The sequence below is a fragment of the Aquarana catesbeiana genome, linkage group LG05, assembly GCF_042186555.1.
Source record: "Aquarana catesbeiana isolate 2022-GZ linkage group LG05, ASM4218655v1, whole genome shotgun sequence".
NCBI lineage: Eukaryota > Metazoa > Chordata > Amphibia > Anura > Ranidae > Aquarana > Aquarana catesbeiana.
Window position 1 is genome coordinate 116,422,513 of NC_133328.1, and position 72,089 is coordinate 116,494,601.

The following is a 72,089-nucleotide window of genomic DNA, read 5'->3' on the forward strand; positions in this document are numbered from 1 at the left end:
GCATAAGAGAGCAATGGACCACCTAGTCATACCACAGGTTAAAAAAAAACACGCCCTTGCTGTGGTATGCCCCGCATGAACAAGGTCTTAGGCCTTGTTTAGACCTGAGGTTGGTGGGGTGGAGGGTCAGCAAAAATGTGCAGTTGAGCTGCGTTTCTGCTGCCCGCCCACTTTTTTTTTTTTTTTTTTTGTACATGTATAATTTTATTTTTAAAAATGTTAAGACTTTTAAAAAAAATAAAAATTGTTTGGGGGCTTTGGAGAGGTATCAGGAGTGTAAAAAGACCTTGAAGGTCTTTTTTGAGGCAGAGAGCCAGCCAGTAGCTGCAGGGAGGAGGCATCGGCAATTAGTTATGGGGGGGAGGGGGGGGGGCTCAGAGCAGCAGTTAGGGATCTATTTGGGCAAGCAAATCCCTCTGTGGCTGCCCTGTAGTTCCCAAAGCCAGCAGGATGTCAGAGGGGAAAAGCTGACAGCTTCACGGTAGTCACAAAGGAATCGGGCTACTTTTCTTTCCTTCCAACTTCCTGGCCTGCAGACTACCAAGATTACTGCTAGCGGCTATAGCTGCTGGCAGTAATTACATGCAGAAAAAAAAAAAAATACAAGCTGGCTGTACCCAAATTGAATGATGGATCAACTTTGGTACAATCAGCCTACCCATCGATCAAAATGTGGACAGTCAATGCTGAACCGGATGAATTTCAACCCATATATGCAGGGCATTAAGACTTTTTTTCTCTTAAAAAAAAAAAAAAACAAACAAACACCATGCAGTCAGCCATGGAACCTTCCCCCTGAGAAACATCTAAAAAAAAAAAAAAAAGGCAAGAAATATTTTTCAAATGAGAAAATAAAGTTAGAAATAAATAATACAGTGGAACCTCGGTTTGCAAGTAACGCGGTTAACAAGCGTTTCACAAAATGAGCAGGATTCAGGCCAAAAGCGGTGTGCAGTACCGCTTTTGGCCTAAGGTGGGGGGCGCCGGAGCCAAGCAGTGGGGAAAGTCACCGATCGGTGCTGTTCGGAAAGGCCCAAGGACAGGTCGGCTGACCTCGGAAAGGCTCGTAAGCGGAGTCTTTCCGAGGTCAGCCAAAGTGTCCCTCGGGCCTTTTCGGCCGTTTCCGAGGCTCTCCGGCGCCCCCCACCTCTGGCCGCATGCGGTATTGCATCCCATTAAAGTCAATGCGGAACAAATTATTTTCGTTTCCACTGACTTCAATGGGAAAACTCGCTTTGATATGCGAGTACATTGGATTACGAGCATAGTCCTGGAACGGAATGTGCTCGTAATCCAAGGTTCCACTGTACTTTTGAGGACAAGAAATTATCTTGGGCTAGCCCACAATTTTTGGTGGCCGGTGTGCATTCCTCCTTAGATGGTAGTAAAACCAGGTAGTATCTGAATAATTCCTCTGTCCCTCAACGAACAAAAAAAAGAAAATGTATTTGCTTCTATTGTATGAGGTTGGCCATACACAGTCTGATAGAGACATGCAATGGTTACTACTAACTTACACCATGCTTGTTTTAGACTTCGTGCATGACTCTTAGCTTGGTGGCTTTAGTCCATAACCCTTGTTTCTTAATCTGTGCTCTCAAACACATAGATGTTAACTGGCCATTATATTCTTAACCACTTCAGCCCCAGACCAAAGTATTTTTTTTACTTTTTGCTATAATAAATATCCCCCAAAAATATATAAAAAAAAAAAAAAAAAAAAAAAAAAAAAAAAAACACAATTTTTTCCTCCGTTTAGGCCAATATGTATTCTACATATTTTTGTAACAAAAAAAAAAAAAAAAAAAAAAAAAGTCATAAGCGTATATTGATTGGTTTGTGCAAAATTTATAGCGTCTACAAAATAGGGGATAGTTTTACTGCATTTTTATTTGTGATGGTGGCGATCTGCGGTTTTTATTGGATCAGAGAGCAGTAGATCGCTGTCCTGTCACTAGGCAGAACAGGGAATGCTTTGTTTACATAAAGAATCTCCCCGTTCTTTCCTCTCCATGGCATGATCGCGGGCACCCGGTGGACATAGAGTCGGCACGCGCACACAACACCGCTTCCTAAAGGGGACGTACCTGTACACCCTTTTGCCTGCCAGAACCATTCTGCCGACGTACGTCGGCAAGTGGTTAAACAATACAGTTGAATCATTTTTACTGTTCTTCCATGTATAAAAAGTAAAAGCAGACACAACAGCATTGTAGGGGTTAAATAAGAACACATTCTTTTACTTTACCATTATTTCTGCCCAGCAGAAGGAATAGTTTTGCATTGCCAGAGTCTTCCCACATACACTGTGTTGCATTATGCATACCATTATGTTAGTGAACCCACTCTGCCAATATTTGGTTGAGATCACAAACCGTTTGTGCTATTAAAATGTAACCTTCAAAAACACACTTGGCAAATTTTGGATTGAGTATTAAAATTAACCTTGCTGGTTGACCCAAAACGAATATTTTTACATAGATTTGCGCAATTTGAACCCATTTTATATACATCAGGGACTCTCATGCAAGTTCTCAAATTCCAAGTGTTGCTCCTGCTGATGTGAATCTTACTAGAGGACTTCTCGGCATATCAAATAGGGGGAGCTGTAACTCTCATAAATGAATGCAGCTGGAGCAATATTCTGTGACTGTCGACTACCAGAGATGCTGGATTAAAAAAAAAAAAACAAAAAAAAAAAAAAAACCATAATGAATATAGTTAAGCAGATATTAAAACTACTGACTAACATTCATATGGTTTGGGATTTGAGCTATTCTTTAGCAGATATGCAGTGTGCATTTTCCTTCATGAGACACGTTTTGGCTAATTGAGTGTGATGGCATTCTCTTCTTCCCTTTAAAAACTGTTCCATGGATTCTGCCAAAAGCTTTTCTGATTAAATGAGGGCTTAGGCAGTTACATGCCACAACGAGCAACTATTTTTTATATATATATATATATATATATAATTTATTTTTACACATACATACATACACACACACACGAAGACAGCACAAGTATGAAAAGGGAGACAAAACAGTAGCTTTCACCAAGGGCTCCCACCACATACTGAGTCTTGCCATTTTAAAGTGGAACTGAACTCAAAAAGTGAAGATTTGTAATGGCTCCAAACATTCAGGTAATCGCTCCCAACTTCAGTGTTCAAGTTCACCACAACAGAGGTTATGTTATAACCACTTCAGCCCCGGAAGTTTTGGCTGCTCAATGACCAGGCCATTTTTTGCGATAAGGCACTGCATTGCTTTAACTGACAATAGCAGTCATGTGACATTGTACCCTAACAAATTTGACATTTTTCCAACAAATAGAACTTTCTTTTGGTGGTATTTGATCATCTCTGTGGTTTGTTTTTTTGCACTATAAAACAAAAAAACAAAACAAAAAAAAAAAAAAAAGCAACAATTTTAAAAAAACTAAATATTTTGTACTTTAATAGAATATCCAAGAGAAAAACAAACAAACACACGCAATAAGCGTATATTGATTGGTTTGTGCAAGTTATAGCATCTACAAACTAGGGGATAGATTTATGGCATTTTTTTTACACTAGTAATGGCAGCGATCTGCAATTTTTAATCGGGACTAAAATATAGCAGTGGACAAATTGGACACTTGACATTTTTTTGGGACCATTGACAATTATACAGTGATTAGTGCTATAAAAATGCAGATTACTGTATAAATGTCACTGGCAGGGGAGGGGTTAACACTAGGGGCAATCAAGGGATTAACTGTATTGCCTAGGCCTGTTCTAACTGTAGGGGGATGGAGGGAGGGAGAGACAGTTCGTTCTGTCATGAGCGATTGCATGTGCCTGGTGGTCTTCACGCACGCCCCTAGTGGCCAAAAGGTGACACAAGGCAACATAGTTTCGCCCAGCTGTGCCGTTCTGCCGCAGTAAAACTGCGGTGGCTGGTCAGCAAGCAGTTAAAGAACTCCAGGGTGGGGTTTTTATAAAACAATATATTACATTGTTAAAGAGGGAGTCTTGCAAAATTTTTTTTTTTTTTTTTAAATAAGGACACATACCTGTCAGTTTCCAGCGATGTCGGCACCCAAGGCCAAACCGTCCATCGGATGCTGCTGCCGCCATCTTCGGTATGGGAATCAGGAAATGAAGCCTTGCGGCTTCACCTCCCGGTTCCCTACTGCGCTTGCGCGAGTCGCGCAGCACAATCTGAATGATCCGTGCTGTCTCTGGGACCCGTGTGTGTCCCAGCAGACAGCGTGGCGGGACAGGAAGAGGCAGAGACTCCTGTGGGAGTCTATGCCCAGAAGTGGGTGCAAATACCTGCACACCCCTCCCACCTGAAAGGTGCCAAAATGTGACACCGGATGGGGGGAGGGTTCCTAAAAGTAGAGGTTCAATTTGTGTGTGAACCTCCGCTTTAAAACAGCCATTTTATTAAAGGGTAATCCCCCTAAACATGGGCTGGTGGAGGTACTTGAGGACTGATTTTACAGGCAAGCCTAAATCCTAATTTTTCAGGATAATACTTGGCCACATTTAACACTTAAATATCCATAACTTATGGATATTTAAGTGTTAAATGTGCCCAAGTAGTATCCTGAAAAATTAGGATTCAGGCTTACCTGTAAAAACACTTTTCTTGTAGTACACCACATAATAGAGTACTTGATAGTCATGACTACTTGGGTTATGCTGCCACCTTCAGGTGAATGGACACTGGCCAAAATGGCAGGAATCCCCTTCCAGACATAATCACTCCCAGCTTAACTATGCTTTACTTTTGTAGCAAACAATGAAAAACAGGCAAGAGGGATCTGTGTCATGTGATGTAATCCAAGAAAAGGATCAACAGGTAGATCAAAAATTCTAGGTCTTCATCCCACATAATGGGACACAGAGGACTTGATATTCTACATGGGGCTGCCCTAAAGCCAAGAGCAACAAGGCCGCCACACCTAAAAACATACCAGGGGTGGGTATGCAATACAAGGAACCCCACAGCAAAAAAGCAATCAGGCAGGTGCAGTCAGACCACCCAGTCTTTTGACCCTTGGCTTATGCATATAGTCTGCCGATTGCGATTACTCTCGTAAGACCAGAAAAATAAAAATGGTGCAAGAAAACACTGCTGAAGTTGCTCCTCTCGGAGAAGTTCCATCACAATTGTGACAGATTTTTTTTTTCAACCTGTTCTACCAGCCACATAAAGTCAAGCCAATAGGGATGCGCTCAACATGAGCTAGTCTCCCAATTCTTCTAAACATGTCGGTGAGCAGCTTAGACTAATAGGACTCTGCAGACCATAAGGGCTGTGTGGCATGTGCCAAGTGGCCTCTAAACAGAAAATCTGCATCACATCTGACATTTTACAGTAGATGCAGGACTGCAGGAAAGGGGACAACAAAAAAACCAAGGCAAGTAAAATGATCGTTTGAGTACCCTTTATCACTTTGCAATAAGATTTTGCAGTGTTATGACAACGCTGGATCCCTGGACAGGTAAATGTACTTATATTAAAAAGTAAGCAACAGTAGTTTTTTGGGAAGACTAAAGCTACTTTTTTAGTTTTCTTCGATTTGCCTACAGATTATGCATATGCTGCCAAAAATAACTGATTTTTATATGCAAATTCAGAATTCTGCAATATATAAAGTAAAGTGGGAGATGAGAATAGGTTGGAAGGAAAGCTTAACCAGTACATGTAAATTGGCTTTTTGGAAAAGACGACAAAACTATTTTTCCACTTTTTTTATTATACACGCAGTTACTATCACAAAATAGTTCCCTTGTAAGTAGAACGCTCATTAAATACAGCTTGTTCACAAAATAAATGAAAAAAACCTCCTAACAGAAGGGATAAGAAAACAAAATGTATTCCGGTTTGCAAAACAAAGACTAATCGCTTTGAAAATCTGTAGTTTCAACATCTCCAGATGTTCGGCCTACACCATACTTATGGCAATACCATTGCTTTAAGTCACATAAACAGTACAACAGAACTCTGCAAAATTTTTTACAAATTCTTAAAAAAAGGGTAGGGCCAAACGTATGCGTCAGATATTTAAAGGTCCTTTAAGGTCTTCATCTTCATACCTTCAGTAACGTCCTACAAAAGGAGAAGAAAAAAAATGAACCTCAATATCTTTCTGCCAACAGTTGTATTTACACAGATGAGTTTACAAATAACAATGTATCAGTTTGTAAATAGTTTAAAATAAAAAAAGGAAGAAAATTCCCATTCAGGAATGGCATTGTTAAATGGAGTATGGTTGGCACTCCAGACAATTTGGCGTGGATCTTAATTCAGGGACTGCATTAACCACTTAAAGGACTGAGCCTCCTTTTAAAGTCTGTTTACAAGTTAAAAACATTTTTTTTGCTACAAAATTACTTCAAACCCCAAACATTATATACATTTTTTTTCAGACACCCTAGTGAATAAAACGGCAGTCGTTGCAAGACTTTGTCACAGAGTATTTGCGCAGCAGTCTTACAAGTGCAATTTTTTTGGGGGGGAAAATATATTTTTAATTAAAACTGTAAAGTTAGCCCAATTTTCTTCTATATTGTGAGATGTTACGCCAGGTAATACGATACCCAATATGTCATGCTTCAAAATTGCATGGAATGGCGACAAAGTTTGGCACCTAAAAATCTCCACTGGCAACGTTTAAAAATGTCTACAGGTTACCAGTTTTGAGTTAGAGGAAGTCTAGTGCTAGAATTATTGCTCTCGCTCCAGCGATACACCTCACATGTGTGGTTTGAACACAGTCTTCATACGCGGGCGCAACCCAAATATGCGTTCGCTTCTGCATGTGAGCTCGGCAGCATGGGGCACTTTAATTTATTTTTACACTGTCCATTAAAAAAATAAAAAAATTTGGGTCACTTTTACTCCTACTACAAGGAATGTAAACAAACATCCCTTGTAATAGAAAAAAGCATGACAGGACCTCTTTAATGTGAGATCTGTGGTCAAAAAGACCTCAGATCTCACATTTACACTTGCAATAAAAATAAACAAATAAATATTTCCCCTTTAAGACCATTGGGCGGAAGGGACATTTGACGTCATCTAATGGTAGGGAGCAGAGTGAGTACCATCTTTCCCTCACTCGACTCCATGCCTCGCAGGGGAAAGGACCAGATAGTCTCCACCACTCCTGTAAGCAGCAGAGACCACCAGGGATCAGCGAGAGGGGGCACCTCTCCAGATAAGTTATCTCGCAGAAAATCTGCTGCAGAGACCACTTTTATATGAAAGCAAACAGCAGACGTATAACAGTGGGCGGTCCGAGGTTGGTTACATTAGAAAAAAAAAAAAAAGTTGGCTTTAAATGGTTCAATACCGGGTATTTTCACCCCCTTCCTTCCCAGACCAATTTTTAGTTTTCAGCGCTGTCGCACTTTAAACGACAATTGCGCGGTCGTGCGACGTTGTACCCAAACAAAATTGTCGTCCTTTTTTCCCCCACAAATAGGAGCTTTCTTTTGGTGGTATTTGATCACCTCTGCGGTTTTTATTTTTTGCGCTATAAACAAAAGAGCGACAATTTTGAAAAAAAAAAAAAAAAACCCCCCCCCACACAATATTTTTTACTTTTTGCTATAATATCCCAATTTTTAAAAAAAAAAAAAAAAACAAATTTTTTCCTCAGTTTCGGCCGATACGTATTCTTCTACATATTTTTGTTAAAAAAAAAAAAAAAAAAAAAAAAAAAAAATTTGCAATAAGCGTATATTGATTGGTTTGCGCAAAAGTTATAGCGTCTATAAAATACGGGATAGATTTATGGCATTTTTTTTTAAAAATTATTTTTTTTTTTTTTTTACTAGTAATAGCGGCAATCGCAATTTTTTTTCGTGACTGCGACATTATGGCGGACACATGACACATTTTTGGGACCATTCACATTTATACAGCGATCAATGCTATAAAATTGCATTGATTACTGTGTAAATGTGACAGGCAGTGAAGGGGTTAACCACTAGGGGGCGGGGAGGGGTTAAATGTGTTTCCTAGGGAATGCTTCTAGGGAGGAGACCGATCAGTGTTCCTCCGTTCTGGGAACACAGATCGCTCTCCTCTGAGCTGACAGGACGTGGATCTCTGTTTACACACAGAGATCCACGGTCCGGCCCGGTTAACGGGCAATCGCGGGTGCCCGGCGGCCACCGGGCACACGCACCGGGTCCCGAGCAACACGGCGGGCGCGCCCCCTAGGCGGCCAGGATTCCGAGGCCGTCATATGACGTCCACCCAGGGTGGGAGATCCCATCTGTGGACGTCATTTGACTATAGGCGGGTAGGGAAGTGGTTAACCACTTTAGGCACCTGTTCCTGCAGCAGGAATGTGTGCAGGTGCCATTAATCTAGCATTAAACGGCACACTGCATGCACTGGAAATCACTCCGCATTGCATTTGCAGTTCTGGCTGTAGTTTCTGAATTGCTGCAGGGTCCTTTTTCCTGCATTTCAGTAGGCACCGCAGGCCATTCAAATTAATAGGCTGCTGTGCCCACGCAAACTGTGGCCTGCAGTGCCACCAACCTAGCCTCAAGTATGCAGGATTCAGATAACAGTCCTACAACTAGTGATTGCATGAAATATGTATAACCCAATATTTTGTAACTCCAGCTGAGATGATGCACCTTTTGTTGACAATAGTTTTTAGGAGTATTTTTTGTTTAAAGCAATAAAACGTTGCACAGGGCAGTTAGCTGTGGCTTTATTATTTTGAGGACTGCTGCACCTGAGAGGTTTGAAGTCCATATAGGAAATTTAACACTGCCTCTTAATGCATCCTATTTATGGGAGAGCTGTGGGTTATGTACTGGCTGGAGGTGAAGGAAAAAAAAAAAAAAAAAAAGGGCTAATTTATTTAGGTCTGTAATAATCTTGGGGTCAAACTAGGTGGTGAGGATTCTCACAAGTGGGCAAGTGGTAGTTTTTTTCCACGTTATTTAAAGCGTAACTTCAGTAATTTTTTTTTATCTTTCTATTTATTAAATCTTCTGCCTTGTTTTAACTTTGGCTAGTAAAACGTTTTTTTCTGCCAGTAAATTATACAGCCCACTTCCTGTTTGCCTTGTTAAAAGCCTAGGCATATGACATCATGCACAGCTCGCTTTCACTCTTGTGAGAGTTTGACAGGAAGGAGGGGCACGAGTCATAAGAGGGCCACTGAGAGCTGCAGGCATGTCTGTCTGTAAATCCAAGAAGTGAACAGGCAGCAGCCGAGTTAAAATGGTTGCAGCCAGATCAGTGGAGGGAGATTTCTGCAGCATATTTGGAAAGTACAGAGTCACAGTATATATAAAATCTATAAAGTGGTTGGAGGGAAGCTTCAGAACAGCAAAGATGTTTTTATTACAAATTATATGAGCAGACTGCAGTTCCCCTTTAATGGTGGATTAGTGTACACATGGATAAAAGCAGGACGGATAGATTTGGCTTTCACTTATTAAATGTGAAATTGTGTAAAATACAGTTTGCATGTATGGATTACCAAGTATAGACATTTGATAAATTTTGAAGACTAGCGCTGCACAAAATTTGGACAGATCCTCATACAGACTGAATTCTCCTAGAACGCTCTCCCCCAGATCAAGATAGAAAAATTTCATACAAATACATGACATGCTCGAAAACGCTGGTTTAAGCACATACTTGGACTGTAAGAGCGGGATCTTGATCTAGATCTGTACCGGCTGTAGTATGGAGAAGGTGAACGTCTCCTGCTAAAAGAAAAAAAAAAAAAAAAAAAAAAAAAAAAGTATAAGACAAGAATTTGAAGCAATTAATATATTTTATCGTGCCTCACACCTCAACTGATAACCTCTCGAGTGCAAAGCTCACATACTAAAAATTAAATTTTCACACACTTTTTCTTGCCTTAACTCCTGCAGATCCGCGCTATAGCCGAATGACGGCTACGCCCCCCCCCATCAGTGCAGCCCTATCGGAGCCTCATCAGCATACAAGAATGAAGCCAAAAAGTGGTGAACAAATACCACCAAAAAAAAGCTCTATTTGTGGGGAAAAACATAAAAAATGTCATTTGGGTACAGTGTTGTATGACCGCGCAATTGTCATGCAAAGAGTAGGGCTGCAACTAACGATTATTTTCATAATCGATTAGTTGGCCGATTATTGTTTCGATTAATCGATTAATCGGTTGATAAGCTTAAAAAAAAAAAAAAAAAAAAAGTGTTGTGTATAATTTAGTTAATATGTAAAGTTTTAAAAAAAGGCAATTTATTCTTAAATATCTCTATGCAGTGGTAAATATAAATAACTATATGGTTAGGGAGCAACATATCTAATCCACTCTGAGAATAACAGACAGAAGAGATATACTGTATATGCAATTAGAGGAGAGATATACTGTATATGCTATTAGAGGAGAGATATACTGTATATGCTATTAGAGGAGAGATATACTGTATATGCTATTAGAGGAGAGATACTGTATATGCTATTAGAGGAGAGATATACTGTATATGCTATTAGAGGAGAGATATACTGTATATGCTATTAGAGGAGAGATATACTGTATATGCTATTAGAGGAGAGATATACTGTATATGCTATTAGAGGAGAGATATACTGTATATGCTATTAGAGGAGAGATATACTGTATATGCTATTAGAGGAGAGATATACTGTATATGCTATTAGAGGAGAGATATACTGTATATACTATTAGAGGAGAGATATACTGTATATACTATTAGAGGAGAGATATACTGTATATACTATTAGAGGAGAGATATACTGTATATACTATTAGAGGAGAGATATACTGTATATACTATTAGAGGATATATACTATTAAAAAAGGGTGAATCTGGTAAATAGACTCAGAGATCAATTTTTTTTTTTTATTTAAAAAACAAACAATGTCTTCCTTCAAAAAAAATGGCATTTTAAGAACATTTGTTCAATTTTTTAATTGTTAGTGGGGTCAAATTGACGTTCATTTTCAACCATGGTGACAATTTGTAAATAGAAAACTTCTTGGTCAAAGGAATTTTCAGACGGTGTATGTGGTTTTCGTTCATTTTAAAAACAGAATGTTAAAAACAAGTGAAAATTTCAAACATTCTTTCATTCAGCGAATGTACAAAGATTTTTCGTCTGAATATTCTCTTCTGAAAATTGATCCGTGTGGCCAGCATAAGGCTCGGTGCACACCTATACAGTTTGCTTTTGATATGTTTCTGCAATGCTTTTTGCTGTGCGTTTTGATTTTTGCGCACGTGATTTTGCTGCAATTTGCATTTTTTGGCCCAATTTGTTGTTGGGCAGATTAAAAAACACAAATTGCTACAAAAACGCATTACATGCTTTTCTGCAGCTTTTCCATTGAAGTGTATTGAACCAAAAAAGCACCGTTTTACATAAAAAAAAAAGTCCCTGAACCTTTCCAAATACGCAGCAGCTGAAAAAAAGCATAGATGTGAACGTGTCCCATAGGAAACCATGTAAATGAACTGCAGTGCGTTTCTGCAAAAAGCACCAAAAAACACACAGATGTGAACCACGTCTAAGAGGTTTAGTAACATAATGGGGGTTTAAAAAAAACTAAAATTAGCCCTTTATAGTACAAAAAAAGCAAATAATCTCTATTGTAAGGGGTTCATTTTTTTACTGTAGAACTGTGAAAGTAACATTTACAGTAGCGATTATTTGCTCTTTTTGTACTATAAAAGGCTCAATTTAATTTTTTTTTAACCCCATTATGTTACTGGCCGATTAATCGATTATGAAAATAGTAATCAATTATTTTCATAATCGATTAGTTGTCGATTAATCGATTAGTTGTTTCAGCCCTAGCAAAGAGTGACAGCGCTAAAAGCTGAAAATTGGCCTGGGCAGGAGGGGGGTTTTGGTGCCCAGTAAGTGTTCAAAGCGGTTGTAAACTCAGCCTTTTGATTTTTACCTACAGGTAAGCCTAAAATAAGGCTTACCTGTAGGTAAAAATGAATAACTCCTAAACATGCGCGGTTTAGATGTTCACCCTGCATGCAGCCGCAGAAGTCAGTGGCACATGCACTCTGAAGGTCCAGCTTACCATGCCGGAACTTCAGATCTTCTTGCCCGAACAGAGGGCTCCGGCCACTCACAGCGCCAGAGCCCACGATCCCAGGAAGCAAGGGGTCAGCCCTCTCAGTGGTGACCAGGGGCCACCAAGAGTGCTTCGTTCTAAAGGCATTTCATAATGTGCAATGCACACTAGCACATTATGCCTTTGCCTTGCAGGTTTTTTTTTTTTTTTTTAACGGACTAAAACAGTGGGATCGGTTTTGGATTCCCTCTGTGCCTCATAAACCTATGCCTTAGGGGAATGTCAGGTGGGGACTAAATGGGAGATGCCTAGTACAGAAAGAGCTCAGCAAACGAATGAGGCCAAGAGTCTCCAAGACCAAAAAAGGACAAATCTGGCCCCAATCAAAAGTTAAAAACCAAACACTGGTCCAGACCTAGCTGCTGAACACGAGGAGAACCTTCTAGGGTCTAAGTCCTGAGACACATTAAATGATGTATAAATTTGATATTCAAATATGGGCTCTGTGAGAAGAATCATTGGCATTAGTCTTAGACTACTGTCTCAAAGCTTGGCTTCAGCAGTTCTATTGTTAAGGCCAGCAAAATTGTGAAACATGATAAAATTAGTCCCTGGTACAGAAGAGCCAGGAGCTCTGCAAGAGCTCAGATCAGATAGGCATACCACATCCACCTGGGCCAGTACAGAGATATGGAGGAACATAGGAATACCCTCCACAATTCAATCCTCTAGGCCAGATGAAGGAATTTCAGTTCGTCACCAAAGTAAATAGAAATAGTATCCCCGTTTGAGGATTTCCCTTACATTATTCTATTGACAACCCATTATTTTAGTAAACAAGACAATGGGTGAATCTCCCTACCAGTAAAAACTGCAATTAAAATCTGACTTGCTCTAAACCCGCTCTACTCAATCCCAAAACTGAAAAAAGTGGTCTTTAAAAGTATACTTTAATTGAAAGCAGAAAAAAAAAAAAAAAAAAAAAAAAAAAAAAAAAAAAAAAAAAAAAATTGTACCTGCTGCTGTATCTGCTGCTGCCGTAGTCGTATTCCTCATATCTGTCATAACCTCGGTCATATCCTTTGTCATAATAATCTCGACGACGTCCACTGCTACTGCTACTTAAAAAAAAAAAAAAAAAAAAAAAAAAAAGTTATATGGGATCAACCACAGACCAGATGTATTTTTAGTTGCTATAAGCAGCTTCCATCATGTCACCACCACATACACTGCTACTCAAACCCTTCATTCAGCATTTTGAACACTACAGCCCTGTTTCTACAGTAAAATAGCAGCTACAAATACGGTTTAAAACCTAAACCCTCATGCACACGACTTTTCCTGCGGGGTGTTTGGCTTTGTTTTTTCTGCCTCTAAACGCTTACCTGTAGGTACCTTAAATATCTCCTAAACTTGTACATTTTAGGAGATATTCAGTGTATGCGCTGCTGCCGACATCATCAGCACATGCACACTGAAGAAATGGGCCTCTGGTGTAGTTTCTCCATGAGTCGTGCCATGAACGGCGAGGGAGTGACGTCATTGCGGTTATCACATTGCGCCCAGCCTTGCTATTTTATTGAAAAAAAAAAAAAGCCACCTCAGCTGAGATTTTTTTTTAATTTCAGCTTCCCAGCCTAGAGGTGAAATCTGGGGACTTCTTGACCCCATATCTCACTGTAAAGAGGAGCAGCCAAGCTCTATTCCTATTACAAGGGGTGTTTACATTCCTTGTAATAGGAATTAAAAGTGATAAAAATAGTACAAAGTCAATAGAAAAATAATTTTAAAAAGTAAAAAAAAAAAATTTTATAAAGCTCTCCTGCGTGCTCACAGAAGCAAACGCATAAGCAAGTCACTCCCACATATGAAAACGGCGTTAAGTGTTACAGCGAGAGCAATAATTCTAGCATTAGACCTAACTGAAAACATGTAACCTGATAAAAATTTTAAAAGCGTTGCCTATGGGGGATTTTTAAGTACTGAAGTTTGGTGCCATTCCATGTTTTCAAACCACGTTTGAAAAATTGCTGCGCAAATACTGTGCAAGCTAAAAAAGTTGCAACGACCACCATCTTATTCTCTAGGGTCTCTGATAAAAAAAAAAGAAGAAGTGTTTGGGGGTTCTGTGTAATTTTCTGGCAAAAACACAATTTTTACATGTAGGAGAGAAATGTCAGAATTGGCCTGGGTGGCAAGGGGTTAAAGTGTTACTAAATCCACAACAATAAAATCAGTCTATATATGCACAAAGCAGCCCAGATCCTCCTCTCGGGGTTAATCACATGCATGGTGTATAAAGGTTGTTTTATCCCGTCTTCTCTGATCTTCCCCTTCCACAGTCCCCAATCCATCTTCCGACATACAGAGTCTTGGGGGCTTACTGCAAATGTTTAGCGTATATGGCTAGTTTTTTTGGGAGGGTGCATGTGATCGGCAGGGGGCCAAGCAGCACTGTCCAGACAGAGGGTCAGGGGTTCAGCAGCCTCATAAGGACAGTAGAATGAAGATTCCTCCTACAAGCTTTAACCAGACACTGATAGTCACAAAACTGCTATATACTGCTGATGAGAAAAGGTATTCAACCACTTCCCTATCGCGCATAGTGATATGACGGCGGCAGAAACTCTTTGTCCCTCCTGGTTGTCGGCATATGACGTACTTTCTGAGCCTCTAGGGGGCATGCGCACCCGCTGCATCACTATGCACCCGATGCGTGTGCCCGGCGGCTGCAATGTCCGCCGGGCACCCGCGAATGCCCGTGAACATAGCAGGACCATGGATCTGTGTGTAAACCTCCCTTGTGAGTCCCCTCCCCCTACAGTTAGAATCACTCCCTAGGATACACATTTAACCCCTCCCCAGCCAGTCACATTTACACAGTAATCAGTGCATTTTTATAGCTCTGATCACTGTATAAATGTGAATGGTCCCAAAAGTGTCAAAAGTGTCCGCTGCAATATCAGTCACGGGGTATAATAAATTTATCTCCTATTTTGTAGACGCTATAACTTTTGTGCAAATCAATCAATATTATGCTTATTGTGATTTTTACCTAAAATATGTAGAAGAATACATATTGGCCTAAACTGAGAAATGTATTTTTTTTTAATGGGATATTATAGCAATAAGTAAAATAGCGTTTTTCAAAATTGTCAAATACCACCAAAAGAAAGTTACTTGTGGGGGGGGATATCTAATTTTCATATGGGTACAGCGTTTCATGACCGCGCAATTGTCATTCAAAGTAACAGCGCTGAAAGCTGAAAATTGGTCTGTGAAAATGCCCTGTATTGAAGTGGTTAAATAGTTTAAATTTACTAAAATTGCATTTCCTGTGTACTGTGGGAGACCAAATACAGTGAATGCAGGGTCCTAGGGTTTAGTAACACTTTAACAAGCAAACTGCACACAAAATCTGAAGGAATGGGCCCCATTCATAATAGCAATGTAGCATAAGTTTCTCTTTTTTTACACGTGAGAATTTGTACGGATACGCATATGTTCATGCATGTACAACCAGCACCGCCACAAATTGCAAGATAAACTATCTTCTTAAAAGTTGAACACGATCAAAATGTATGTATGCACTTTAAAGCAACAAGGATAGTACAACATGCTCAAAAAAAACAAAAAACTCACTGTGTGGGTCGTCCCATGTAAATGCCTGGGGTGGGAGTGTGCGCTCGCTTTGTTATCGAATAGTCAACGCGAATCCTTCGGCCATCCAGTTCCATACCATTAGCATGCTCCATTGCCTAGGAGAAAAATCATTAAAAGCTAAAAATGTACTCTGCACTATAGATTTCAATTCTGTAATTGTAAAGCGTAGGTTTTCCCTGAATTTTGTAAACAAGGCATCACCAGTGAACAAATTAATCTCCCCTCTATGTGCTCAGATGCACACACCCTGCACAGGATTTGGTTGCCATTTCATGTTTCTCCTCACCTCGTGTAGGAAAATCTCACTTTGCCCCACCAGCCTTTCCCCCTTTGCCAAAATGGCAGCGTTGGCCAGCCTGGAGCTCCATCATGTAACATTCTGTGTTACCATCTTGTGGCAAGCAGGCAAACAAAAGCGGTCTGAAACTCATTCCTAGAGAAAGGTGGGATTTTGCTGCAGTACCCGCCATGGTGTGCACTGAGCAGGAGTCTACCTTGCACAGGAAAATAACTGAATTATATATTTTTTTTTAAAGCGTATGCCATGGTTGTCCCCCTCAGCCTACCAGGAACATGTACTGCAGTTTTAACACAAGCTCTCTGGTGCAAAGGCAGCAATAAATTTGTTCAAATTTAATGGCTGGCCTCCGCTAGGGGGTTTGCTAAGTAAAACATTTTTACCTTAATGCAGGGAATGCATTAATTTTAAGGTTTAAGCCTTAGAACCACTAACTTAGAATGAGCAATTGCTTCGGCAGGCACCTCAAAACTAAAATTTATTTTTTAATAAACTAAATGGAAGACAAGCCAACATGATGCAAGAAACGCAAAATGTCATGGCACCAAAGAGGTTACAATAAATAAAAACCCACACCCCCAGCAGAGGCTCCATTATATAAAAACTCCAATGACAAACAAGCACAGCCACAGACAAGCAGACTCGACCAAGCTGCAGTACAGTTGGTATAAGGACAAATTGACGATGCCATTTCAGCACACATACCGTTACAGATGGGAAGAATGGCATACCAGGAAAAGCAATCCGTGAGTGCGCGCTGCAAGCATATTCACTGTCTGCCATCTAGAGGCTGCTGATTACAACTACAAAACTTTGTTGCTTTCACCAATTGGTAGGTCATTGATTAAATCATACATGCTAAAAAATGACCAGAAGCTTTACTAGTATATTTTTGTCAAAGTTGGACATCCTGTTCTGGCCTAATGATGGCACATTCAAAGGTTACCTAAAACCACTGGTTTCAAGCACCACATGCAGGCTTGATAAGGTAGTAGAAATGTAGTCAAACCATAATTACTGTATTTAGATTAGCCAAGTACATTTAAGGCGTTTTATATTTAGTATAATCGGCATATTCTGTTAAATGACAAAGTGTGTGCAGGCACACGTGCAAGTGTGTATTTTGTACAATTAGATTATGACAGCACTTCATTTGCAAAACCGATCACCTGCAGGAAACAAGAACCCCCAATATTTCTGTATGTGCCGGGTTCTACTTTTCAACTGTCCTCTGCTACTCCTTCTACAGATGCAACTTACAGCCAAGATTGTGGGAGAACAGTTTTCATTGATAGCCTCAGCATATGCAAACAGATAGCATTGGGGATGTGAAAAGGAGCTGCTGTCCTGCACAAAGCCTCAAACACTGTAAGCTGTCAATTGCATTCCCTTATGTTGTAGAATGGAGACCTACAGCCAAAGATGGCTTTAACAGTGATGTAATAAAGTGGTTACCAAAAGAGGGCATTGTTACATAACACACCACCTTATAAACATAGTGTAGGTTTTGGTGACAGGGTCCCTCTGCTGCTTCTAAGTAAAGCTCGTCATACATATAGAATTGGTTATAACTAGCATCATAGAAGAGAGGCCGTTTTTTATCCTAGTAGACAGCTTCTGTATATTGCCCATTTCTAGGCCAGATGGAGACTTTTATAATAATCAAGCATCCAAACTTTCCACACTCCAAAAACAAAGCTTTGGCTGGACCACACTCTTGAACTGTACCGCCATCTGTGGCTCCAATCATTGGTTTACAACAAAGCTATAGCTACCAACTATCTCTCCACTGGCTGAGATGTCAGTGTACCCCAAGAACATAGCATACCGTGAATAAGTTTTCATTATGAGTGTTAAAGGCTGCAAAACCTACCAGAGGCCTTAGCAAAGATTTGGGGCATGAGTAGGACAGGCCAAGTATTTGTGCCATTTTTGCACACCCCCCACCCTTTTTAATTCAGAGGTTAGTTCAATTCCCCACTTGAGATTAAGCATCTACACGTGCTCAAACTACACCATAATTCTTTGTTTATGAGGGGCAGATTTACATTGGAAAGTGAGCATCACACACCACGCCCACTCAAAAAATGCAGCCTGTGGTGTAGAGCATGCAATGGCCCATGATGTTCTCCACTTAACACTGTGCAGAGCTTTGCTATTTGGAGACTGTTCATGTGACTTGTCACATAATCAGGCTCAGTTCTTAACTTTACTATTTAGAAGTGTAACACTTCACTGACTTTCCTAAATCCAGCACAGCACTAACCACACAGTGCTTTTATAAATGTGCAGCGTTTGATTTTTAAAGTGGAAATTTAGTCAAAAAATTAAGTCTTGCTAGATCAGGTCCCGCTGGTCCCTTTTGCAGGTAAAAACTATGTAAAAATAACTTCACTAAGTGGCTATACTGATTAAAATACAGTAATACACCACCTTCCTGCTCCGTTCGGTACTGTGCCTAAAACGTAGAGGTTGATCTGCTGACAGCCTGATGATTTACTGCTGCTCAGGGGCTCCGGCAAAAAAAAAAAAAAAAAAAAACCCAGCAGCCCACAGCAAGAACAATGCTGTAGGCAATTTACATCACACACATTTGGTAGCATAATTATTAATGTGGAATGCATGTTCCTTGCTAAAGAATATATATTTTTTTTTTTTTTAATGTAAAATTCCAAATATTGCAGAAAACCCTTTCTGGTATGTGAGATTTGTAGAAGGCTTTGTATGTAATCCATTATTTTTTTCTCATGAGAACAATGTGCATCCTGATCTTTGCCCGTGTGTTTTTTTTTTTGATAAAAAGTCATGACACCACATTTCCAAAGCAATAGATACCAATGTTTGGAACTTTCAACAAGCAACATTTTCTAGTCAAGTCAGATGACATTTTACGGCATTTGCCGCTTTTGTCACTGTTGTAAATAAATAAAACAAAACAAACAGACACCCCCCACTTACTGCTCTGGAATCTTCAATTCGCTCAAAATAAACAAACGCAAAACCTCTTGATCTTCCAGTTCGTTGATCATACACTACATTGACACCAGCAAGAGGACCATAACGTGAAAACACCTCTCTCAGATCTCTCTCAGTTGTGTACAAGCTCAAGCCAAAGACGCCAACACACATGTTAGGATCTGGGTTTGCCTAAGAAAAGCAAATAAAAGTTACAAAGAAAACCAAAACAAATTTACAATAGAAGGCAAACATCTGTAAAGAAAATCAGCAGATCAAGAACATAACCATACCCGACTACCATTATGCCGCCTCCTATTAGACATAGGAGAGTGACTGCGGCTCCTCCGCCTCCTATATTCTGGAGTGTAGGATCTGCTCTTTGAGCGCCTTCTGTGTGAACGGGAGCGGGACCTAGAGCGGGAATATCTTCTGTGTGAACGTCTTCTGGACCGTGATCTGAAAATAAGGAAAGAATTAACATGCACGTCTCTGCGGACATCTTTCCCAGATTCGACCTAAAGCAGAGCACTAGTCTCCTGTGTAAAAATGAAAACTCAACAGCTACAAAAACCGCAGACTTTTAACCACTAGTACGCCCGACTATTTACACCCCCCCCCTCCATGACCAGGCCACTTTTCGCACCGTACCTAAATAAAAAATTGACAATTTTTCCCCATAAATATTATTTTGGGGGAAAAACAAATCACGGCATTTACTTTCTGCTATAAAAAAAAAAAAAAAAAAAAAAAAAAAAAAAAAAAAAAAACACAACACACACAAACACCCCTTCTTAAAATTTAGGCCTCTATGTATTCTGCTGTGTGTTCTTGGTAAAACAAATCCCAATAAGCGTATACTGATTGTAGACACCAACGTTTGCGTAAACCAAACTATGGGATATATACACACTGGAATAAATTTGTAGTTTTTTCTTTAACTAGTAACGGCAGCAATTAGCAACTTACAGCTAACTGCGATATTGCTGTGGACAATTGGACACTGACTTTTTGGGAACCAGTGACACAAATAGTGATCAAATGTTCACCCAGGGATAGAAATGTATTCTAGCCCCTATTGTGATTTCTCAATTCATATATCATCCACCATGGTGTTCGTGTCTTCTGCAGATATTATGTGCACATCATCAGCTATTTACCTGACTCGTGTATGAGGTGAGCAGGTATGACTCAAACAATTCCTTTCAGCTATGGTCTCATCTCTTCCACGTCCGACCTGCTACGCTGTATCCCACTTCCAAATCAGTAGTCTCCCTGGTGGATCACGAAAAAGATCTCGCATATACTGTCCCCACTGTTTCTCTCCTTCCTCCACACCAGCATTATTGCTCAATATTCCTTATAAGATATGGCTCCACATTCATGCAACAATAAATAAATGGAGGATACATAGTGCTCTCCGTTTGCAACATTAAAATGCCCCAAATAAAATACACTTACAGATCTTAGACTTATAAATCTTTTGAGAAAGCCCAATCAGAGGGCGATACGCGTGTAGAGGGGAGGAGCTGAGCCCATGACATCATGCAGCCAGTGGTGAGCAGGCAGACATGTTTGTGTACAGAGCCGATTTTAATTGAATATCTTGTAAGACCCCTTTCACACCGAGCCGCCTATAGCATCAGGCGGTAAAACGCCGCTATTTTTAGCTGTGTTTTAGAGTCGGATTTACGGTGCATTTTGGCCTCTAGCAGGGCTTTTTTCCCCCATGCTAGTGGCCGAGAAAGTGTTAAAACCGCCTGCAATGCGCCGCTATTGTGGCGCTTTGCCAGCGGTATCCCAGCGCTGCCTCATTGATTTCAATGGGGAGCAGCGGTGGAGGAGCGGAAAACACACCGCTCGAAAGAGGCTGCTGACAGGACTTTTCCTGACGTCCTGCCAGCGCAGTGCTCGTGTTGTCTCCACTGGAGACAATGCTGCAGCTGTTTGAGGGCGGATTGAAGGCGCTATTTTTAACGCTATAGCGCCTGCAAAACGCCCTCGGTGTGACAGGGGTCTAAGTGTATTTTAATAAATGTTGCCAACGGGGAGAACCATGTATCCTCCATTTATTGTTACATGAATGTGGAGCCATATCCTATAAGGAATAACAAGCAATAACGCTGGTGTGGAGGAAGGAGAGAAACAGTGGGGCAATATATGAGAGATCTTTTTCGCAATCCACCAGTGAGGCTACTGATTTGGAAGTGGATACAGAGCAGGTCGGATGTGGAAGAAACGAGACCATAGTTGAAAGAAAGGAATTGTTTCAGTGTCTACCCGACTCCTGTATGAGGTGAACAGGTATAACGGCTGGTGATAGTGTGCACATATCTACAGAAGACACGATGAACACAGTGGTGGATGATATGCGAATTGAGAAAATCACAATAATTCAACGCAAAAAAAGTTTTCATATATATGAACTTTAATATTGATTTTTAACACATTTTGATATCACTGGATATATATTTTTCACATGAGAGATTAATAGCGTTGCACTTATATTTTATACGTTGTATGGTGAGGTGAAATCCCTGGAAGTGTACAGCAGCTGAGGAATTTTTTTTTACACGGTATTCCAGCCCCTGCTTTGCAGGAACTCAGAATGGCGATCTGATCTTTACATAGAGAGATCACCGTTTGTGTTCTTTACCGACGAGTGGACGGTGCCAGAGGACATGGGAGTGCCTGGCAGACAGGGTCCTGCTGTGACTATTCACAGAAGCAGCATGCCCCCTGCAGGCAAAAATGCCAAATCACAACACAATCCAGCGTACAGCTGTCACCCTGAAGAGCTGCACGATCAATCAATAAATAATCGAGATCGCAATTCTACCCCCCTCGTGATCTTAACACAGCATTTTCAGCATTACAGCTTTACAGCATAAAAAAAAAAAAAAAAAAAAAAAAAAAAAAAAAAAAGCAGCCTGCCAAGTTTAGAACATGGCTCAGACAAAATAAAAAAACATTGTAACATCTCCTTTTAGATCAAAAGGGATGAACTTCGGTCTGTAAATGAGGTCAGTTTAACCACTTAAAGACTAAACCTTTTTCTGACACTTGTTGCTCACAATTTTTTTGCTAGAAAATTACATAGAACCCCCAAGAATTGTATATATTTTTTGAGCAGACCCTAGAGAATAAAATTCAGATTTTTGCAATATTTTATGTGATGCGGTATTTGTGCAGTGGTTTTTTAAAAATGCAGTATTTTCAGAAAAATACAATTTAGTTTAATTTTTTAATTCTATAAACAGTAAAGTTAGCCCAATATTTTTTGTATAATGTGAAAGATATTACACTGCGATAATAGTGATCTTTATTCTAAGCAAAAAAAAAAAAAAGTGATTCTCAGTTTTTAACACTGACGTCAACCGTGGAGGTGGTGTGTTAAAACAGGTAGAAATCAGCTTTTAATTTTTATAAAGCACAGGCACTAAGATACAGGTTTTTATCTAACAGGAGGGGATGATATAAAAAGATTAGATAGTTTTGTAGGAGCGGGTAGAGAAACAGAGTGGTGCTAGTGGGAGCCAACAGGCAGGGGGGGGGGGGGGAAGAGGGAGACAGGGAAGAGCTGTAGCGGATGACTGAGACAGGTACACTGACCACAGTGTCAGGGGCTCAGCAGCCATGATATACCAGGGTCAGTTTACAGAGGGGAGGGTATAGCCAGGCAGGATCAGTCAAGTATTTCGAGTGTTACAGGGGACCAAATGACAGCACAAGCACTGTACTGTATAACATGCTTTAAAGGGAACAGGATTTATTTTTTTAGGTTAACACTAAATGATTAGAACGCTCCAAAGCGATTAATATAGGGACTGGTGTAAAGAAACTAAGTTCAGCACCATAACCTTAAAAACCTCATGTTGCCTTTGCTGCACAGAACACACATTTGACAGCAAATGGTTATAAAAAAAAAAAAAAAAAAAAAAAAAAAAAGAGCTCAGTCTAATAACCTTGCGCTTTTTTTTGCCCACTCATCATCCAGACAAGTGAAGGACACTCTCCAGGAAGTGGGCATATCATTGTCAAAGTCTACGATCAAGAAAAGACTTCACGAGAGCAAATACAGAGGGTTCACCACAAGGTGCAAACTATTAATAAGCCCGAAGAATAGCAAAGCCTAAATTAGATTTGGCAAAAAGTGTGGAGAAGGCTTGGAACAGCTCATGATCCAAAGCACACAACATCGTGTTCTATAAAGTATTGGGCAGCTGTTAGGCCACACATCACTTTGAAATAAGTGTTGCTTCTGGCAACTGGCTTGCTCATAGTCTATGACAGGAATAAAATGTATTTATAAAAAACAAAAGCCACTCACCGAGATTTTGACCTTGATCGGGAACGAGACTCAGATCGTTTTGAAGCCTTTGATCCACTGCGAGAACGGGACCGACTTTCGGTTTTTGCACGGGCAGCACTTTCAGTAGGTGACTTGGTTCGAGAGCGGGATGCCTAACAGAACAAAGAAAGCTTTAAAAAATCTGAAAGTCCTAAGGAATGCCTACCTTGGTATAGCGAACACAAAACGATGTATAAACCTGGAAAACAAGTGGTTAGGTACACAAATAACCCTCCAAAATTCTGCTTTTTAATCCACTCTTTCTGCTAACGGCACCCTATTTTGTACCAGATGACCAAATTTTTTGGTTAACTAAAATCATGCAAATGCATTAATTTGATCATACAGACACTGGAACATAAACCATACATTTACTTAACCTAGGACCCATTCATTCTTCCAGATTCTTTTAATTCTACGCCACTCTTGCTTTAAACTTTTCTTCATTCTTCATTTTTTTTCTCAACTTCGTGTATTCTTCCCCAATACAACCAATTCATTAAAGCCTTAACATGTTCAGCTTCTATCTGAACAATCTTCTGTTCAAATTTTCCCCCAAATGTATTTTTCTGATCTTTACAACTTTTCATTAGCCTTCTTTTATCTTGCCTTCTCTTCAACATTCTTGGAATAAACTCTTCCATCTCTTCACGAATATTAACCTTAATGGAAAAAGAACATTTAGTATATTTAAGCATATAGTGACTAAATACTCTTCTGTGGCACTGAAATTACAAAAAGCCAGCAGGTAGAGTATAGACAAGTCTGGTATTTTTTGCCGGGGCGAAACCAAGTCTCTGTAAAAAAGTCACAACTCCCTCAAAACACATCGACTACTTAAGTTATACTACCCTACCATCCTTAAAAATTACAGTCTCTAAAACCACAGTACAATTTCTCGAAACTCCCTAGGGTCGGTCGTTAAAATGCTAGCTTCCTCTAAATCTTACACTTAGCATTAGGCTATAAAATAAAAAAAAAAAAAAAAAAAAAAAAAAGAAGGTAGGAGGCTATTTGTCCGCTTGAAGTGCACATGCTCCTATGTACCATTTACCAAATCTGCCTCAACTCAAAAGCTGGCAGGCCTTCATACACGTGCGGAGATATTTAATGTCTCTGGAGAAACCCAGGGTACCCAAATACATAAATCTCACAAAAGACTGCCCATCATCCCAAAGGGCCAGCCATGGGTTTTCAGCAAATGTTAAGATTTGCATATTAGAGCAACCTGAAGTTCCAAGCTTGTGACAGTCCGCAATGGTACATGCAAGAGTGTCTTGCCTTGAAAAAGGATCAGTTTAGTTGAATGTACATACATAGTGGCAATTGTACTTTAGGAAAAAAAAAAAAAAAGGATGGTTTAGTTTTTAACCCAACTGGAATTGGACAGAGGCTTGGTAAGGAAAGCAGGGCTCAGTTTTTTTTTTCCTTACTAAAACACCCAACAACCTGAGAGACTCCATCCGCACAAGCGAAGTGGAGCGAGAATTCCCCATCCTGCTGGGACAACAGATTGACAACGACTCCCACTGCTGTCAAAACGCAATGACCAGCAGATGTAGCCAATCAGCAAAACTTTTTCCGTATGCATTTAACAGAAGTTGATCCAACAATCGACTTGTCTATACCTAGCTATAAATAAAGGGAAGGAGGGGGTACAGAACTGGTAGCCTGGAACTAGTGAAGCTAGTAAAAAAAAAAAGGGGGGGGGGGGGGGGGGGGTTTACACTAGACTAATGTCAAGTAGGCATTTTGAGAAAAATGCCCTCTACCAATATAGTGCTGTAAGTGCTGCTATTAACCCCTTCCCACCCGGCCTATAGTACAAAGATGACCGGAGCACATAACGTCCTCCCAGAACGCACCTCACAGGGCCACGCAGTGGTGTGATTGGTCACCGGAGACAGGGAATGACTGATCACTGTACCGACCCACTGCCATCCAACACCATGTTATTGCTGAGACCAATCACATGGCAATTGTAAGCAAAGGATGCTTCACTTCATGTCATCCATTGTATACAAATTGTGTTACTAGCTGTGATTGTACCATGTAATCATTGATGAGACTGGGCCAATTACAGCCCATCCGTACCATGCGATTAGCTTTGGACAAAAAAAAACAAAAAAAAAACTGAATGAACCAGTTTCATTCAGTAAAAATAGTATTAACCACTTAAGGACCGGAAGGATTTACCCCTTAATGACAGGCCATTTTTTGTAATACGGCACCGCAACTGACAATTGTGCAGTCGTGCCCAAAGAAAGCTTATGTGTCACCCCACCACCACCACCACCAATAGAGCTTTTTGGTGGTATTTGATCACTTTTTTTTTTAATAAATAGCGCAAAAAATAAAGTTAAAAACTGCAATAAGCGTATATTGATTGGTTTGCACAAAAGTTATTGCGTCTAAAAACTATGGGATAGATTTATGGACCTTTTACTGGTAATGTCTGCAATTTTTAGCAGAACAGCAACCCTACAGCAGACAATTTTGACCCCAAATTTCTTTTTTTGGGGACCAGCGACATTACATTGATCAGTGCTATAAAAATGCACTGGTCAATGTATAAATGACACTGGCAGGGAAGGGGTTAACACTAGGGGGCGATCAAGGTGTTGACAGATCGCTGTTCCTGATCACTGGGAACACAAGATCTGACATGCCCCCTGCCAGAACAGGGATCTGCCTGACAAAAGGCAGATCCCTGTTCTGCCTCTGAACACAACGATCACATGATCAATCCACCAGTAAGTGCAATGGCCGCTCACCTCAATGAAGAGGAAAACAGTCAGTAGATCAGCCACTGATCAACATACGATCCAATCTCCATTAATCCATCAAGTGATCGATCCGATCGCACACAGAAGGTAATAAAAATTCCTTATGGTCGTGTGGTACCAAAAGTATATTTATTGATATGAATTTTGTTTTTTTTTATAGGTTCTAATGTTGTAAAGTACAGCGTAAACTGTCGGCACTAAATGAATCCTGAATAATAATAAAGTTCTAAAAAAGCAACAAATGAATCCAGTAATAAAAATAAAGGCAAAGTAACCACATGAACCATATATTGATAATGGCATAATAAAAAAAAAAAAAAAAAAACTAATGCAAGCTCTCTCATAAAAACTGAGTGTAAGTGGCAAATAACTCACATGATAGCGTTCGAAGACAAATATAATAAAAATATTAAAATCAAGAGAACCTAACTATTAGATTTAATAAAATAATCTAAGAAGGACAATAAATCGTAAATAAAGCAGTTGAGATCAAGTTTGATATTAAGGCCAAAAGGCGCAAGAGTCTGCATTTCATAAATCCGACGAGATTCAGCCTTACTATAATTTTATTACTCCCTCTCCAATAGGGTTTGTATTTTTCAATACCCCAGAAGAGAAGGGAGGAGGGATCTTTCTGATGATATTCAGCAGAATGCTTGGAAATGCTGTGTTTTGGGTAGCCCTTTTGTATATTATGTATGTGCCCTCAAACATTTCCATAAGGGTCTTGGTTCTTCCTACATAATGTAACCTGGCATGGGTATTCCAGAACATACCGCTTCTGTCTTACACGATATGAATTCTGATGTTACACTTTTTCCCAGTAACAGTGGATTCAAATTCTTCTTTCTTCCTCTTAAGCTTGGTATGTCGACATGCAAAATAATTTACACAGATTACCTTTACCCTCAAAAAAACATACATACATGTCCGCTTGGAGGGCTGACCTATCACATTTTTTGCTACAAGATCTAAGGATTTGTGCTCTTCTATACATAAACTTAGGGTTCTTCGGTATTAATTGTGATAGGAATCCATCAGTTGTTAAAATTCTCCAGTGTTTTCCAATGATACTTTCCAATTGTTTATGTTAATTAGTGTCAAAATTAAGCAGAGTTTCTTGGCAAAACATTTTTCCTCCCCATTTTGCATCAATATCTCTCTTTCAATATTACCAACTTCGCTAATTTTTTTTTTTTTTTTTTTTTTTTTTATGAAAACCCTCATAACCTCTATAAATCTTGTTCCTAGTATTTTTGCCTGTCCATAATCTCTGTACAGTTTCTCCTTAATCTTAATTGCCTTTTGGGTACATTGAGGCATGGTTTATGGTGGCCATTATTCATGGAAAGAGAAAACTGTTTCTATCCACAGGTTTAAAATTGTAAAGCTTTGTTTTTAAAAACATACTTGCCTCCATTGTGCAGCTTGCTTTGCACAGAGTGGCCTCAAGGACTGGGGTCCCCGGTTGCTCCTCCCCACATCAGATAACCCCCTAGGAGAAGCGGTCAGCGGTCTCGAGGGGGGGGGGGTAACCTTGTGGGCATTCTCCCAAATCCAGCATTTGCAAATGTCGGACTCAGCCCTGCCCCCCGCGTCATCGGATTTGATTGACAGCAGCGGGAGCCAATGGCTGCACTGCTATCAATCTATCCAATCAAGTGCCGAGAACCCCTGGGCAGAGGGACAGCACGTCCTCGTCATTGCGAATTCATAGGATGCATTAAAGGGGAGTTCCACTCAAAAGTGGAACTTCCGCTTATCTGATTCTCTCCCCCCCCCCCAGTGCCACAATTGGCACCTTTCAGGGGGGAGGGGGGTGCAGATACCTGTATAAGACAGGTATCTGCACCCACTTCCGGGAATAGACTCCCACGGGAGTCACACCCCCTTCCGCACCCCCCTGCTGTCTTCTGGTCCCAGGAGATAGCGGGGACCACTTAGAACACGCAGCGCAACTCACGCAGTAGGGAACCGGGAAGTGAAGCTGCAACGCTTCACTTCCTTATTCCCTCACAGAGAATGGCGGCGGAAGCAGCTAAGAGCCAAGCTATTGCTCGGCTTCAAATATTGCTGGACTCATGGACAGGTGAGTTTCCATTTATTAAAAAAGTCAGCAGCTGGCTTTTAATAATTTTTCTTCAGGTGGACTCCCTTTTTAAAGGTGAAAAACACCAGGGTTTTAAAGTGTGTTTTGGTCTTTACATTTCCCTGTTCCTGACAAATTTCCAAGTCTAAGAAGTGGATTTCATCTATCTCCCATGACAAAGTTAATATTCTTTCCATTATTGATACTGACAAATCCAGTATGCTTTCTTTAGTCCCGGTCCATACGATAATATCAATATATCTTTTGGACACAATCAATTGTTCTGGTCCATTAGCATAAATAGCATCTTCCTCCCATTGAGCGATATACAAGTTCGCCACACAGCGCATATTTGGCCCCATTGCTATATCTTGTATTTGTTCATAGTATGTATGACCATACCAAAAATAAATTGTGTCCCAAACTATATTCCAGGCACTTCAAAATGGAACCCCCTTTGTGGACATTTTAATTCGCTCATTTCTTTCAGGGCCACCTGGTAGCCTGCAAGGCTTTATGGTGATTGAGAATTGTGTACAACAAAGCCACATCAATTTGTTGCAAGATAAACTTGTACAGAATCCAGTTCAATATAATTGAAGAGGTTTAGTATCTTAGCTAAGATTTTGTTTTCTGACCCACTGGTTGCAAAAAAGTCTAAATACTCTCCCAATCTCGCTACAACAGAGCAGATACTGTTTAGAATGAGTCTTCTGGGGGGGGTTTAATTTAGCTTTATGAATCTTCGGCAATATATATTACCGGAATCCGACAGGTATTGGGTAAAAATTTAGTTTTTTAACCCCTTTCCGACTGGCGCACGCCGATGTACGTCGGCAGAATGGCACGTCCATTTGAATTTCCCGCCATGCCATTGCGTGCGCGCCAGCCAGGAGCTCCGTGAGTCAGGTCGCAGGTCCCGCAGACTCGATCGCCGCACGGAGAGGACGAATGGGGAGATGTTGATGTAAACAGCTCCCTGTAATCGGGATCAGTGATCAATGTAATGACACTGCTAGCCCATCCCCCTACAGTTTGTAATCACTCCCCTAGGACATACTTAACCCCTCCCCGCCCCCTAGTGGTTAACCCCTTCACTGCCAGTGTCATTTACGCAGGAATCAGTGCATTTTTATAGAACTGATTGCTGTATGACAATGGTCCCAAAAATGTCCGCCATAATGTTGCAGTCAAAAAAAAAAAAATAATTTATAAAAATGCCATAAAACTATCCCCCATTTGGTAAATGCTATAACTTTTGCACAAACCAAACGCTTATTGCGATTTTTTTTTTTACCAAAAATATGTAGAATACGATCGGCCTAAACTGAGGAAAAGAGAAATTTTTTTTATATATTTTTAGGGGATATCTATTATAAAATGTAAAAAATGCTTTTCCAAAATTGCTGCTCTTATTTTGTTTATAGCGGGGGGGGTGGAAAATCGCAGAGGCGATCAAATAGTAAGTAAAATGTGGGATTACTCAACAATTTAAGATGTCGGAATCCCATTCGTATAAGCTTCTTTGGAAAGCGTCACGATGGCTCCTCCTTTGTCCGCAGGTCAGATCACAATATTCTTCCTTTGTTCAAGTTGTTGTATACCTTCTGATTTCCTTAGGATCCAACGATTTAACCTGTAATTTTTTTCAAATCTTGTGTCACCATTTAAAAACTTCCATACGTCCTTCATTCATCTGTAGTGGATTGAATAGATTTATTTCTCAATGTGGTATGCATGTTATCACTCTCTGAAAACCTAGTGATTGAGGGTTCTCCCAGTCTAGTTAGTAGATATTTTTTGATATTCAGTCTGTAAACATTTGTATGTCGACATATGCATAAAGTTTAGTCAAGTTTTTAGGAGCACATTTGAGACTCTTATCTAAAGCTTTAATTTCTTGTATGGTCAAGCTAACTCCACTGATGTTAAGGATCCCCATCCCCTTCTACTCTAGTTTTCTTTTGCTTTTTGAACCCTGCTCAACATCCTCTCATCTTTCTGGCCCTTTTTCTCCATCTCGGTCCTGGTGAAGTGATCTCTTTCTTTCATTTTCTCCACCTGATCTTCCTGGGGGTCAGTGTTGTCTGTACTCTAAAAAAAAAAAAAAAAACAATGCAAAGCATGTTTATAATGTCTCTCTCCTTGCTGATGTCTAGGCGTTCCATCATAATCCTCATATCTATTAGATTATGGGGTAGGTTCTCTTCTCTCATGATGGTAATTCCCATATGGAGTATACGGGGAGCAGAACTCCTACTGTAATCATAATCATGAACTGGACCTCTCTTGATTAGAATGATGGTAATCATTGACAAGGTGGGGTTCTTCTCTCTTGCTGGTAATATTGTGGCTGTTGATAAAAAACCCTATAGGGTTGTTTCCTCCGATTCCAGTTATTTTTCCAATGTGGCTTTATGTCATCATCAATATATGGTTCGTGTGGTTACTTTGTTATTTATTGATTAATTTGTTGCTTTTTAGAACCAATGAATTATTCCGTTGAATACTTATTGCTGTGTGTTGATTTTTAATGTGGTATCAATATCGTTCTACCACGTTTTATTATTGCCTTATTTATATCTTGGAAGTACACAAATATCCGATACATGGGAGTGTTTAAGTTGCTGGGCGTCGTCCTTCATATGCAGCATAGTGTTAGCGCATCAGTATGCAATTTCTATGGCAAGCACTAGCATATATATCCTGGCGACAGTCACCCAGTCCTTGATAAAGTCACATGTCAGTGACGCAACGCATCGGGAGGAGCTGGGTGATGTCACTTCCGGTCACAGCTGAGACCGGAAGTCTGATTGCTTCAGAGTTCTGTTTTTTTGGTGACCCCTTGGTCTTTTCTTATGCTGGATATCCTTATTTTAACTGCAAATACTACATTTAATCAATAAATATACTTTTCATATTACACCATGAGGCGTTTATGACCTTCTATGCGTGCTGGCGGATCGATCACCTGATGGAGTAATGGAGATTGGATCACATGTTGATCAGTGGCTGATCTACTGCCTGATGTTCTCTTAATTGAGGTGAGCAGCCAATGCACTTACTAGATCACCAGGATATTTTGGAATGCATGAATTAAAGCGGAGTTACACTTGTTTTTGTTTATTAAAAAAAGTCAGATACAAAAAGTGTAGCTGCTGACTTTTAATACACTCACCTGTCCCGCGGTGCAGTGATGCGGCTGCCCAGAGCCTCACTCCTCTCCACCGTCATTGCAACTGTGGGCAACCGGCCGTGACAGCTTCACAGCCGGGCGTGCTCTGCTATTGGCCAGGCAATCTTCAAGGACCTGTGCCGTGACCTGGAAGATGGCAGGGAGGGAGGGGCCGCCTAGAGGGATAGGAGTAGCCCCCTAGGCGGCCAAGAAGTCCTTATAAAAATAAGGTAATTCCCCCCCTCCCCCAAAATTAATAAATTTACATTTGGCATGTAAAGGGGGCAAGGAGTGCTTAAAGTGGAAGATCCAATTTTGGGTGGAACTCTGCTTTAATACAACATCACTGTATTTGGCTCTCTTTCTACACTGTTATTTTTATTGTGTGCATTTAAGAACACTATTTTTGCACTAGAAAAGTATTCCCACGCTACTATGGAGACTAATATAAAAATTCCTATGGTGCAGCAGACACCACCCACTGTAGGTATGAAAAAAAAAAAAAAAAAAAAAAAAAAATTTATAGCTGGTGTTGCGCTCCAACAAAAATAAAGTCCTAAAATATAGTGACAATATGTATCAATTCAAGTAGTACACGTACTGATATATTTAAATGCATTGAACCGCAAGGAATAATAATGAGCAGTAAAGTGCAAATAGCAAATAGTGACTATAGCATATAAATGCTAAAAAGTTCAAAGCATAAATAAAAAAGTGCAATAGATGGAAATAAGGTGACTAGTGAATGAATACTAAAAAAGTCCACAATGCATGAATCACAATCTGGAAGTGATGTTTATCTTCCAACCATAAGAAGGTGCAAAGTGCAAACCAAAGGTGCTAGCCGACATCAACAAGTGGCACTGTGACTTAAGTGCTGTGAATCTTCAGTGCAAATGACACTTGTAGGTGTACAAACTTCTTACCTTACTGCTGTAAGGTAAGCAGCATTCAGAAAAAAAAACAGAGGGGGTGGGTGGTCACTCAAATGGGAAGAGGGGGGTCTCCTATCCATTCCTCCTGAGGGGTTCCAGTGTATGCAAAGCCAAGAAGGGCAATTCTAATGGGCCCACTAATGGTGCGAAATACGAACGAAAATTCTTAGATAAGATTTTCTAAAGAAAATTCTGTCGAAATTCAACCCATGTATGGCCTGCCTAACCCTGGCTGCTGTTTTGCAACCAAACTGTAGGCTGCACTATACAACTTTGGATTTCCTTGATTGTACATTCCATGCACCTAAACATTCCAAAACACTGGATTCTGCACCAATTCCTTATACGATGAAGATTAATTTTATAAAAGACAAAAACATAATACAATAAACACAGTGCTCAAACTGACTGTAACCATGTCAATTGGCCCTCAAAATTGAAAATCTGTGCTCTCTCTACAGTAGAACTATATAGGGAACAGCCAGGTCCAAATCATGCCCTCTCCCTTAAGGGCACAACAAATCAAGAGAGGGTAACAGCATGCATTCATTTATGGGGATCACCATCGGTTTAACACAGATTCCCTTTACCGATAAGATACACAATGACCAAAATTATGTTGATACCCTTCTAGATGTTGGAGTCCAGGTGTGTGCTGTGAACAATGGATCATACAAAGACAACTTAGACAATTCTAATCTTTTAACCATAGTTGAGAAGGCCCTTGTCTCATCCGTCATATATTCCCTGTGCACAAAGTCAAGCCACAGTTTGACAAATGTGTGAAGGAAGCAGAGTGGCATGCAAAATGCCCGAACAACCCATCTGGACAAGCTTGGGATTCATTTTGAGCACCGGTGGTCAGTATCCGACTTAACCAACCTTGGCTGAATGGCCCACCTTCCACAAAAAAAAAAAAAAAAACCAAAGGGAAGGAGTACAGGTTAAGTCAGGGGGTCAACCACTGCATGACGCCCATGGTTTGGGAACGGAAAGTCATACAGTGGTTCTCAACCCTTTTGGTGCCATGACCCCTTGATAAAATTTCCCACGTTGTGGGGACCCCTAACAGTAAGATTATTTTCGTAGTGTGGTTTGTCAGCACCCAAGGCAAGACAAGTAAATTGCACCCCTAACACATGGACATTTAGCGCTCCCCCAGTCCCTTCCACTCGTACAATATAAAAACCCCTTATGGTATATTTTAGGATTTACCACTCTTTGTTCTCCTTTCTTTCCCTTCATCTCTCCCTATCCTAATTTTTTTTGCCATCCCTCTCTAGCCGTCTTTGTTCTCTTATTCTATATCTCCCTTTTCCTCCCACTCTTTCCTCTCCCTTCTATGTATTATCCATTTTTATTCGTTCTTACTCCTTTGGGGGGGGGGGGGGGGGGGGTGTCACCTATACTGAAATCAGGAGATAGGGTCTCCTCCAGCCCCTTTCATTTACTAGTCATTTGACCTCTAGTTTCTGCCCCCCCATATGTCATGAACTGAATGGGCGGCTAAAAAGGCAGGTTGAGAACCACTGCCCTACATGCTCATATTAGGTGCAATTTAAGATGTCCATAAACTTTTGGCCATATATAGTGTAGCTGCCAAGAGACTCCTGTAACACTTGAAGTTCTTGGGGGATATAAAACTGACATTCCAAAAGGCCTCTTTCCTAAGCTTATCTATTTTTGTTCATTTAAATTCCAGTATGCATAAATGTTTAAAGTTCTGAAAAGCTGGGCTCACTCAGTAGTAAGATATTTAAAACAAGGACAGCTGGCACTAACTGAGCCCAAACTTTGCAAAACAGTTGGCAGCCATATACAAGTAAGCCGGCAGTCCAGAAGAACTGCAGCAGTACAAATGCCTGAAGCAGAACCAAATCAAACTTGGCGAGTAGTCAAAACTCAATATTTCTATATTCTAAGTTATACAGAAATTCATAAATGCCAAAAAGGCAAAACTATTGCTATGCACATAGTTGAGTTAAAAGATGGAAATGCACAAATTTAAACTCTACAACACCTTAATAAGGGAGCATGAAGGAGATGTGCATTGAAATAGTTGGTAGTAAACAATCTCAAGTCAAGCAAGACATTTTTTAAATCAAACACTAAACTTTATCTACATGACAATTAGAGGTCACGATATATAGGCCAGCCGATATCGCATCAGCCGATTGTGCTGGGACTTGCAAATGACTTCTGTAATAGAAGTCAATGCAAGTTTCCTGGAGTTATCTGTGGAGAGGATTCTCTCCTCCCTGGGCAGCCTGCCAAGTCTGATAAGAAGATACATTGTATCTTTTCAAGTTCTTTTATCAATGAGCTGAACTCTGTGTGTAGAAGTTCTCAGTTTAACCATTTAAAGACTCAATCTTTTCTGATACTTGTTGCTTACAAGTAAAAATCCTGTATTTTCTGCTAGAAAATCACTTAGAACCCCCAAACATTATATATATTTTTTTTAGCAGAGACCCTAGGGAATAAAATAGCGGTTGTTGCAATATTTTATGTCACACGGTATTTGCGCAGCGGTCTTTCAAACACTTTTAAAAAAAACAAAAAAAAAAAAAAACAAAAAAAAAAACACAAATAAGCAGTAAAGTAAGCCCATTTTTTTTTCGTCCAAAAGTTTTGATTACCTGTTTTTGTGTATTTAATATTTAAGATAGTTATTTTTTTTTAATCTAAATTACAAGTGAACTGATTGGAGGTTTGTTTTGTTTAATAAATGTTTAAATGTAAAAAATTTTCTGTATCACTTATTACTTAGAGCCGGTTCACACGGGGGCGACTTGTCAGGCGACCTAGCCACCTGACAAGTCGCCTCCTGTTCTGTACAATGGAACCGTTCTAATCGGAGCGACGCAAGTCGCTCCGACTTAGAAGAAAGGTTCCTGTACTACTTTGGGGGCGACTTGCATAGACTTCTATACAGAAGTCGTCTTGCAAGTCGCCGCGGCAGTCGTGTGCAGGTCGCCTCGGTGAGGCGACCTGCAAGTCGTGCCGCTTCTAATGTGAACCGGCGCTTAAGGTTGCCTTCACACTGGAGCAGGCATGCGTTGACGGTAAAACGCTGTTGGTTTTAGCAGCGCTTTACCGTCATTTTAGCGGCGCTATTCGGCTGCTAGCGGGGCGCTTATAACCCAGCTAGCGGCCGAGGAAAGGGTTAAATGCGCCCATGAAGCGCTGCTGCCGAAACGCTTTGCAGGCGCTTTGACAGCGGTGCGCATTCATTTCATTGGGCAGGAGTGGTGGTATACACCGCTCCAAAGATGCTGCTTGCAGGACTTTTTTTTTTTTTTTTTAACATCCTGCCATCGCATCGCCTCAGTGTGAAAGCATTAGGGCTTTCACACTGAGACTGCAGGGGAGCCGTTTTACAGGCACTTTACAGGCGCTATTTTTAGCCCAAAAGCACCTGAAAAACGCCCCAGTGTGAAAGGGGTCTAACTGTTAGATTTTATGAGATGAAGGAAAAAAAAAAAAAAAAATCGGCATCATATATCGGCCACCGCGATTTCTAAATATCGGCATCGGCCAGAGAAAAACCCATATCGGTCGACCTCTAATGACAATAGGCATCTGGTTTACCTGAACACAGGATTAAGTATGCCAGTGGCATGTGCCAACCTCTGTTGCGGTCATACCAAAGGCATGATACGTGGGGGCATGTTAACATACAACTTCAACAGGTACCCCAGCTCCCACTTCTGGGCAAGATCACCATGGCGATTTGAGTATTTCCAGCCCTCCCTTTCCACCCGCTGCTGCCTTCTGGACACAGGAAGGTTTCACTGCTGGTTTCCCTTAGTAAAGATGGCAGCACCTGCACCTGAAGCAGACTGAAAAATCAGCTTGGGGTGCCGACACTGCTGGATCCCGACAGGCAAGTGCCCTTAAGAGAAAAAAAAAAAAAAAAAAAAAAAAAAGTCGGCAGCTACAGTATGTGTAGCTGCTGACATAATTTTGTCCAGACTAAAGACCTCTTTAAAAAAACCTCAAGTATGGCCAAAGCTTTTTTGGTCACACTTGTCGGTCACAGGAGTGCACTTTTGCTCTTCTGTGACTCAGATCAGCTGACTATAGCCAGCTGTGCCTGCTCCTCTCCTGCTGGACCCTCAAGTGAGTGCTGCAGGAAGGGAGACCAACAGTTGTTCTAAGTGAACAAAGAGCTGAGCTAACAGCAAACATGTGATTGATTAGTTCTCAGTCTTAGAGCAAACGTCAGACAGCTGCAACATTGCACCAATCATGCAGCATAGAGTCGAGTACAATTTTTTTGTTTTAAACCCAAACTTCTTTCTTGCAGCAAGCACAAAACCATGTGAAAGAAAAACCAAACCAGCCAGGCCACAGAATTTTAACCTTCAACGTCTTTAGCAAGCACCATAAATAGAGTTTTCAGGGGCCACAGGGATCCAACGCATGAACACAAATTCCGAATTCTAAAGTCAGCCAGCATAAAACTTAACATATTTGGGGCAAAGCAACAGTGGGAAAGCTTCAGGCTGGCATTAAATTCTAATCCAATGCAGTTTTTATAAAGAGCTCACATACTTGCAGTTAAAGCGGAGTTCCACCCTAAAGTGGAACTTCCGCTCATCGGATTCCTCCCCCCTCCAGTGTCACAATTGGCACCTTTCAGGGGGGAGGGGGGTGCAGATACCTGTATAATACAGGTATCTGCACCCACTTCCCGGTATAGCTAGCCGCAGCCTCCCCACCCACCCCCGTTGTGTTGTGGGAAATACACAGTTCCCACAACGGGGACCAGTGTAGACGCGCAGCGCGACTCGCGCATGCGCAGTAGGGAACCGGGCAGTGAAGCCGCAATGCTTCACTTCCCGATTTCCTCAGTGAGAATGGCAGCGGCAGCACCCAAGGATCGAGGGATGGTTCGGCCCCGGGTGCCGACATCGCTGGACCCCGGGGACAGGTAAGTGTCCTTATTTTAAAAGTCAGCAGCTGCAGTATTTGCAGCTGCTGACATCTAAAAAAAAAAATTTTTAGCGAAACTCCGCTTTAAGTTCACTTAACGCCACTACTATTGTTCTTTAAAAAATAAATAAAACAAGTGCATATCCCATTGTCGAAGTTTGCTAATGCATGTACAGACAAATGTATTGGGGTGCATGGAAGCCAACAGTTGACTTGTCAGATTTACATGCCTCTCCATCTGCTTTAGCAGTCAGAGCACGCATGTATAAAATTCCCTGGGCTGCCTGCGTATCACACAAGTCTGTGGCAGTGAAAGAGGTAATGTAGAGATCATTTTCCTTGTAAAACCAGAATATACACGAGTTACAAGTGCCCATAGTGCAGACCTCAGGCAGCACACCCAAGACAACTTGTTAGCTTATGCAAAAATCTAAATATTCATTTTTTACATTCTGCATTCAGAATCTTCACCTAAAAGTTATGACAAATGAACCAAGTTAGGCATAGTCATTACAAGGTAATCATTGTAACCCCCACATGTACAACAGCATTTATACTTGCCTTTCTATTGGCTTTTAACATTGCTGCTTTGGCTCTTCTTAACCCACTGCAGGCATTCCACACTTCCAGGTGTAATACTCCTCCCACCACATGCTGCATTTCCCCTCACTGACCTGGATGGTGCTACAGACGTACAAGACAGCAGGTACTCAGCACGCCCTATGGATTGAATACTTGCAGCAGCCAGGTGATGAGGTTTGAAGATGCTGTTGCAGGAAAGGCAAGTATAGATCTTTTACAGGCTGGGGATAGATAGTTTATATGTGACTCTGCTGAAAGAATCACCAATCTGTCCGAGAACTCTAGGACTTGGAAGTTGGTCACATAACATTTATCTATCACACCGAGTCTGGAGTGCGGCAACAATAGAACATATAAAAGCCCAGTAATTAGAAGGAATGTAAAACACCTACATGGCTTAATGTTCAAAACCATTATTGTTATGTAGGAGCTGCAAGCTGTCTCAGTAGAAATTCAGGGATTTGATATTGCAGTCATGTAAGAGGAGAGTTCTTTATTTCTGACTCCTTACCTCCAAGTACAGTCTTCAGGCAAACTAGCCATAGAAGCTAAAGGGCAGCTATATACACCTGTTAAAAGTCTGAAGAATTGAACATTTAAAAACCTTAACACTTGCATACACTGGTATTCTAGTAAGAAGAAGGAAAAAAAAAAAAAAAAAAAAAAAAAAAAAAAAAAAAAAAAAAAGCACACCATTGTTAAAAACTCTGAGAAGTGGATTCAAATCAGATTGCGTTATGGAACCTTAACCCCTTCCCGACCTGTCGCCAGTTACACTGTGGCAGGTTGGCTCCCCTGCTCAACCCATCGTAGCTGTACGTCAGCTCTTTAAGACGCTTTAGCAGACGCGTGCCCGCAGCATGTCCCCGAAGCCAATGCATGAGCCCGGCAGGCGCGATGACCGCGAGAGCAAGAACGGAGAGCTGTGTGTATAAACACACAAATCCGGGTTCTCTCAGGGGAATAGAGACAGATTGTGTGTTCATACCAAATATGAACACTGATCGGTCTCCTCCCCTAGTCAGTGCCATCCCCCCAGTTAGAACACACCTAGTGAACACAGTTAACCCCCTTTATCGCCCCCCAGTGCTAACCCCTTCCCTGCCAATGACTTTTACAGTAAAGCCATAATTCTATCCCCCATTTTGTAGACTAAACTGATAAAGAAATGTGGTTTTTCAAACATGTGGGATATTATATCAAAAAGTACAAAATATTGTGTTTTTCCCAAAATTGTCGCTCTTTTCTGTTTATAGCGAAAAAAAAAAAAAAACACAACACAGAGGTGATCAAGAACCACCAAAAGAAAGCTCTATTTGTGGGGAAAAAGGGACATATTTGTTTGGGTACAATGTCGCACGACCGCAAATTGTCAGTTGAAGTGACAGCGCTGTATCGCAAAATAGGCCTGGTCAGGAAGGGGGCAAATCCTTCCAGGGCTGAAGTGCTTAAAGAGGAACGTCACCTGAACCACCAAAAATCAAAAGCAGCATTCCAACCGCTGTGTAATGCCACAATTGAAACATCGATCTGAATTGCTCATATCCTGGCAGCCATACCAAAATAAAAAGCAACAGACTCCTCATTCACATCGAATGTGTGAATCACTCCCATTGAGTGAGGGAGCCTTCCCCACAGAAAGCCCCTGCTGAACCAGCCAAGTTTTGATAGGCAAAAAAAGACCCTCGTCAGATTATTTTCACCATGGGACACCCATTGCAGGTACTTTCCTTCACTTCCTGTCCCATAGCCAAACAGGAAGTGAAGAAATCCCAGCAAATTAAGGGAATTCCTTGGGGATCCCCCGGCCACCAGAACTAGTGTCCCCATTGGTAGAATTACCCTCTATTACTTTTATAGGAACAGCCCAAAATCTGGGATTTTTGTTTACTTTAATTGATAATGGTAAACAGGACAAATAGAGAGGGTGAATCTCCTTAAAAGAGGTTGTAAACCTTTGTTTTTTCACCTTAATGCATCCTATGCATTAAGGTGAAAAAACTGGCAAGTGACCGACCGGCCCCCTAGCCCCCTGTTTTACTTACCTGAGCCCCGGAACTCGACCCGGCTGGGACGCGCTGTCTCTCTGCATGGGGTTCTTGGCTCTTGATTGGATAGATTGAAAACCGCGCAGCCCTCTGCTGTCAATCAAATCCAATGACTTTCTCCTCTCAAGTTGTAAAGCGCTACGTAAACTGTTGGCGCTATATAAATCCTGTATAATAATTAACGCGGGCGCCGGAGCATACATTCGGCGTCTATGGATGCTGGACATAGACGCGCGCCTGCAAGGTAACCCCCTCGGGAAAGCGCTTCTGCTAAGGGGTTATCTGATGAGGGGAGGAACCGTGAGAGTCATCAGGGGAACCCAGAAGATGATCACTTTAAGAAGTATGTAAACCTGAGCCATGAAAAGATTAGCAAAGAGCTGATCTATGCACAGTTCTGCAAGTTGCTTTCTTCATATGTGGGGGGGCCATGTGCGCGCCTTTCCTCCAATCAGCTGTCACAGTGCATGTCCAGACTCCCCTCCCACTGCTGAAAGAGGAAGTAAAAATTCTAACACGATGTGGACTTTCTAAAGAATATAGAAAGCTGAAGACAGTAGATATACATGTACAACTTATGTAGGGAGATTTGTTTCTTCCCTGTGCATCATCTGAGGCTGTTCACTTCACTGGGTATAGGAGAGGGTTTACATCCACTTTAATATGGGCACAGATAGCAATAAAAACCTGACGAGCGTTCTAATCACTCTGCTCTATGCAAAACTACAAAAAAAAAAAAAAGTCCCTTTAGTTATACTTAAAGAGCAGAAAATCTCTCCCCTTATATACTTTTGTCTCTTGGAAGATCCTACACCTGTGGGCATAGCACTCTAGCAAGAATCCATTCTGATTAGGCGTTGCCATAATATAACCAACCCCCCCTCGGATCTCTCTGAACGGCACTGATAATATAGCCTTGGAAGCAGGCGGCTGGAAGGCCCTGGCTACATCAGTGCCAAACAAATACAATAAAAAGGTAAAGTTCACAAAGAAAGCCTTTATTTTGCAAGAGCGTGTAAAGTGATTACAGATCAGCATGCACCTACAAGTTATAGTTTATTGGAGGAAAGGTATGCTTTAGGTTGCCAAGTTCTAAGAATCTAGCTAATAAAGAGAGAGACCCCAGATATTTTCCAGTCTTGCAACTACCCCTCATATGGTGTACACTGATAACCATAGCCCATCACCTGTAGTCTCCTCCTCATTGCCCCAACAACCCCACCAGTCTGGTGTACTTCAACAAAGACGGTCAATTCTCCATGAGCCCACATTCACATTGGGTTAATTTAAGTAGTTTCTGCACTACTATTGGCAACTTTGGGGCGATTTCAATAGACATCTGTGCATGAACCCGCACAGATGTCTGTCAAATTGCCTCTGAAGTCGGACTAAAACGCCGGTTTGAAATTGTGCGAGTTCAGCTGAACCCACACGATGTCAGACCCGCCCTCAGTGTATACCTGGGCTTACAGCCAAATTGAACCCAATATGACCTGATGCGACCTCAGCAGAAAGAACACAGACTGGCAGCCTGAGACTTACCACTCTTTATTGAGCAAATTCCCCGCAGTCCCTAAAGAACCAGGACAAAGCTTCATTGGACAGAAAATGGGCATGCACTAAAGTAGATAACCAACTGATGAAGAGAAGGTTTAAGAAGATCCTAACTACTGATGACTTCCCATGGGTCAAGCAGCCCAGCACTGAGGAAAGTTAGAGCCTTCAAATAGGTTCATAACTATTGTGTGTGGGTGCGTTTGCATGAGCACAGCAGCTTGTTTGAATGGGCTGCTATACTTATGTGGCAAAAAAAAAAAAAAAAGACACCAAACCCTTTTCCCCCAAACGTGCCTGCAAAGTGCTGTGGCACATGAGGTTTCCTATAACAACAAAAAAAATGGGCACTGTTTTGTGATGTGTGGAGGTGCCATTAGGAATGCCGCCCGCCCCCCCCCCAGGTTCCTGCTAAAAAGCAGTGCAATCTTTGTGTAGGTTTAGGGTCCGGTGAGATTATATACTGGTTCCCTGACCCGCACATATAACCCTAGGCTAAAGCTAGCAATACATGGAGCAAAATGTACTAAAATTGACAACTTCTGATCCATGCATGGGCAGGCTGGATAAACAGAAGTCAGTCTTCCAAATGACTTCTTCTTAGTCCATCTACCAAAATGACTTAAAAAAAAAAAAAAAAAAAAAAAGTCCTCCCGATCAGCATCGCTGACTACAGCAAGCAGCTGTGATCAGTGTATTCTGATAGCAGGGAAGTCACCAGCCAAAGTGATTCTTAACCACCTCGAATAAGGATTTTTTTTTTTTTTTTTAAATTAACCCGCTGGTTGAATAAAATGAAAGTGATAAACGCATAGCCTGCCTTAGGCCAGTTACACACAGATGTAATAATCTGATGTCTATGTTCAGATCACACTGACAGAACAATCAGTAAAATGTCTCAATGATTTTACCAGAACACACATAAGGTATGTGAAGCTTTCTTCTTTAACTGCCAGTACAGACTTCTCTATTGTATAGCTCTGTACTCCATGTAGTGCTTACTGATCTGTACACAGTGCCACAGACAACCAGTAATAATCATAACCCTGTGTGTAAGGGGCCCATTCATGAAAAGGTCAGCAGCCATGGGGACTGGATCCACAAACCTCACTGGAGACAGGAAATAAAATCTCCTTCTGGTGATCAGCTCTGACCGAGGGGATCCTCACTGCAACGGGATGGGATCCTCACTGCAACGGGATGGAAGGGGCATTCTCCCCCACAGTTTGTCGCCCCCTCCCGGGGTGAATGTGCCCGCACACACACTATACATACCCCGGGGCCGCTCTCCGCCGTCTGTCTACACAGGAGCCATCTTGTTGCAGACACAAAGCCTCGGCTTCTTCTCGAACATTCTCCCTGCCTCACACCCATCCTGCCTCACACCACACACACACGTTCAGCCCTCGGGGCGGGCAGCTCCCCGGGGATAATACTTACTCTGGTTTCCACCTTTTTCCCTTCTGCGTCGCTCATGGTTGCTGCTTGTGTATGAGACGAGGAGTGTGCCGGTGCTCGGTCTTCTCTCCTCCTCCACGACCTCTCTCCGTCCGTATCCGCCGCTAAGTGACCCGCTTTCTCTTCTGTGTGCCGCTTCACAAAATGGCGCCTGGCTCGTCTTCTGGCGGTTCATAAGGAGGAGGGGTGGGCGTGGTCTTTCCAGTAAGGGGGGCTGGGCGGGGCTCCTGTGTGCTGTGTGTAGATGGGGAGGCGGCCATTGCTGGATTATTCCTCTGTACATGCTTCTTATGGGGATAGCTGAGGGCTTGTCACCCTCACTGAGCTTCATTTGAAGAAAACTGCAAATACTGCAGCTGCTGACTTTAAAAGCAGAACTTTACACATAACAACTTGAGAAAAAATAATGTTTTTTAATAAGAAACCTACATTCCACATTAATAATTGTGCTACCAAATGTTTAATGTGCTGTAATCTGCCTCCAGCATTGCTTTCTTCTTCTTGTTCATTTTGCTGAAGCGCAGAGCCCCGTAGTAAATCATACAGTGGAGCTAAACCCATCCGTTTGTTTCAAAAAAACAGTTACATTCCTGGAATGCCAGGATTACTTAGGCCTCATGCACACGAGACGCCGGTGCAAGCTTTGCTGAACACATGTTTTTAAAAGCTGAAACCGGCGTTTAGAAATGCCCGTATTGTCGCGTTTGCATGCTGTGTTTAGCGGCGTTTTACCGCATTTACGCCTAGCAGCGTCTATAGAGCAGAGAATGACACTTTGTGACCCAACTTTGGGGCCCCGTATCTCGGGGCTACTTGGTGCTAGGAACCCCAAATTTGGATATGTTGTAGTGCTAGTTCCACTGTGTTTGCACACCAAATTTGGTTACTAGCACTAAGTGTCCCCGAGATATGGTGCCCCAAATTCAGGTCACAAAATATTCTCTGCTGCACTTTACCATCATATTTCTGTGTTTTCTGGTCCGAAAAATAGGGTTCCTTTAAAAACACTTATAAACTCAAACGCGGCTATACCGGTGGTATAGCTGCGCTGCCCCATTGATTTCAACTCTCCAAAGATGCTGCTAACAGGACTTTTTTTTAGCGTCCTGCCAGCGCACCACTCCAGTGTGAAGAGACAGGAACGGCTCTTTCAGAGCGCTTTGCAGTCGCTATTTTTAGCGCTGTAGCGCCTGCAAAGCGCCCCAGTGTGAAAGGGGTCTTAATAAAATGGTTAGCTTACAGTCCTTGCTTTTGCTTGGTGCTTTGATGAGGCTTTGATAGGGCTTCGATGAGCCTTTAGTGAGGCTTTAAGCAAGCTTTGCCATAGACTTCTATGGAGGCTTTAAAGCGGAGTTCCAACCTGAAAATTTTTGTTGCATATTCACAGACCTTTAATAGTATTAACCACTTGCCGACCGCTGCACGCCTATATACGTCGGCACAATGGCAGTGGTGGGCAAATGGGCGTACCTGTACGTCCCTTTTAATTGGCGGCACGTGCTGTGTACAGCATGACCGTGCCCGCGGGACCCACGGACTTGATGTCCGCCGGTCTCCCGGCACTCGTGTCAGGAGCCACAGAACGGGGAGATGCCTATGTAAACAAGGCATTTCCCCGTTCTGACTTGTGACATGACAGAGCTCACTGCTTCCTGTCATCCGGAGCAGTGATCGCTGTCATGTGAGTGGAAGCCCATCCCCCCCCCCCCCCCCCCCCAGTTAGAGCCCTTTCACACTGAAAGCGCCCGGGCGTCAGTGGTAAAGTGGCGCTATTTTTAGCGTCGCTTTATCGTAGTTTTAGTGCCGCAATTTGACAGCTAGCGAGAGCGGTTTTAACCCCTGCTAAAAGGGTTAAAACCGCCCGCAAAACACCGCCCATTGATTTCAATGGGCAGGGGCGCTATAGGAGCGGTGTATTCCCCACTCCTGCAGCTCTGCAAAGAAGCTGCTTGCAGGACTTTATGTGACGCCCTGCCAGCGCAGCGCCCCAGTGTGAAAGCATTCGGGCTTTCACACTGGGTTTGCAGCTGAGGCTTTTTAAAGCCGCTATTTTTAGCGCTAAAACGCCTCCAGGGTCTTAGAATCACTCCCTAGGACACACTTAACCCCTTGATCGCCCCCAAGAGTTTAACCCCAGTGTCATTTACACAGTAATCAGTGCATTTTTATAGCACTGATCGCTGTATAAATGACAATGGTCCCAAAATAGTGTCAAAAGTGTCCGATGTGTCCGCCATAATGTCGCAGTCACGAAAATAATCGCAGATCGCCACCATTACTAATTAAAAAAAAAAATTATAAAAATGGCATAAAACTATCCCCTATTTTGTAGACGCTATAACTTTTGCGCAAACCAATCAATTTACGCTTATTGCAATTTTTTTACCAAAAATATGTAGAAGAATACATATCGGCCTAAACTGAGGAAAAAATTTGGTTTTTTATATATTTTTGGGGGATATTTATTTAAGCAAAAAGTAAAAAATATTGCTTTTTTTTCAAAATTGACGCTCTTTTTTTGTTCATAGCGCAAAAAATAATAACCACAGAGGTGATCAAATACCACCAGAAGAAAGCACTATTTGTGGGAAAAAAAAGACGTCAATTTTGTTTGGGTGCAACGTCGCACAACCGTGCAATTGTCAAAGCGACGCAGTGCCGAATCGCAAAAATGCTCTGGTCAGGAAGGGGGTAAAATCTTCCGGGGCTGAAGCAGTTAAGAAACATTTGGGGGGAAACATTTTTTTTTTACTTACCAGAAACGCCCTGTTGCTATGTAGTGGCTCCTAATCTGTCACTTCCTGGTCCATGGAGCTCCTCTTCACTTCCTCCCTCGCCTGTGCTCCTGAGAAATGTGAGTCATATCCCAGGAGTCAGTGGGCAGTACTGTGAGCAAAAATCGCGTTATTTCCCGACAGGAAACCGGGACCTTCCTCCGTCGCCGCCCATTGTTATGGCAACTTTCTAAACAATCGGCGCTACGGTCGCCGGAGCATCGCGCATGCGTGATATCGAGAGGTGCATAATAAAAACAGATAAAATCGCGCTAAAGTCCACAGTGAAGAAAATGAATAAATTAAATACCGTATTTATCGGCATATAACATGCACTTTTTTCCCCTGAAAATCAGGGGAAAATCATGGGTGCGTGTGATAGGCCGATCCCCCCCCAATTTTGTATGATCGGAGCGATCGCGGCTATTGCCGCGATCGCCGCCGACATACACAGCCGTGTGTAAATTCAAATATGGCGCAGAGACTGCAGGGACTCGGCGGAGCCGAGATACACATACCCGAGAGTCCTCGGCTTTTCTCGGCGCCGCTTACAGTCCCGCCCGTAAGCGGCGCCGAGAAAAGCAGAGGACTCTCGGGTATGTGTATCTCGGCTCCACCGAGTCGCTGCAGTCTCGGCGCCATATTTGAATTTACACATACCCTGTGTGTATGTCGGCAGGGATCGCAGCGATCCCACAAAGCTGCACTGGGGCAAGGCTGCACGGGGGGCAAGGCTGCACAGGGGCAAAGCTGCACTGGAGAAAAGCTGCACTGGAGAAAAGCTGCACTGACAAGGCTGCACTGGGGCAAGGCTGCACTGACAATTCTGCACTGGGGCAAAGCTGCACTGACAAGGCTGCACTGACAATTCTGCACTGGGGCAAAGCTGCACTGACAAGGCTGCACTGACAATTCTGCACTGGGGCAAAGCTGCACTGACAAGGCTGCAATAGACACTGGAGCAAGGCTGCACTGACACTGAAAAGGCTGCAGATGGACACCGATAACGCTGCATTGATGGGCATTTTAATGTAAGTTTTTCTTCCTTAAACTTTACTCCTAAAAGTTTTTTTCCTTAAAATTCCCTCCTAAACTTGGGGTGCGTGTTATACACCGATAAATACGGTATATGAAAAAGTCCCAATATTGCACCAACGATGTAGATGGTAGTTCACCAATCAATTGAATCAGCATAAAATTAACACCATGTGAAATACAAGCTTACCAGATAGCAAGCCAAAACTTGCAGATGGCTGTAACCCCAGCCTGGGTTGTAGATCTTGTACTTTGAACCAAAACGTGTAGAATTCACTCAAATCAGGTATGCGGATATCGGTATAAATCAAAAAATGAAATATATCATAGTGTTATACTATAAAGACTATGTATTGTGCACAATAAAAACAGAGAGCCCTAACATCGTGACCAGGAAAGGACAAAATGCCACCTTCGTGAAAAGAGCAAACTTGAGTGACCCGTCACCACACAGAAGGCCTCCTTACCAAACGCTGGGAAAAACGGGCAGATGTCTCCTTTAGAAAGGCAGGATGTCAGCTGTACCCAAAATTGCACTTGGATGTTAGACGCTAATGGCGCTCACAGCGTGGAACCGAAGGGACCGTCCGACCATAGATACCAATTGTTAGTGACCCAAGGGAAGATATAACACACTATAGTGTAATACCATCAATACTTGTTTATTAAAAGAAGGAAATAAACTTACAAAAGAGATAAAAACTTCAAGCGTCAAACGTAAGCCGGCCGGCAAATTTCAAAAGCTCCCGTCCTCCTCGACAAGACGAGCGTGGTAACGTCAGCACGTACCTCCTCAGACGCGTTTCGTCATAGATAACATTCTCAATGGGGAACCTGCAGCTGCAGGCATCACCCCGGTACTGTTTTTTAGAGCGGGCGGTCGGCTTTTTAGTGATAACAACCAAGCGGCTAAAAGCTGCTCGGTTGTTATCCTAAAGCAGCGTTAGGGGACGTCCCCCCTTCTGCCGCTCTTCACAGGCCTCCCGTCCCACCGGGAGACCCGATGCACGATTCGGCACTTCTGCCGGCTAGAGTGAGACTGGAACAAAGCCGGAAATAGCTTTGATTGAGTCTCCTATGTGAAAACACAGAAGCAACGTCACTTCCGGTGAAAAAAAATGACAGTATTCAGAATTTTTTGGTGATCTGAATACTTTGAAGTGCAAAGGATTTGGGGTCTTTTAGACCCCCGATCCCTCCATAAAGAGTACCTGTCACCACCTATTACTTTCACAAGGGATATTTACATTCCTTGTGACAGCAAGGATCAATTTTTTTTTTTTTTTAAAGAGACAAAAAAATAAATAAATAAATAAAAACATTTTAACGTGACCCCGTCCCCACAAGCTCACGCAGCAAAGAAAACGCATGCGTAAGTCACGCCTGCATATGAAAAAACTGTGTTCAAATCACATATGTGAGGTATTGCCTCTACAGCCTCTCTGGGGCTCACTGAGAGGCTGAGCCGGGTGCCGGTCCAGGGATCTGGCAGATCCCGACTCCATGGTCGAGATGACGCGAAGCCTGGATCGACTTCTGTTACGTCAGCAGAGAGTGGACTTCAGGCTGCCCTCTGCTGAAAACGGATCACAGAAGTGCAGAATGAACTGCACTCCTGTGATCCATAGGAGAGGTGCAGCCAAACGAGTTTTGGCAGTACTTCGCCTTTAAGTCTGTCAGCAAATCGGCCTCTACAAACTTGGCAGTGCCTAAAAATAGAGAGCAAGTGAGCATGTGATGAGCAGGGTGGGACAATGCATTACTGGATTTTAACCAATTCCCACCTGGTCTATAGCAGATTTCACTGTTATGAGTGGACGTCATATGACTTCCTTCAGAACAGCTGCTTGTCGCTCAGACACACCATATCACTGATCATGGTAAAGAGCCTATGATGTAGGTTCTTTACCATGTGATCAGCTGTGTCCAATCACAGTTAAAATAGAAAGTGCTGGTTATCAGCATTCCTCTCCTCACACTGACAGCGTGTGAGGAGAGGAGAACCAATAAGCAGCTTTCCTCACAGCGATCAGTGATGCCAATCAGTGCCCATCAGTGGTGCATATCAGTGTCACCTATTAGTGCCCATCAATGCCACCTATTAGTGCCCGTCAATGGTGCATATCAGTGCCGCCTATCAGTGCCACCTATTAGTGTCCATCAGTGCCGCATATTAGTGCTGCCTCATCAGTGCACATGATTGAAGGAGAAAAACGGAAAATTGTATACTCACCTTTCCGTAATTTTCCTTTCCTGACGCCTTTCCATGGCAGCACACGCTGGGTTGTGACTCCGCCCCCACAACCTGACAGGATTGGTTAGCTATAAGTTTGAAGGGGAGACACCCCGCTGCATTCTCTGTAAATATATCACCATAAAACGGGGTGGGAATCTGTGTGCTGCCATGGAAAGGCGTCAGGAAAGGAAAATTACGGAAAGGTGAGTATACAATTTTCCGTTTTCCTGACGCCTCCATGGCAGCACACGCTGGGAAATAACTCGCCAGTCGGGTGGGAGCAAGAAAATAATATTTATTCCTTATAATGCGGAAGAATTGGCTCTAACAACGGATCTACCGAAGTCTGCCATAGCCAAATGAGCAGAATCTACTCTATAATGAGAAATAAACGTATGTCTGGAGGACCAAGTTGCTGCCTTGCAAATAGTCTCCGGTGAAACCCTGCAATACGCTGCCCAGGAGGTAGCCACTGCCCTGGTCGAGTGAGCCCTGATGTCTTCAGGAATTGCCATATGCCGCATGGAGTATGCCTTCTTGATGGACTTGACTAACCAGGAGGCGATAGTACGTGAGGTAGCCGCTTGACCTCGTCTATTTCCATGTGGGATGACCATGAGGGTATCCGTCTTTCTAAAAGAATTCGTAGCTGTCAGGTAACTAATGATGGTAGTTTTAACATCCAGGGGATGAGGTTCACCCTGATCATTAGTGAAGGATGGTAAGACAATATCTTGGTTGTAATGGAAGGAAGTTGCTACCTTCGGGATGAAGTGGTCTGAAGGTCTTAGTACTACCTTATCAGGAAAGAATACCAAGTAAGGTTCTGATGCCATCAGTGCTTGGATCTCAGACACCCTCCTTGCTGAAGTGATTGCAATGAGAAAGGATAGTTTTAGAGTCAAATCCCATAGAGATATTGATTCAGATGGAGTAAAAGGAGGATTGGTGAAGGCTTCAAGAACTATTGAGAGATCCCATGATGGAAAAACTGGTTTTTTAGGAGGTTTGATTTTCAGGCAGGCTCTCAGAAATTGGATAACCAGCGGATGTAATGCCCATCTGGTGCCTGTTTTGGCCGACAAAGCAGATACTTGTACCTTAAGGGTACTTGAACTTAGACCTTTGTTGATTCCTGATTGGAGGAATTCTAGGATTTGAGAAGGTTCTGGAGCAATAGGATCCCATCCCTTCTGCTGCGCCATTCTAAAGAATTGGTTCCAAATTCTTGTATAGGTGGTGTTGGTGGTGCTCTTCCTGGCTTGCATCAAAGTCGATATTACTTCCTGTGAGCAGCCCTGTTCCCTTAACCTAACCCTTTCAACTTCCATGCTGTCAGATGTAGTTTCTCTGGAGCTGGATGTAGGAATTGGCCTTGAAATAGCAGATCCGGAGTTACCGGAAGGAGGATTGGAGGTTGAAGGCTGAGCTGCAATAGTGTCGTGAACCATGGTCTTCTCGGCCAAAGAGGAATTATCGCGATTACCGTGGCTGAAGATCTCCGAAGCCTGGACAGGAATCTTGCAATTAGCGGAGTTGGCGGGAATATGTACCCCAACTTGAAGTTCCAGGGGTGAACTAGACAATCTATCCCCTCGGCTGAAGGGAAAGATGCTCTGGACAGGAACCTCCGACACTTCGTATTCGCCGGAGTAGCTGCTAAGTCGATCTCTGGTACTCCCCATGTCTTCGTAAGAAGAGAAAAGACCTGGAGACTCAGGGACCATTCGTTGTTGGAAAGAGTTTCTCGACTCAGGTAGTCGGCTAACATGTTCTGTGCCGCAGGAACATATATTGCTTTTAGATCCGCTAGGTGTGCCTGTGCCCATTCCAGGATAGGGCGGACTTCCTCCAACAATGTGAGACTCTTGGTACCCCCTTGCCTCTGGATGTAGGACACTGCCACCTTGTTGTCCATCCGAATAAGCACGTTCTTCCCTCTGAGGACTGGTGCAAATGCCATGAGGGCCTGGAAGGCTGCTCTGAGTTCCAGTATATTCGATACTAAATCCTGGCCCCGGAACTGCCATCGGCCCTGCGCTGCTTGATCTTGACAGTGAGCTCCCCAGCCGCTCTGACAGGCGTCCGAGGTGACTATTATCGGATCTGGGGGAACTATCAGTTTGTATTTCCTGAGGTTGGTCAAGTGTGTCCACCACCACACTGATTGCTTCATTGGTCTGGAGATGGTAATGGTCTGACGCATCGATACTCCATCCCACTGCCTCAGAAAGGAGTTTTGGAGGATTCTCATGTGCCATTGTGACCATTGCACCATGGGCAGGGTTGCCGCCATAGACCCTAGCACACTTAAGCAGATTCTGGCTGGAAGATGCCTTGCTGATAGTAATCTCCACATCTTCTGTACTAGAGGCTGAATCTTCTCCTGAGGAAGTTGTACCATGTTCAATTTGGTGTTCAGATCTGCTCCCAGGAATACCATGTTTTGAGTGGGTTGTAAGCTGCTCTTTTTCCAGTTGACTAACCAGCCGAAGTCTTGGAGAGTCGTGAGTAAGATCTTCCGATGGCATAGCAAGGTTTCTTGATCCTCTGCCAAGAGCAGGATGTCGTCCAAATAATGGTGGACTCGCAGACCCTTCTCCCTGAGGAATGCAACCAAGGGTAGAAGGACCTTGGTAAATGTCCTGGGAGCCGACGAGATGCCGAAAGGAAGGCACTGAAATTGGAAGTGGCTTTTGTTGATGGCAAATCGGAGGAATTTTTGAAAGGCAGGATGAATTGGAATATGTAGATAAGCGTCTGATAAATCTACTGAGAGCATCCAGTCGCCCAGGTTCACTGCTAGAAGTATAGACTGCAGACTCTCCATTTTGAAGGCCTCTGTTTTTATGTTCCTGTTGAGATTTTTTAAATCCAATACAGGACGTAAGTCTCCAGTCTTCTTCTTTACGAGAAAAAGTGGGGAATAGAACCCCCTCCCCTTTTGATCTGACGGAACCTCCAGTATTGCCCCTTTCTCCTTCAATTCCACTATATATTTTAATAGTAACTTCCTTTTGACTAGTGAAGATGGCAGTCTTGTTGATTGGAAGTGATTCTTTGGGATTTTGCCCATAAACTTCCACTTGTGTCCAAATTTGATCGTGGAAAGAGTCCACTGATCCTCTATATGGCTTGACCAAATCTGTGCGAAGTCCTTGAGCCTGGCGCCCACCTGTACTGAGTGGGCAGGCGAACCTTCAAAAAGACTTCTGCTGCTCCCCTACCGAGGTAGGCTTGGACTTCTGCATCCTTAGGAAGGAAGGTCTTGTGTTCTTCCAGTCCCTTCTAAATTCCCTACCAGGACGGTAGGATCTAGCTTCCCTATATTTCTCAGGAAGGTTGCGCCTGAGGAAGGAACCCTTTTGGGCCTTGGGTCTTCTATCTGAGGGAATTAATCCCGACTTCCCTCCTGTAACCTTTGAAATAGCGGTGTCCAATTTAGACCCAAACAGGTTTGAGCCATCATATGGAATTCTGCACCAGTTTGTTTTGGATGCAGTATCGGCCATCCATGGTTTCAGCCACAAGGCCCTTCTTGCTGTGACTGAGGCTAGCATTGATCTCGCCGAGGATCTTATAATATCCACTGAGGCTTCTGCCACGAAGTCACCTGCCAACTTGATCTCCTGAAGAGAAGATATTATTTTATCTATTTCAGTACCGTCTTGCAGATCCTTCTCCACCTTGGATGCCCAACCTGATATGGCTTTTGCCACTGCTGCTGTGGTAATTGCTGGTCTGCATGCGCCCCCAGCAGTGGAGTATGCTTTCTTCAATTCTAGATCCAATTTCCGATCCAGAACATCCCGAAAGGAAACTGCGTCCTCAATAGGCAGAGTGACATGCCGTGCAAGACGCATCAAGGAGGAGTCGACTACTGGAGCGTTCATCAATGTTTTGACTTTTGACTCCTTCAGAGGATACATTTTTGTCAGTCTGTTGGTGAGACTGGACCGCTTATCAGATCTTTCCCATTCATCTTTAATTAGATCCTCCAGTTCACCTATAAAAGGGAAATTTTCTGGTTCTTTTCTTAAATTTGGGAAATATTTCCGGACTTTCTGCGGTTCCTCTATATCTTCTTCCCAGCCTATTGCTTCTTTGACTGACTTTGCGAAAGGCTGTACCAGGGAAAAATCAAAACCTGCTGACATGTCCTGGTCCTCATCTCCTGAGGAGGGTTCTGATGCCTGGGATTGGCGGTCATCCGCCACCGATGTGCTAGGCGTAGGCCTATCGATTAGTGGTGCTGTTGTCTCCCTTATGGATTCCCGCACAGATTCTTTTATGAGCTCCGTAGCCATTGCTGCGTCTAGCTCTTTGTCCTTTGCTGCCTCATTGAAGCAGGCTCTGCAGACTAGTTTATCTGGCAAGGCTGGTGCGCCGCATACCCAGCAAGCGTTTGCTGCAGGACGGGTGTGGCGGCTTTGGCGGTGCGATGAAGATGACCGTCTGCGGTGTGACCGACTGTGACGGGAGCGGCTGCGTCTTGAGCGGCTGTGACGTGAGCGGCTATGTCTTCGGTGGCGGGAAGAGGATCTTGAGCGGCTTCTGCGGGACTTTTTGCTTGACCCATGGCTTGATTTCCTCTCACGCCTGGAACTTGCGGCTCTTGACCTGGTGGGGCTGCCAAAAACGCAGCGTTAGTGGTTGGCTCTCTTTTTTCTCCCCTTTCTTCAATACTTACCGATGACGAATAGCCTCTTACCTCGTTTGCTGATGGTGGTCTGCGCGGGCAGTGGTCTCCATAATGATAGTAGACAGTGTAGACTGAAGGAATAAGAGAAAGAAAGAAAGTTTTTTTTTTTTTTTTTTTTTTTTTTTTTTTTCTATATCTTGACAACAGGAGCACGCTGCTTATCCCAATCTGTCAGGTGAGGATAAAAAAGAGAATGCAGCGGGGTGTCTCCCCTTCAAACTTATAGCTAACCAATCCTGTCAGGTTGTGGGGGCGGAGTCACAACCCAGCGTGTGCTGCCATGGAGGCGTCAGGAAAAATACTTACAAAACTAAGAAAAACTTTTTTTTTTTTTCAAAATGTTTGATCCTTTTTTTATTTGTTTAGCAAAAAAAAAAAAAAAAACCCAGTGGTGATTAAATACCACTAACAGAAAGCTCTATCTGTCTCAAAACAAATTATGAAAAATTTTGTTTGAGTACAGCATTGCATGACCGAGCAATTATCAAAGTGCAACAGCGCTGAAAGTTGAAAATTGGCCTGGGCAGGAAGAGGGTAGAAGTGCCCGGTATTGAAGTGGTTAAACAGTATAGGCACTTCAATGTTTTACATAGCTATACCTATAAAAGGGGCCAGCATGAAGTGATCCAGCAGGACCTAATTTTCTGACTAAAGTTTAAAGAGGAACTGCAGTCTGCTCACATAATTTGTAATAAAAACATCTTTGCCATTCTGAAGCTTCCCTTGAACCACTTTGCATATTATTTTATATATACTGTGATTCTGAAACCCTATTTTCCATCCGTCTGCTGGATCAGATTGGATGAAAATGGACAAATCGGTCCATTTTCATCCAATCCCCCATTGAGGAGAGTGGGGCTCTGATAGGTCTGTCTCTGCACATTAAGCAGAGACGGACCCGTCATCCGCTGGCTCAGCGAGGATCAACGGAACGATCCCTGCTGAGCAAGCAGAGTCCGTCAAAATGGACATATATATGTAAAAGGAGCCTAAAGGACACATACCTGTACATAGATTCAGTGCCATCCTCACCTGGGCCGTTCTTCAGCAGTCTTTGCGTCCCCGGCATATTTACTGTGGTTCTTTGTGGCTTCACAGCTGGCTCCTCATTGCGCATGTGCAAGTCACGCTGCACTTTGTAGATGGACCTGCAGCCTCCTGGATCCTGTGATGCACAGCCATGTGTATGCACTATTTCTTGTAAGGCAGTGTACAAAGATGCATGGTATTCGTTGTGCTACTCTGTAACCCACATGCTTTGGGAAGTCAGAAGTCCAGGGTCACACTAGTGTTGCTGCATAATCATGTTTTCCAGTGCATTTTTGTAGCACATTATTTGCACTTTTTGATGCTTTATATGTTTGTTTTGTTGTAGGAGGAGGACTGGATTTTGTACACAAAACTCTACCAAAACCAGACTAAGAATGCATATCCATGCATTTTCCATGTGCTCCCATTGAAGTCTGCTGGGCAAAAAAAACGCGTGCACTGTTTTTTTAATGTTTTTTCCCGTGGGTTGAACTGGATGGTCTTTTTTTTCAAGCAGAATAACTATGTAAGGCTGGGTTCACACCAGTGCGAATTGGATGTGGGTTTCTACGCATCCTATTCACATAGCAGGAGATTGTGACCGGCTCTCAATGGAGCCGGTTCACACATCTCTGCAGTGGCTCTGGTGCGAATTGCACAAGAGTCCTGTGCGTCTTTTGGTCCATTTCAGCCCAAAATTCGGGCTGAAATAAAACTTGAAACGATGAATGGAGACACACCGGACTCCTACTGTGAGCCGCTGCGATCTCTAGTGTGAACCCAGCCTAAAAGAAACACCTGTACCTTTTCAAGTAACACACTGCTCTGAATTGATGCGAACAGGCACCATCGAGAATAATAGGCCGTTAAAGTGGTTATAAAAGTGATCATCATACAGAATTCATATAGCGTTAACAGTTTACACAGCACTTTACAACATGAGGCATAGTTGCCAACTGTCCTGAATTTCCTTGTACTTTCCCGGTATTTAGACCTTTGTATTTACAGAACAGCTATCGTGAGGAAGAAACAAGAGGCGGAACCCAGGCTCCGCCTCTTGGTTTTTCCCTTCCGCCTCCACGAGCTTGTCTTCTGTAAATGGCGCGGAGCCCATAAGGAGAAGTAAGGAGGGACTCCACTGGGGACACCTGAGATGTAAGGAGGGACTCCACTGGGGGGCACCTGAGATGTAAGGAGGGACTCCACTGGGGGTGCCTGAGATGTAAGGAGGGACTCCACTGAGGGCGCCTGAGATGTAAGGAGGGACTCCACTGGGGGCGCCTGAGATGTAAGGAGGGACTCCACTGGGGGCCCTGAGATGTAAGGAGGGACTCCACTGGGGGCGCCTGAGATGTAAGGAGGGACTCCACTGGGGGCGCCTGAGATGTAAGGAGGGACTCCACTGGGGGCGCCTGAGATATAAGGAGGGACTCCACTGGGGGCGCCTGAGATGTAAGGAGGGACTCCACTGGGGGCACCTGTGAGGTAAAGAGGGATTCCGCTGAGGACACATGTGATGTAGAGAGGAACTCTGCTGGGGACACCTGAAATATAAGGAGGGACTCTGCTGGGGACACCTGAAATGTAAGGAGGGACTCCACTGGGGACACCTGATGTAAGGAGGGCCTCCGCTGGGGACACCTGATGTAAGGAGGGACTCCACTGGGGACACCTGATGGCATCTAGTGGCAGGCGACGTGGCAAGTGACACACTCAGGGCTTACACTGATTCTGCATTATGGTGAGTTGAAATATTTCATATTATATTACAATGTAATAATAGAAATAATGCGCTTCAATAACCCTGACACCATAACAACCATGGTGCCGGGATTATTGAAGCGCTAACACCAGGTGTTTGGAGTATCTTTATCTGCTGATTGTTAAACTTTCTGGGATACACATATTGCTGTTGTGGTGTAGGATCTGGGCCTGCTGTCCCTCCATCTCTCTTTCTTTCCTTCCTTCTCTCTCCTTCCCTCCCTATTTCTTTCTTTCTCCCTCCGTCATTCTTCTCAGACTCAAACCACACACCCTTTGAGCCATGCCCCTTTAAGCCACGCCCAATATTTTGTTTTAACCACTAAGCGTGCCGCATTTTTCTTCCACCACTATGGCCTGCCTAGAAATGAATACCCCGCCCCCTAATTATAGTAAGACAAAAAAAGTGTCCCTATACATTTTTTGACAATGTTGGCAACTATGCATGAGGGCAGACAGTACAAATACAATACGAATAATAACAGAAGGATTTAGAGGGCCCTGCTCATTAAAGCTTACAATCTAGGAGAAAGGGTCAAGAGATACAAATAATAACTGTGTAGGATTTGCTGATGGAGAAACAAAATGTACAGTTAGACGAAGGCAGGGTAGGCCTCTCGGAAGAGATGAGTTTTCAGGGATCGTCTAAAAGTGGATAGAGTAGGAGATAGTCAGACAGATTGGTGTAGGAAGTTTCAGAGGATGGGGGAGGCTCTGGAGAAGTCCTGGAGGTGAACATGGGAGGAGGTGACAAGGGAGCTAGAGAGCAGAAGGTCTTGGAAGGAACGAAGAGAAAGATTAGGTTGGTATCTTGAGACTAGGTTAGTGATGTAGCTGGGGGCTGAATTGTGGATGGCTTTGTAAGTTGCTGTTATTATCTTGAATTAATTTGTTGGGTGAGCGGAAGCCAGTATAGGATTTGACAGAGAAGGGTAGCAGACACTGACCGGTTGGCAAGGTGGATAAGGTGGATAAGTCTTGTGGTAGCATTCAAGATGGACTATCTTTTTTATAAATAACAAACATCTCTATACTTACTATGCTCTGTGCAATGGAATTGCACAGAGCGGCCCTGAACCTCCTCAGGACCCTTCCGGCAGTTTTGGTTCCTCCATGTCCAGTGACCCCACGGGAAGTCGCTTCCAATGGGAGCACTTGTGTATGCTCGCTCCCGAGTCCCGCGGCTGCGTCCATTGACACAGACAGACCCCCGCCTTTCACTGGCTTTGATTGACAGCAGCGGGAGCCAATGGCTTCCGGTGCTCCAGCAAAGCCAGAGAGACCCAGAAGTGAGGGGAGGGAAGACGTGCATGGCGCTGGATCTAATGAAGGGCTCAGGTAAGTAAAAAAGGGGGGTTAACCGATGCCTAAACATGTTTTACCTTAAAGCGTTTTGTTTATTTTTTTTGGGGGGTTAACAAACAGATCCTGTTCCCTTAACCACTTGAGGACCGGAAGATTTTCCCCCTTAACCGCTTGCCGACCGGCTCACGCCAATATACGTCGGCAGAAGGGCACGTACAGGCAGATTAACGTACCTTTACGTTGCCCTTTAAGAAGCGGTTTGCGGGCGCGTGCCCGCCGCGACCTCCGTGAGTGTGATCGCGGGTTCCGCGGACTCGATGTCTGCGGGGATACCAGTGATCGTCTCCTGGAGAGAAAGAACGGGGACATTCTGATGTAAACAAGCATTTCCCCGTTCTGCCTAGTGACAGGACACTGATCACAGCTCCCTGTAATCGGGAGCAGTGATCGGTGTCATGTCACACATAGCCCCTCCCCCCCAGTTAGAATCACTCACTAGGACACACTTAACCCCTACAGCACCACCTAGTTTTTAACCCCTTCACTGCTAGTCACATTTACACATTAATCAATGCATTTTTATTGCACTGATCACTGTATAAATGTGAATGGTCCCAAAATTGCGCCAAATGTGTCCGATCTGTCTGCCATAATGTCACAGTCACGATATCACGATAAAAATCGCTGATCGCCGCCATTACTAGTAAAAAAAATGAATAATAAAAATGCCATAAAACTATCCCCTATTTTGTAGACACTATAACTTTTGCGCAAACCAATCAATAAACGCTTATTGCGATTTTTTTTTTACCAAAAATATGTAGAAGATTACGTATCGGCCTAAACTGAGGGAAAAAAAAATGTTTTTTTTATACATTTTTTGGAGATATTTATTATAGCAAAAAGTAAAAAAATATATTTTTTTAAAATTGTCACTTTTTTTTTGTTTATAGAGCAAAAAATAAAAACCGCAGAGATGATCAAATGCCACCAAAAGAAAGCTCTATTTGTGGGGAAAAAAGGACGTCAATTTTGTTTGGAAGCCACGTCGCACATCCGCGCAATTGTCAGCTAAAGCGACGCAGTGCCAAATCGCAAAAAGTGCTCTGGTCTTTGGACAGCCAAATGGTCCGGGGCTTAAAGTGGAGTTCCACCCACTTTTACAACTCTTCAGCATCCCTCACTAAACTGCGCACTGTAAACAAATTGGATATTTTTTTATTTTTTTTCTCAGCACTTACTGTATATCTGCTGTATTCATTTTTCACTTCCTCCTCCCTGGCCGCGGCCCATCGCATCATTTCCTGTTTGCAATGCCTTCTGGGAAGGGGCGGCAACTTCCTCTGAAACTGCCGTTGCTATGGAAACCTGACCTGAAACCTATTACACTGCTTGTGCTGCACTGAGCATGTGCGAGATCTGCAAGGATGAGATCAAGGAAGAAATACAGTCTGGCTTCAGATGCCCACACTTAAGATGGCCACGGCCTGCTGTAAGTTTATAAAATAACAAACTACTGCTATAAACTAACAAAACAGACCTTAGTTTACAGACTAACTTTACTAGAATACATTAAGCTTGTGTATTATAGGGGTATTTTTATTTAAAAATATAATTTCGGCCGGAACACCACTTTAAGTGGTTAATGACCAGGCCATTTTTTGCAATACGGCACTGCGTTGTTTTAACTGACAATTGTGCTGTACCCATACAAAATTGATGTCCTTTTTTCCCCACAAATAGAGCTTTCTTTTGGTGGTATTTTGTCACCTCTGAGGTTTTTATTTTTTGCGCTATAATAAATGCTACAATAAATATCCCCAAAAGATTTAGAAAAAAAACAAATTTCTTCATCAGTTTAGGCCAATATGTATTCTTCTACATATTTTTGGTAAAAAAAAAAATCACAATAAGCGTATATTGATTGGTTTGCGCAAAAGTTATAGCGTCTACAAAATAGTGAATAGATTTATGTCATTTTAATTATTATTTTTTTTTTACTAGTAATGGCGATGATCAACGATTTTTAGCAGGATTGCGACATTGAGGTGGACAGATTGGACACTTTTGACACTTTTTTGGGACCAGTGACATTTATATAGCGATTAGTGCTAAAAAAAATGCACTTATTACTGTATAAATGACACTGGCAGGGAAGGGATTAACGCTAGTGGTGATCAAGGGGTTAAATGTGTTCCCTGGGAGGTGTTTCTAACTGTGGGGGGAGGGGACTGACTGGGACTACAGAGAGATCGCTGTTCCTAATCACTAGGAACGATCACTCTGTACTTCCCTGTCAGAACGGGGATCTGTTTGTTTACATTGACAGATCCCTGTTCTGGCTCTCTGTGGAGCAATCGCGGTTGGCTGGAAGACATCGTGGCTGCCGGCCACGCGCATCAGCTCCCCCAGCGGCACGCGGGCGCCTGCTATAGCTATAAAGCAGATCAATGTACAGCTATGGCGATTCGCGGGAACAAGCCGACCTGCCGCAGTATAATGATCCCGGCAGGTCGGCAAGTGGTTAAAGCATGTTATACAGCACAGTGCTTGTGCTGTGTAATTTGGCCCTCTAACACCTGAAATACCTGGCTGACCCTGCCTGGCTATACCCTCCCCTCTGTAAACAGACCACGATAATCAGGGCTGCTGAGCCATTACACCGTGGTCCTTTTATGTGATTCCATCATCTGCAGCCCTGCTCTCCTGTGTCTGTGTCCTCCTCTGTCCTCCTCCCCCTCCCCTCTCTGCCTTTCTGCTCATACCAGCGTCCTGCTCTCATAACTTCTACTAAATCATGTAATCCCCATAATAGCAAGTGTCCCTGTGTCTGTGTAATGTAAAAAATCTGCCGATCTGTACCTAAATGAGCGCGGCTCCGGGCGCTCAGCTGACTGTCGGCTCTCTCTCCCCCCCTCCTCCCTGGCTGACGTCAGCGGGAGGTCTCGGCCCCGCCCACTGGAACTGTGAGCCTGAGAGAGAAGAGAGCTTATATAGGTATAGATCGGCAGATTTTTTACATAACACAGACACAGGGACACTTGTTATTATGGTACAGAGGGGGCTACATGATTTAGTAGAAGTGGGTTAACAACCACTTTAATGCAAGCAATGCGTTAAAGTAAAAATGGTTTAGTCTTTAGAACCACTGGAAGTTACATCATTGCATTGCAGTAATGCGCAGCAGTGATTTTGAATTCATTTCGAATGACATCCCATGTTGTGGTGTATTGTGTTACAAATATTGTGTCGCGTCTGATTTTTCATGACATTTTTGTACATTGGCGACCCCATTTTTTTCAATGGGCTCTAACGCAACACATGTTAACGCACTGCAAAAAAGTAAATGGATCGTAAATATTTTCTGAGCCACTAATGTGGAACAAGTATGCCAAGTAAGAATTTACTCTGTTGGACTCCAGAATTTTTTTTCAAATAGAGCTGCAAAGGGTTGAGATCTCTGTCAGGTTTGTATTGAATTCTGTGACTTCATTGGGAGGATTACCCCCCCACCGTGTAACACATTTGTCACACTAGAACAAAAAAAAAAAAAAAGGGAATTGGGGTCACCAGGATGGGAAGGCACACACGGTAATAAAATCATCACCAAGGTTGTGCATTGTACAATAAAACTGCAAATTGTATCAAATGTCAGGACAGGTCTTATCATTGGAGGAGAGCAGACTCAGTTCCCAGAATAGCTCGAGAACTGACCACGTTGTGCTCTCCTGCTTAGTGTGGTCAGTATTTAATAGGAAAGCAGAGGGACTGGCAGGAACACCAGGGATTTCGCACAACGTAAGCAATACAAAGAGAACAGGATACTTTTTCATACAGGGAACAGCAGGCACATATTAGGAATATGAAAGGTTGGGTTTACATACGCTTTAATTTGCTATATGCTTGTTCCAGGCCAGAGACTTGAAGATGAGTCTGGCATGAGAAAAGTATGAGGGCTGCCATTACTGACCTCTCCTTTTTGAATGCTAAAACCCTGGCTGCCATGCTGATCCTTTGGCTTCAATGCTTTCTTAGTCTTTCTCTGACCTGAAACAAGTATATTATTATTAAGTGGAACTAAACCTATTGATTTACCAGTTTCCTAAAACAGAATAGAATAGAACGGTGATGGACACTAAGCGGTTGGTGAGGTGGGTGAGAGAAGGAATTCTGACACTCATTTTAAGCATGCTTGTTCTGGGTCTGTGACTCAAAAGTATTGAAGCCAGGTAATTGGCATTTAAAAAGGGCCCACAATGGCAGTTCTTATTTGTTTCTGATGATGGAGAATGCATGATGTGATTGGATGAAGTGGAGATCATGATAACGCTCCGCCTTGTACAATCAGAGAACACCTCATGGTCAATTAAAAAAAAAAAAAAAGTACAAGGCGATCTGTGAATGGCAGCGGTGTTGAGCAAGCTGATCAGTATACAATAGGGCAGCTGTTCTGTGCAGTACCCAAAAGATCGAGGTGATCATGGTAGTACTGCCTGCTACTACAGTGTTTGTCAGCTTTCTAAGTGGCCTCCAAATATGAGATATGCACATCACTGCCTGCTTCTCCAGCTCATCCAGTCAGAGAATGCCTTGTATTCATTCAGAGAACAAGTAGACAACGTCCTGTGTTCAAAATGCAGCAGGGTAGCTGCTTGGCGTGGAACGCAGAAGCTAGTAGAGATCGCTGGAGTAGTGGTGTCTATTTCAATTATGTCCAGCTTCCTGGGGGATCGGCCAGGTATATCCAGGCTGGACCAATGAAACTATGTATAAAATATCCATACCTGGAATTCATCTTTATGGCTGGGTTCATATTAACCTGCACGGTAAAATGCAAGTTTACACTGTGCATACTACTGCAGTGTTAGTGTATCACACTGCTTGTTTTTGTTTATCAACTTCATTTGAAGTGTCACATAGTGGGACTTCAGTCATGTCACTGCACAGAAAAACGGTGCGCTGTGCAGTGCAGAAAAAAAGCAAACATGCTGCATTCTTCCACACTGCAATGTATGTATTGCACATCAAACCAGAGATATGACGTGAACAGGGCCCAAAGTGGTGACCAGTGTTTATCCAGTGCAGAAAACTGCAGGTCACCACAGACAGTGTGAACTAGGGGCCGGATCACAAATTAATTTCACAGGAATGTGATGGTCCACGTTCCTGTGAGATTCAATGCGATGCAATTTTCAGTTCATTCATTCGAATGGGCTAAAATTGCACTGGATCACACCAAAAGTATTGCATGCACTACTTTTAAAAACACACTGCAACCAAATCACATGGTACTGTGGTACCGAGCAATCTGGTACAAGCAAATGCAGATTGCACACCCAGTGCGTTTTAAACACAGTGTGGAAGGTGGCACAGAACGTGGGTTTCCAGCACCATGTTCTGGTGTGAACCAGCCCTTAAAAAGACTCTCAACAGTTTGATAATATTCCTTCACAGTGAAATGAGCAGGCAGGTGATCCAGGATGTTGTGGAGCTGCAACATACACTCACCGGCCATGTTATCAGGTACACCTGTTCAATTGCTTGGTAACACAAATTGCTATTTAGCCAATCACAAGGCAGCAACACAATGCATTTAGGCATCTGGACGTGGTGACGACGACTTGCTGAAGTTCAAACCGAGCATCAGAATGGGGAAGAAAGGGCATTTAAGTGACTTTGAATGTAGCATGGTTGGTGGTGTCAGATGAGCTGGTCTGAGTGTTTCAAAAACTGCTGATCTACTGGGATTTTCACATACAACCATCTCTTGGGTTTACAGAGAATGGTCTGAAAAAGAGTAAATATCCAGTGAGCGGCAGTTGTGTGGACGAAAATGCCTTGTTGATGTCAGAGGTCAGAGGAGAATGGGCAGGTTCGAGATGATAGAAAGGCAACAGTAACTCAAATAACCACTCGTTACAACCAAAGTATGCACAATACCATCTCTGAACAACACATACACATTGAACCTTGAAGCAGATGGGCTACAGCAGCAAAAGACCACACCGGGTGCCACTCCTGTCAGCTAAGACAAGGAATCTGATGCTACAATTCGAACAGGCTCACCAAAATTGAACAATAAAGATTGGAAAAACGTTGCCTGGTCTGATGAGTCTCGATTTCAGCTGCGACATTCAGATGGTAAGGTCAGAATTTGGTGTAAACAACATGAAAGTATGGATCCATCCTGTCTTGTATGAATGGTTTAGGCTGGTGGTGTAATTGTGTGGGGGATATTTTCTTGGCACACTTTGGGGCCCTCAGTACCAATTGGACATCATTTAAATGCCACGGCCTACCTGAGTATTGTTGCTAACCATGTCCATCCCTTTATGACTACAGTGTCCCATCTTCTGATGGCTTCTTCCAGCAGGATAATGCACCATGTCACAAAGCTCAAATTATTTCACCACTGGTTTCTAGAACATGACAATGAGGTCACTGTACTCCAATGACCTCCACAGTCAAGGCAGCCATCAGAAATTTTTGGGCCCCTTACACAGCTTTAGGCCTGGGCCCAAAGCTCCCAGGTCAGCTCAAACCCCCACCCCCCCACCCAGCTGTCGGACCACCGACATTCCCCAGGGCTTGCCCATGGGTCATCTTACTGAATCCGCACACCGGCCACGTCACCAGTACGCACTCAGCCCCCCCCCCCCAATCCTGTATATATATATATATATATATGTATATATATATATATATATGTCAGTGCCCCCCACACACCTGTATATATGTCAGCGCCCCCCCCCCACATACCTGTATATATGTCAGCTTCCCAACCCCCCACACATATGTCAACCCCCCCACACACCTGTATATATGTCAGCGCCCCCCCCCCCCCCCCCACACACACACACACACACCTGTATATATGTCAGTCCCCCCTCCATACACCTGTATGTCAGCCCCCCCCCCCCCACACCTGTATACATACCTCCCAACTGTCCCTGATTTTGAGGGACTGTCCCTATAATTGTATATAAAATGCATTAATACCGGGCCAATTCTGACACTTTGCTCCTACATGTAAAAATCATCATTTTTTTGCTAGAAAATTACATAGAACCCCCAAACATTATATATGTTTTTTTAGCAAAGACCCTAGAGAATACAATGGCGGTTGTTGCAACTTTTTATCTCACACAGTATTTGCGCAGGAATTTTTCGAACGCGTTTTTTTGGGGAAAAAAACTGTTTTGTGTTTAAAAAAAAAAAAACAAAACAAAACAGTAAAGTTAGCCCAATGTTTTTGCATTTTGTGAAAGATGAAGTTACGCCGAGTAAATAGATACCTAACATGTCACGCTTCAAAATTGCACACGCTCGTGGAATGGCGCCAATGTTCGGTACTTAAAAATCCCTATAGGCGACGCTTTAAATTTTTTTACTGGTTACATGTTTTGAGTTACAGAGGAGGTCTAGGGCCAAAATTATTGCTCTCACTCCAACGTTCGCGGCGATACCTCACATGTATGGTTTGAACACCGTTTTCATATGTGGGTGGGACTTACGTATGCGTTCGCTTCTGCGTGCGAGCACACGGGGACAGCGGCGCTTTAAAATTTTTTTTTTTTTTTTATTGTTAATTATATTTTTTTTTATTTTGACACTTTTTTGAAAAAAAAAATTGATCACTTTTATTCCTATTACAAGGAATGTAAACATCCCTTGTAATAGGAATATGACATGTCAGGTGCTCTTAATAGTGAGATATGGGGTCAATAAGACCCCATATCTCACCACTAGGCTGGGAAGCCTGAAATAAAAAAAAAAAATAAAACGATCGCCGCTTCCAAGCCGAAGCGGCGCCGTTTTTTTGAATGGAGAGGCCGGGCGTGACGTCATAACATCGCGCCCGGCCTCCGACGATCATAGAGACTCCGGGGACCATCTGGTCCGCCGGAAATCTCTATGATCTACATCCGGCGCCGGCGGATCCACTCTCCACCTCACCGATCGTAACGGTGAGTCGGAGCAAGCACCGGAGGGCGGCGGGAGGGGGGGACGTCCCCTCTTGCCTCCCATAGGAACGATCAAGCGGCGGAACGGCCACTATGATCGTTCCTATGGTGTAGAGATTCGCCGGCTGAAACCGGCAATATCTGAATGATGTCTGTAACTACAGGCATCATTCAGATATACCCGCCCAAAGCCCAGGACGTCATATGACGGTGGGCGGTGGGCTAGTGGTTAAAAAAGTGTTTCCCGGTGCTAAATCTTTCATCCAATTACTAAATTGCTGCATTTGTAAACTTCAAAAGCCAGTATAAAGGAATAGTAGTGGTAAAAATAAAGCACTTGTGGGTTTAACTAATCGTTGTTTTGTATAATTCTCCTTTAAGGGGGTGTGGCAGGGGGTGTGTCCTATGCCTACATACTTTTGCTAATAGGTGTCCCTCACTCCCATATCAAAAAGTTGGGAGGTATGTGTATATATGGCAGCCCCTCACATACACAAACCCAGGGGCGTTGCTAGGTCTACAAAAGATCTGGGGCTAGAGCCCATAGCAGCGTAGTAAAGAAAGTCATAAGCTTGGGTGGGCATACACATGTATATACAGTGATATACGTGTGTGTGTGTATATATATAAACCTAGAGAGCCCCCCACTTACATCAGGGTCCTAGAGAGCCCCCCCTTACATCAGGGTCCCCAGAGAGCCTCCTCCTTACATCAGAGTCCCCAGAGAGCCTCCCCCTTGCATCAGGGTCCCCAGAGAGCCCCCCACTTATGTCAGGGTCTCCAGAGAACCCCCCTTACATTAGGGTCCCCAGAGAGCCTCCCCCTTAAAATCAAGGTCCCCAGAGAGCCTCCTTCTTGCATCAGGGTCCCCAGAGAGCCTCCCCTCCCCTTGGGGACCCCTGCAAACACTCGGGGCTATGGGCCCCAGATTTGGGGCTTTAGCCCCAAAAGCCACCCCCTAGCAACGCCACTGCACAAACCTGTATATATGGCAGCCCCTCACATACACAAACCTGTAAACACACAAGGTTCTGGCCCTTTCCTGTACACAAACAGCCCCCCCCCTTTCCTTCACAGTCCCTACTTGTAAAGAAGGTCTTCCTACCTAGTCCCAGCCTGTTTTCACAAAGCTGACATGTTGCTGAGAAGCTCAGTACAAATCATCTTAGGCCCCTTTCACACTGGGGCGGTAGGGGGCGTCGGCGGTAAAACAGCGCTATTTTTAGCGCTGTTTTACCGCGGTATTCGGACGCTAGCGGTGCGGTTTTAACCCCCCACTGGCGGCCGAAAAAGGGTTAAAACCACTCGTATAGCGCGGCTATAGCCACGGTATTGCCGCGGTATAGCCGCACTGTCCCATTGATTTCAATGGGCAGGAGCGGTTTAGGAGCGGTGAATACACCGCTCCTTCACCGCTCCAAAGATGCGGCTGACAGGAGATTTTTTCTTCTCCTGCCAGCGCACCGCTTCAGTGTGAAAGCCCTCGGGCTTTCACACTGAACAAACAGCGGAGGCTGTTTTGGGGCGGTTTGCAGGTGGTATTTTTAGCGCAATAACGCCTGCAAACCGCCCCAGTGTGAAAGGGGCCTAAGGGGTGCACATGCACATAGTAGCCAGAGGTGGCAGTAAAGATCTTGATGTCTGAGCTCAGTGACACGAGAACAGCAGAAGCTGTGAAATCATTTCTGTAATGCACAGCACAGCTCCCCTTCACCCGTCCTGCCTTCTTCTAGCCCCTTACAGTTATGACGGCTATACCCCCCTGATGGCGGACCTGTCCACAGTCACCAGGTCTCAATCCAATAGCACACCGTTTGGATGTGGTGACACGGGAGAGTCGCAATATATATATCATTTTTTATTTAAATTTTTTTCATTAGAAGCATTTGCTGAAATTATTATGCATAATTACAGTATATTGTCAAAATTGTCAAAAAACTAACTACAACATACAAAGCCATTAACAACTCTGCCCCGAGCTACTGTACATCACCAGTCTATCTCCAAATATCACTCAAACCATCCTCTCCGCTCCTTTCAAGACCTCCTGCTCTTAGGCTCCCTTTTCTCCTCCTATGCTCATCTCCAGGACTTCGCCAGAGCCTCTCCTATACTCTGGAACTCTCTACCTCTACTCATCTCCAACTAATATCATGCCTCCAACCAATCTATCACTTCCATCAGCTCATTCCCCATAGTTACAACCTTTTGTACCGCCCTATTAGATTGTAAGCTCTTCTGAGCAGGGCCCTTTTAAAGTGGAGGTCAGCCCACCGCTGCAAAAATGAAAAGCCAGCAGCTGCTGACTTTTCGGCCTCATGCACACTGGACATTAAAATAATGTTATAAAAACATCAGTAGCTTTGCAGTGAGTTAAACTTTTTTTAACGTTTTTGAAATTGCGTTTATTAGCGTTCTCCAGCATTTTTCCGCATTAGCGTTTTTTTTTTTTCAATGGATCAAAAACATTAAAAAAACGCTGGTGAGCAAGGTTTTTTAGCGTTTATCGATGTTTATCAGCATTTATCAGCGTTAGAGGGTTTTTACAGCTGAAAACCCACTAGTTTTGGGTTTTTTTAATGCTCAAAAACGCCACTGCGCAAAACTGAAAATCCACTTTGCACTACAAGTGCTCTTCAAGTGCACTTGGAAGTGCAGTCGCTGTAGATCTGAGTGGAAGATCTTAGATGAGGGGAAGCTCTGCTCATTGTATCATCCAATCATGTACAAGCAAAAATGCTGTTTTTTATTTTCCTTGCATGTCCCCCTCAGGTCTACAGCGACTGCACTTCCAAGTGCACTTGCTGTGCACTTATACTGCAAAGTGGATTTGCCTTTAATAAATAAACCCCTATGTGTGCATAGACACATAGGATAACATGATGGAGAGTTTAATGACTATAAAAAAAAATGTCTACAGCCAAAAACAGCTGCTGTAAAAACGTCAAAAAACGTCCAGTTTGCATAAGGCCCTAATAATCGGACACTTACCGGTCCTGGAGTCCAGCGATGTCGGCACCACAGGTGATGTTTACATCAGCTGTCGGGTGCATGCCGCCTCCATTGTGAGTAAAGGAACCCGGCAGTGTAGCCTTACGGCTTCACGCCGGGAACCCTACTGCGCATGCGTGAGGCTCCGCTCCTCTCTCCTACTGGCCTGGTGGCCGGGAAGGAGGAGGTAGCCCCAGCAATGATGCAAATACCCGTGACTGAGGCTCCCGGAAGTGGGGACAGGATACCTGAAAGGAGTTCCACTTTTGGGTGGAAATCCGCTTTAACCCTCTTGTATTTCATTGGATTGTAACTGTATTGTCTGCCTTTTATATTATAAAGCACTGCGTAACCTGTTGGCGCTATATAAATCCTATATAATAATTATTTGGTGTGCCTTTAGCTTGGCAGCTGAGAAGAAAGGCTTATGCTGTCTGCTTGTATAACCATCACCTCACGTGAGAACAGCTTTTCCCGCCTTCTTCCATTCAGAACACTCGGTGTAAACAAGCTGTAGCTTGGTTACTATGACTCGGTGATAGGAGTGTATGATAGAAGTACATGCATGAGGTGCTCAGAGCTTTCTCTCTCGCTCTGGGAGGCGGTGGAGCTGTGGAGGGAGGTGGTGAGATGGGGGTGGTCACAGCCATGCTGCTCACTCCTTTGTTCTCTCATGTCTGCTCCCTCCACACCCATCATCTCCCTCTACTTTCCCGCCTTAGAGCCCGCCACCATAATTAAAGGGTTAATTGTGGATTACAATAGTGAAGTAGAAGTCGGCAGAATAGGAAATTAACATTATAATGATGAGCTGTTAACCATAGACCGAGGTGGGATCAGTTTCGTAATGAACAACACAAACCTTCTAGGTGGGGGGTAGATTGGAGGATGCTATTGTGGAGGTTTCACAGCTATGTATACAAAGACACTTCCTACACACATTACAGAAGGTCTGCCACCTTGGGGTGCCTGTAGGCTTTCCCTAAAATTTCCAGGCTGAGGATTTTTTTTTTGGGGGGGGGGGGGAGGGGGGTTTATAAACCAGGATGCAATGTTCCTGGTCAATTGCTTTTTTTTCTTCTGAATTCATACGCATTGTAAATGGCCGTTCACCACAAGGACTTTGATTGTTTTCACGGTGTGCCATTCACATTGCAACGCAGCCCAGAGCTGTGCTACAATGGAGACAGGCTGCATTTTACCCCCCACCCCGAGTAGTACAGTGTCACTATGGTGACACTAAACTACTCTGATGACCGTATGTAAAAAAAAAAAAAAAAAAAAAAATAGAAAAAAAATGGATAAGAATGAATAAAAAAAAAAATGGATAAGAATGAATAAAAAAAAAAAAAAATTTTTTTTTTTTTTAAATATACAGTCACCAGTCAGTATCCCTAATCACTGCCACACCAGTCATGATGACGCTGTGCTGCACTGGTGACAGTATGTTAACCACTTGCCTACTAGGCCAATTCTGACATTTCTCTCCTACATGTAAAAATCTGATTTTTTTTGCTAGAAAATTACACAGAACCCCCAAACATTATATTTGTTTTATTTTTTATCAGAGACCATAGAGAATAAAATGGCGGTCATTGCAACTTTTTATCTCGCACGGTATTTGCGCAGCAATTTTTCAAATGTGTTTTTTTGGGGGGAGAAAAAAAACAGTTTCATGTATTAAAATAAAATAAAAAAAAAAAAAACAGTAAAGTTAGCCCAATATTTTTGCTTACTGTTAAAGATGATGTTATGTTAAGTAAATAGATACCCAAATTGCACGCGCTCGTGGAATGGCGCCAAACTTCGGTACTTAAAGTGGTTGTAAACCCTCTGTCAGGGAAGAAACAGAAACCAGCCTCGCCAGTATCGCCACTTTCCTGCGCGGCAAAACGGCTAATGGGCGCATATCTGTGCGCAATTCAGCGGAACGGCGTGGGCGCATGCGCAGTAGCGTGTACATAACATGAGTTCCTTTGCTGGCCTATAAAAGGCTGCTCAGTTCCATGTTTAGGTTGCTGGTTTATCTTTCAGCTTCCTGTGTTCCCTGCCTTTGTATCCTTTGTGATTACCTATTATGACCCGGATTGACCTTGGCCTGCCCTGATCTTCTCCTGTGATTGACCCTCGGCCTGTTTACGGACTTTGCTATCAGTCTCCTGTGTTTGACCCTCGGCCAGCTTACGGACTTGCTACCAGTCTCCTGTGTTTGATCCTCTGGCCTTTTTACAGACTTTGCTACTACTCTTCTGTGCCTGATCCTCAGCCTGTTTACGGACTTGCTATCAGTCTCCTGTATTTGACCCCCAGCCTGTTTACAGACTCTGCTACCAGTCTCCTGGGCTTGACCCCCAGCCTGCTCGCGGACTTGTTACCAGTCTCTTGTGCAAGACTCATCAGCCTGTTTTAAGACTTATTGCCTGTCACCTGTGTTTGACCCTCAGCCTGCTGTTGGACTTTGTTATTCCTCTTCCTCATTTGGATTCCAGTGTCTACCAGTTCCTGTTCGGCTGCCAGCTTCCCGGTTACCTCCGCGCAAGTCCTGCCCTGCCGGCTGGTGGCTCGTACCTCTTTGTGCCCTTCACCCTCTGTATCACCACCAGGTGTGGAGTGCGCTTAGTCGCAAGAGAGAACCGCTCTCAGAATCTCGGCCTCGGTGAGTACCCTTTCTGACACCCTCGTGTTTTTTCACCTTAATGCATACTATGCATTAAGGTGAAAAAACACCTGGCAGTGACCGGACCCCCAGCCCCCCCCCCCCCCCGTTTTACTTACCTGAGCCCTGGAATTTCAAACGCCGGAGATGCGCTCTTCCTCTGCCTGGGGTTCTCGGCTCTTGATTGGATAGATTGATAGCAGCCCAGCCATTGGTTCCCGCTGCTGTCAATCAAATCCAATGACACGGGTGCCGGGTGATGAGACCAAGTCTGGTATTCATGTCTATGGACGCAAATGCTGGACTTCAGAGCGCACCCGCAAGGTGACCCCCTCCGGGAGAGCGCTTCTCCTAGGGGGTTATCTGATGCAGGGAGGAGCCACAAAAGCCGCTGGGGGACCCCAAAAGAGGATGTTCAGGGCCTCTCTGTGCAAAACGAGCTGCACAGTGGAGGTAAGTATGACATGTTTGTTATGAAAAAAAAAACAAAAAAAAACAAACCTTTACAATCACTTTAAAAATCCCCATTTTTCACAGGTTACGTGTTTTGAGTTACAGTGGAGGTCCAGTGCTAGCATTATTGCTCTTGCTCTAACGTTCATGGCGATACCTCACATGTGTGGTTCAAATGCCATTTACATATGTGGGCGCGACTTACGTAGGCGTTTGCTTCTGCAAGTGAGCATGCGAGGACAGGGGCGCTTTACATTTTCTTTTTTTTTTATTGTTAATTTT

The 72,089-nt window shown here is 43.1% G+C and overlaps 1 protein-coding gene across 4 annotated transcripts; it reads right to left on the reverse strand.

The window, feature by feature from the left end:
- Nucleotides 1–5,728: 5,728 nt before the first annotated feature.
- TRA2A (transformer 2 alpha homolog) lies at nt 5,729–43,097 on the reverse strand. 4 transcript variants are annotated; one of them, XM_073630101.1, is made up of 8 exons: nt 42,884–43,097; nt 23,316–23,449; nt 19,279–19,444; nt 18,989–19,177; nt 15,712–15,827; nt 13,086–13,190; nt 9,669–9,736; nt 5,729–6,101 (listed from the first exon to the last, which is right to left on the reverse strand). In XM_073630101.1, the coding sequence occupies exons 1-8, from the start codon at nt 42,917–42,919 to the stop codon at nt 6,091–6,093; spliced, it is 825 nt and encodes a 274-aa protein (XP_073486202.1). In that variant the 5' UTR covers nt 42,920–43,097; the 3' UTR covers nt 5,729–6,090. The 4 variants fall into 4 exon arrangements, with proteins under 4 accessions (XP_073486202.1, XP_073486200.1, XP_073486203.1 ...); XM_073630099.1 differs by having other exon boundaries at nt 9,669–9,739; XM_073630102.1 differs by having other exon boundaries at nt 13,086–13,187; nt 42,884–43,096.
- Between the last annotated feature and the right edge of the window lie 28,992 nt (nt 43,098–72,089).

Bases quoted from the DNA above. Each gene is read 5' to 3' on its own strand.
- TRA2A (XM_073630099.1), bottom strand. From the start codon at position 42,919: ATGAGCGACGCAGAAGGGAAAAAGGTGGAAACCAGA. The intron at 15,828-18,988 runs GTAAGTGGGGGG...TTTTTCTCCTAG, and splicing joins GAATTGAAGATTCCAGAGCA to GCAATGGAGCATGCTAATGG. The intron at 13,191-15,711 runs GTGAGTTTTTTG...TTTTTTTTTAAG, and splicing joins TACATGGGACGACCCACACA to TAGCAGTAGCAGTGGACGTC.